This window comes from Typha angustifolia, chromosome 13, assembly GCF_048772165.1.
Source record: "Typha angustifolia cultivar Huaian chromosome 13, ASM4877216v1, whole genome shotgun sequence".
Taxonomy (NCBI): Eukaryota; Viridiplantae; Streptophyta; class Magnoliopsida; order Poales; family Typhaceae; genus Typha; species Typha angustifolia.
Window position 1 is genome coordinate 9,577,249 of NC_133251.1, and position 72,089 is coordinate 9,649,337.

Below are 72,089 nucleotides of genomic sequence, written 5' to 3' on the forward strand. Positions count from 1 at the left end.
TGGGATATGAGTACATTGGTGATATATAGAGATGATTGGAGATAATTATACTGTTATGATTTTATACCGAGATGATCTCTAGCATGACTGTGCATGTGATAAACTAGCAGTTGTATGCGTGTATTAGATACATGGTTGGAGTCTACATTACATCATTTTTCTCTTGGCTTCTTTACCACCTAAATTTCTGAGTTGCATGATCTATTATAGTACTGGATATATGCATATGATCTATCATATATAGAAAATCATAAAAATACTTGTGTATGTGATGTGATGGTTGGAATGGTCTTTGGCCCGGACTAGTACTAGATATACTCTTAGCGTATGACAGAGTATGGTGATGGCTGATGGTTGTACTTTTATTATAGGTTCTATGCTACCAAAAGATAAGCGTCAATATCGATGATAGGGCTACGGAACGATTCTTTCAAGATCTGGATTTATTACAAAAAGCAGTTCGCGCAACCAAGGAAAAATATTCACCAAATATCCTCCCCTAAATAGAAAATTATGAAACTAAGTGGAATCGATCCATAACTTCCTAATATACATTTTTCGTATTTATGCCCTTCATAGATTCAAACTGCAACTAGGATAAAAACATGATATATTGCGGATGATGGTGGTGATGACGAGTGGAGTGGTGATAGGGTTATGGATGATAATGGAGATGAAGGTGGATGCTTGGTGTTGTTTAAGTGATAAAGACGAATGAGAAGAAGTGGTTGAGATCCCAAAAAAGAGGGAGGACTCAACAGACGAGGGAGATTAGAAGTTAGGAGAGATCTTGCCAACGATAAAGATGGTAGGTTGGTGAAGAGGGAGGAGGGAGATTAGGGTAGAGAGAATAAAGAGAAGATAGAAGGCAAGATATCAATAATCCAATAGCATAATGATTTTGGCTGCCATCCACATCTTTATAGAGACTAGCCAACAAGACAAAATAAAATTATTAATCCTAATTATAAAAGATTTCCGTCGATCGCGTTCGAACGCATAAAATACGTTCTCTGTATGTGTGAACACGATGTAGGCGTTCGCAAGGGCGTTCGAACGTGCCCAACTTCATTATGTTATTGGATTATTGATTTCTTGCCTCCTATCTTCTCTCTAGACTCCACCTCCTCCCTATTCACCATCCTTCCACCTCTATCGTTGGCAATGTTTCTTCTAACTTCTAATCTCCCTCAACTATCGAACCACCCTTCTTCTTTGAGATCTCGACTATTTTGTTCCCTTTGTCTACTTCCCTTAATCACATCCACAATCCTCCCTCATCTCCATACCTATCCATAACTCTAACATCCACTTCACTCGTCACCACCACCATCACCTACATTATTCCATGTTTTCGTCCCTGTTACAGTATGAATCTACGAAGGGTGTAAATACAAAAGTTGTAGATCGGAGAGTTATGGATCCAACCTAATTAGTTTCGTAATTTTCTGACTACCGGAGAATATCTGACAAATACTTTCCTACGGTTGCTTGGGCTAATTTCTATAATACATTCAGATCTTGAAGGAATCTTAGCGTAGCCTATCTTTTGTTCCAAAGCACATCAAATTGGTATTAGAGCCTTATCATTGGTATTAGAGCTTATCAAAATGGTATTAGTGCTTAACAAGTGGTATCAGAGCAGGCAAATCTCAAACCTCCATTAATGGTTGAAACAAGGAAGATGACATCAACAAAGAGACCTATGGAGAGCACACCGACAAGGGAGGACTCAATGAACGATGATCATAACCGTGAGGCTGATTTCTTTGGAGCGACCATGGCAGGACCGAGTCAACCAACGTCTATGGGTTCGAATGTGGATGAATTTAGCGGCATGTTCCAAACATTGTTGCAGAGAGTTGACAACATGCAAAAGGATCACAATGAATTCAAGGAATATATCGTGAATCAATAGGGTTCGTTATCTCCTCGACGACAAACGGAGTTTTAAGAAGGTCTAGCGGTAGGACCCCATCGAACCGATACCCTACAGGTCCAGGTGCATCATATGAGTGTTAATGATCCCCTCCTAGCTATGCCTTCACATCATCCCACACCTTCGTTATAAAACCCAAGATTGGCGGTGGTGGAACCCGAGAGGCATGCAACACCGGTGCGCTTCGTCGATGAGGAGGATTGGCACTATGAGGATGAGGTTGATCCCTATAGAGATGGTGATGGACATGCTCGAGGATTTAGAGAAGGTGATCAACATGCACAAAGGTTTAGACATGGTCCAACAATCTTTCGCGAACCCGACAATGCTATTCGGGGGAGAATCGTACGTTTGGACTTTCCAAAATTCCAAGGCACTGATCCAACGAATTGGGTGTTTTAAGTTGAACAATATTTTGATTATCAAGGTACAGCGAAAGATACAAAAATCCAGATGGCAAGATTTCATTTGAAAGAGTTAGTAGTCGTTGTGAGCCACCTTGGCTCGAACCGACATTGATGAGCACATTCATTTCAAGGCTACTAGATGAGATACAGGCGAATGTTCGTGCTCTTTGTCCTGCCACTCTTGAAGAGGCCTTTGAGAAGGCCGTGAGGATGGAACAAAAGCATAAGACTCTAAAGATGGCAGCGAAAACCAATTGGGGCTATCGAGATGGGCGGTTTGCACCTAGAACGTCGGTTGGAAATTCTGCGGTTTTAAATACAGCGACTACGAGTACTAGACCACGACCACGACCACCTTTCAGACCTTCTTCTGATGTTAGAGGAGGCACAAGACCACCCGTTCGAGCTCTCATATCTGCCCAAGTGGAGGAGCGAAGAGCAAAGGGCCTTAGCTTTCGATGTGATGAGCGTTTTACCCCCGGTCATTGGTGTTCTAAACCGATCGGGAGTGTGATGCTTATCGATGGTCTTGAGGAGGATGATGAGGTTGTTGATGATGGAGAGTGCCTAGAGGAGACCCATGAGGAGACTAATGAGGAGGGTGTTGAGGAAGATATCCAAGCTGAAATATCGATGCATGCATATTCGGGTACTTCTGCATCAAGGACGTTACGAGTAGATAGACTCGTTAGAAAGCATTGTGTGCACATCCTCATTGATTCGGGGAGTACACACAACTTTCTAAACAAGAGGTTAGTGAGGAGATTGAGTTTGGATGCCGAACCGACTACGGGGTTTGACGTTGCTATTGGAGACGGCACGAAGCTTAGGATGGAGAGCTTGTATCGGCGAGTCGGTATACGGGTGCAAGGACACGACATCATTGTGGACTTGTATCCATTTGTGCTACGAGGAGCGAACGTTGTCCTTGGTGCTCACTGGTTACAAAGTTTGGTACCCCTCACATTTGATTTCCGGAGCAAGTGGATAAAATATAAACAAGGAAACAAAGATGTCCGGCTTGATGGTATACGGATTTCATCGATTCTTGCGATGCAGCCTATAGTGGGGCTGCTTGGTGCGTATGATTTGGCCTATCTTCTTCAGTTATGACCAGCAGGAAATGAACCTCAAATGAGTTCAGGTACTACAATTGAATTGTCTAATTTATTAGATAACTTTTTTGGACTGTTTAAGGAGCCATAGGAGTTGCCACCAAGATGAGCGGCGAACCATTGCATAGAGATTGTATCCGGGGCTACACCAGCGAATGTGAGCCATATCGGTATCCGCATGTGCAAAAAGAAGTTATCTCAAAGATGGTAGCCGAAATGTTGGAGCAAGGCCTCATACAACCAAGTTATAGCTTATACTCATCCCTCGTGCTTTTGGTGCAAAAAAAAGGATAGGACATGGCATTTTTGTGTCGACTACCGAGCACTAAACGCTATTACCGTCAAGAACCGATATCCCATTCCAGTTATCAAGGAGTTGCTGTCAAGGAGTTGCTGGATAAGCTTTCAGGGGCGACTATATTTAGTAAGTTTGACTTGAGGGCCGGGTATGATCAAATTAGAGTTCACTCGGCAAATGTGCACAAAACGGCATTTCGAACTCCGGACGGACATTACGAGTTCCGAGTGATTCCTTTTGGTCTCACCAATGCTCCAGCTACCTTCTAAGGCCTCATGAATGATATATTTTGGCCTCTCTTGCGAAGGTATGTCTTGGTATTTTTTGACGATATTTTGGTGTATAGTAGGACTAAATTGGAGCATTGGCAGCATTTGAAGGATGTGCTGAATTTGTTGGAGCAAAACTAATTGAAGATCAAGAAGTCCAAGTGCCTATGTGGAGTACCAAAGGTGAATTATTTAGTCCACATCATTTCAGCGGATGGTGTAGCAGCGGATCCTCAAAAGGTTGCATGTATGACCGCTTGGCCTATTCCTACTACTACCACTGAATTGAGAGGATTTTTGGGGCTGATTGGTTATTATCGTCGATTTATTGCCGGATATGACAAGATCGCTGCTCCTCTCACTTCTTTGTTGAAGAAAGACTCTTTTAGATGGACGGATGAAGCCACTTTAGCTTTTGAAAAATTGAAAACAACAATGATGACGGCACCCGTTCTAGCGCTACCAGACTTCACCAAAGAATTCATTGTTGAATATGATGCGTCGGTGTTGGCATAGGAGCTATACTAATGCAAGAAGGACGTCCCATTGCCTATCTTAGTAAGGCTTTATCGCAAAAGTCTCAGCAATTATCGAGTTATAAGAGATAGATGCTTGCAATTCTATATGCAGTGACAAGGTGGAGGCCTTATTTGATCGGTAGACGATTCATTATCCGAATCGATTACAGTAGCCTTCCATACTTTATGGGACAGCACATACTCCTTTCGGCACAATAGCGATGGGTTACAAAATTCCTGGGGTATGATTATGAAATTCAATACAAGAAGAGAACGAAAAATAGAGCGGCGGATGCACTATTGCGCTAATCTGATACCGTCGAGCTTGCAGCTTATTCATCTCCTACCTTTCCATTTCTTGATGAGCTGAGGTATGCATGTATATCTGACCGAGATATTTTGAGATTGTTGCAGGAGGTGATAGATGATTCGGAGCGCCATCCCGAGTTGGAGAATCAAGACGGTTTGCTATTGGACCGCGAATGTATTCAAGTGTTAGAGCGTATCAGTTCGGTTGCATTTTGTTTGGAGCTGCCGGTGGGGTCGAGAGTGCACCCTGTCTTTTATGTTCCATTGTTGAGAGAGCGTATTGGAGATCATGAGATTGTTGGATCGGTTCTACCAAAGCCATTAGAGAAGATAGAAATCGTAGAGTCAGTTCGAGTACTTACTAGACGCCGACGACGACATGGTACCAGATTGGAGATGGAGATTCTAGTTGAGTGGCTTGGCAAGCAATCTGATGAGGCGACATGAGAGTTGGAGACTGACATCTTGGAGCGTTTCCCTGACTTTTCACCTTGAGGGCAAGGTGGGGGAAGCGTGGTGGGCTGATACACAGTTAGAATTTTATCTAATTAGCTAAATCCAGCTCTGCACAGTTTTAGAAAAAAATATTTGTAAAATATTCGACACATATCCAAATAATATCAAACTAGTCGGATAAGGTCGAAAACCTCTAGATCTACAATTTTGATATTCATGACTTCTCCAGATTCAAAATATATCTATGACAAAACGAAAGCTTAATCCAAAAGGTATTCGAAGAAGATAAAGAATACTGATTTAGTTGGTTTGTTAGGGTTTCATATTGTTTTAGGACTTTTTGGCTAGCCTCTATAAATATGTGGATGACACCCAACTGTATATTGTTATTGGATTCTTGATTTCTTGCCTCCTATCTTCTCTCTAGACTCCCTTCTCCCTCTTCATCATCCTTCCACCTCTACCGTTGGCAAGGATTCTCATCGCTTCTAATCTCCCTCGACTGTCGAGCCACCCCTCTTCTTTGGGATCTCGACCACTTCGTTCTCTTTGTCTACTTCCCTTAATCACTTCCATAATCCACCCTCATCTCCATACCCATCCATAACCCTAACATCCACTCCACCCGTCACCACCACCATCACCCACGTTATTCCGTATTTTTGTCCCTGCTACAGTTTGAATCTGGGAAGGGCATAAATACGAAAGTTGTAGATTAGAAGATACGGATCTAACCCAATTGGTTTCGTAATTGTCTAACTACCGAACAATATCTGACAAATATTTTCCCACGGTTGCATGAGCTGCTTCCTACAATAAATTCAGATCTTAAGGAATTGTTTCGTAGCCGATCTCTTGTATCTAGATCCCATCAATTTGGTATCCGAGCTTTAACAAATTGTTGTCAGAGCCTATCACCGTATCGACAGGTGACCTTGCGTCCGATGCGTAACCAAAAGTTAGCATATCGCTACTTTGGTCCATTTCGGGCGTTAAAGCATATCGGTCTAGTTGCTTATCGTTTGGAGCTGCCGGAGGGTTCAAGAGTGCATCCTATCTTCCATGTTTCATTGCTGAGGGAGCGCATTGGAGATCATGAGATCATTGGATCAGTTCTATCAGAGCCATTGGAGGAGATAGAGATTGTAGAGCCAGTTCGAGTACTTGCTAGACGCTGCCGACGACATAGTACCAGTGAAAAAATAAATCCCTAGACACACGTATGTATCTAATCTCTAGGCAATGATATTTCTCGTTCGCTTAAGTAAAAGTCGGAAGAAATATTAAAAACGAAAGTAGAGATGAACGCCAAGATTTTAACATGGAAAACCCAAACGGGAAAAAAACCACGGATCCAAACTCGGATCAAAACCAATCACTATGATAGTAGCAGTTACAAGACTGACTCACAAAACAACCCGTCGATCCAAACGACTTTGTTCCTCTCAGTCTTGATCGCTAGAACCCACGATTCACTGCTTCTTGTGATTGAAGTCCAATCTCAGTAGCCCTCGAGATTGATCTTTCGTCTAGATAGCCCTTAAGACGAAAGATTAAGATTTGTAGATGCGAAGGGCCTTGTTTGTTGAAGAACCGATGTAGCCTCCAAAAAGTCTCCTTGAATAATCTTCTTCAACTACCCTAGGTTAGGGCAACACTATCCTTATATATGATCTCCAAGATAGAGCCAAATCCAAGTCATATTCGTACTCACGAAAATCCAATAAATTGCAAACTTCATATGTGCGTTCGAACGCGGCCCGAGTGCGTTCGAACGGCCTAACTTAATCTCAGGTGTGTTCGAACGGGCCCAAGTGCGTTCGAACGCGACAGCTTGAATTCTTCAGGTTGCGTTCGAACGCGTTTGTGAACGCTGCTCTCGGTCTGTGTGAACGCAGTACCCGCGTTCGAACGCGTTTGTGAACGCGGCTCTCTGTCTGTGTGAACGCAGTGCCCGCGTTCGAATGCGCTTGTGAACGCGGCTCTCTGTTTGTGTGAACGCAGTGCCCGCGTTCGAACGCGCTTGTGAACGCGGCTCTCTGTCTGTGTGAACGCAGTGCCCGCGTTCGAACGCGCTTGTGAACGCGGCTCTCTGTCTGTGTGAACGCAGTGCCCGCGTTCGAACGCGTTTGTGAACGCGGTGAGAATGCGAGGCTTTTCTCCAATGATCTTGCAATTCTTCACACCAGAGATATTCTAGACTTGTGTAAAGCTCAAATACATGAAAGAATACACTTAGAATATTTTGTACAAAATTGCCAATAAATAAAAAACCTAACAACCAGATTAGAGATGGAGATTCTAGTTGAGTGGATTGGCAAGCCATCTGACGAGGCGACATGGGAGTTGGAGACTAATATCTTGGAGTGTTTCCCCAACTTTTCACCTTGAGAGCAAGGTGGGGTAAATATGGTGGGCTGATACACTTAATTAGAATATTTTTTTATTGCATTAGGTGTTTATTTTTATTAAAATAAAATTCCTGTAGGTCATATTCGAACGTAAGTGGGGTTGCGTTTGAACGCCCTTCTTAACGTCTGCATCAGGTTCATAAATACAGAGAACACATATTGTGCGTTCGAACGCAGTCGGGCACGTTCGAACGCGATCGACGGGAATCCGTTAGAATTATGGTTTTATATTATTTTAAGATTTGTTGGCTGTCCTCTATAAATATGTGGATGGCAGCCAACTTCATTATTCTATTGGATTCTTGATTTCTTACCTCCTATCTTCTCTTTAGACTCCTCCCTCCTCCCTCTTCACCATCCTTCCACCTCTACTGTTGGCAAGGTTTCTTCTAACCTCTAATATCCCTCGACTGTCGAGCCATCCCTCTTCTTTGGGATCTCGACCACTTCGTTCCTTTCGTCTACTTCCCTTAATCACATCCACAATCCACCCTCATCTCTATATCCATCCATAACCCTAACATCCACTTCACCTGTCACCACCACCATCACCCACGTTATTTCGTGTTTTCATCCCTGCTACATTTTGAATCTGCAAAGGGTGTAAATATGAAAGTTTTAGATCTAGAAGTTATGGATCTAACCTAGTTGGTTTAGTAATTTTCTGACTATGAAAAAATATCTGAAGAATATTTTCCCACGGTTACGCGGACTGATTCCTGTAATATATTTAGATCTTAAAAGAATCTTAGCATAGCCTATCTTTGGTTCCATAGCTCATCAAATTAGTATTAGAGCCTTATAATTTGTATCAGATCTTATTAAAGTGGTATCAGAGCTTAACATTCAGCAACTAACTTGGCTGAAAATAGATGTGACATGCTGAAAAGTGCGCATACTTGCTCAATCTATCAACCACTACAAAGATAACGGAATAATCACGTACCAGCGAAAGACTCTCTATGAAATCTATAGAACTATCTTCCCAAATACGGTCTGGTATAGGTAAAGGCTGAAGTAACCTGGCGGTTTCAATATAGTTGCCTTAGCCCCTTGACAGACTTTGCAAGCACGAAAAAAACTCCTCACATAGCGTCTCAATCCTGGCCACGTGCAACTCTAAAATATCCTCCTATATGTCCTCTAGACACCATCATGACCAACCTCTGGAGTTTGGTGGAAGTGCTCCAATAATTTTCGTCACAATCCATCATTTACGGGCATCCGAATGCATTCGCGGTCTAGTAGGAAACTACCTCGATTCTGCAATTCTGGATGGCGCTCCGGATTATCCATCACCTCCTCTAACAATCTCAAAACATATCTAGGTCAAATGTACATGCATACCTCAGCTCATCAAGAAAAGGAAAAGTGGGAGAAGAATAGGCTGCAAGCTCGACAGTATCGGGTTGGCGTGATAATGCATCCGCCGCTCTATTCTCCGTTCCTTTCTTGTATTGAATTTCATAATCATACCCCAGCAATTTTGTGACCCATCTCTGCTGTGCCGGAGTGTGTATATGCTGTCCAATAAAGTACGGAAGGCTGCTTTGATCGATTCGGATAATAAATCGTCTACCGATTAAATAAGGCCTCCACTTGGTCCCCGCATGCAGTATTGCCAACATCTCTCTCTCGTAAGTTGATAATTGCTGAGATTTTTGTGATAAAGCTTTGCTATAAAAGGCAATAGGATGTCCTCCTTGCATTGTACAGCTTCTATGCCAACTCCCGACGCATCACATTCTACAATAAATTCTTTGGTGAATTCCGGTAGCGCTAAAATGGGTGTCGTCGTCATTGCTGTTTTTAGTTTTTCAAAAGCTGTAGTGGCTTCATCCGTCTATCTAAAAAAGTCCTTCAATAAAAAAGTGAGAGGAGAAGCGATCTTGCTATACCCTGTGATGAAGCAGCGATAATATCCCGTCAACTCCAAAAATCCTCGCAATCCTGTGGTGATAGTAGGAATTGGCCAAGCGGTAGGGGTAAAAACGGATCGGATACAGATCGGATAGTGCTCAACCCATATCCGGATCCGTATTTTTAGTTCGGATACGGATTCGGATATAGATATTGGCCGGATAGCAAAATTTAAAACCATATCCTAACTAAACGGATACGAATAATTTTCGGATAAAGGATCGGATCTTAAACAGATATTGATTAAATTTAAAATAATTATAATATTTTATTTAAATATAATTAACACAAAATTATTAAGAGTTTTACAACAAATAATTTTTTTGTATGTCAAATATATAAAATTAGAGAAATTAATCTCTATAAATAATATATAACGTATTATTAGTAATAATATTAATTACTTACTATTTAAATAAGCAAACTAAAAACTGTAAATTATTTTAAAAAATATGCGGGTAAACGGATATCCGATATCCATATCCGAATCTGAAAAATATATCCGATCCGTATCCGAATCCGTATCCGAATTTTTTTCAAAAATTCTATCCGTATCTATATCCGAATCCGAATCTGATAGAAATTTTTTATCTGAATCTGATCCAAGTCGGGTCGAATAGCGGGTCGGGTCGGAGTTAATACGATCCGTTTTCACGCCTACCAAGCAGTCATGCATTCCCAAATTAGTACTTCTGTGCCGATGACGTTACGTGTAGACGGACTTGTTAGAAAGCATTGTGTGCACATCCTCATCGATTCGGGGAGTACACACAACTTTCTAGACGAGAGGCTAGTGAGGAGATTGGGTTTGGATGTCGAATTGACTATAGGGTTTGACATTACTATTGGAGACGGCATGAAGCTTAGGGCGGAGAGCTTCTATCGTTAAGTTGATATATGAGTGCAAGGACACGACATCATTGTGGTTTTGTATCCATTGGCGCTGCGAGGAGCGGACATTGTCCTTGGTGCTCAGTGGCTACAGAGTTTGGGACCCATCACTTTTAATTTTTGGAGCATATGGATGAAATTTAAACAAGGAAACAAAGATGTACAGCTTAATGGTGTTTGGTTTTCGCCAATTCCTATGATGGAACCTATGGTGGGCACTTGTGCATATGATTTGGCGTATATTCTTTAGTTAGGACCAGTAGAAGATGAGCCTCCAACGAGTTCGGGTATTACCATTGAATTGTCTAATTTATTAGATAACTTTTTTGGACTGTTTGAGAAGCCGCAGGAGTTGCCACCGAGGAGAGCGGCAAACTATCGCATAGAGATTGTACCCAGGGCTGCATCGGCAAACGTGAGGCCATATCGGTATCCACATGTGCAAAAAGAAGTTATCTCAAAGATGGTAGCCGAGATGTTGGAGCAAGGCCTCATACAACCAAGTCATAGCTCATACTCATCCCCCGTGCTTTTGGCGAAAAAAGGATGGGACATAGCGTTTTTGTGTCGACTATCGAGCACTGAACGCTATTACCGTCAAGGACCGGTATCCCATTTTAGTTATCAAGGAGTTGCTAGACGAGCTTGCTAGAGCAACTATATTTAGTAAGCTTGACTTGAGGGCCGGGTATCATCAAATTAGAGTTCACCCGGCGGATGTTCACAAAATTGTATTTTAGACTTCGAACGGGGATTACGAGTTCCAAGTGATTCCTTTTGGTCTCACCAATGTTCCAGCTACCTTTCAAGGCCTCATGAATGATATATTTTGGCCTCTCTTGGGAAGGTATGTTTTGGTATTTTTAGATGATATTTTGGTGTATAGCAAGACTGAATTGGAGCATTGGCGGCATTTGGAAGACGTGCTGAATTTATTGAAGCAAAACCAATTGAAGATCAAGAAGTCTAAGTGCCTATGGGGAGTACCAAAGGTGGAGTATTTAGGCCACATCATTTCAGCGGATGGTGTAGCGGCGGATCCACAAAAGGTTGCATGTATGACCACTTGGCATATTCCTACTACTACCACAAGATTGAGAGGATTTTTGGGGCTGATTGGATATTATCGACGCTTCATCGCCAAATATTGCTAGATCGCTGCTCCAATCACTTCTTTGTTGAAGGAGGGTTCTTTTAGATGGACGGATGAAGCCACTTCAGCCTTTGAAAAATTTAAACAGAGAATGTCTTTTGTGCGTTTGAACACGATCGGGCAAGTTCGAATGCGATCGATGGGAATCTTCTAGAATTAGGGTTAATAATTATATTTTGGTTTGTGAGCTATCCTCTATAAAGGTATGGATGGCAGCTAAAATCATTATGCTATTAAATTATTAATTTCTTGTCTCCTATCTTCTCTCTTCTCTCTACCCTACTCTCCCTCATCCCTCTTCACCAACCTAACACCTCTACCGTTGGCAAGGTCACTCCTAACTTCTAATCTCCGTCGTCTGTTGAGTCCTCCCTCTTCTTTGGAATCTCGACCACTTCTTACCGTTTGTCTTTATCACTTAAACAACATCAACCATCTACCTTCATCTCCATTATCATCTATAACCGTAACATCCACTCCACCTGTCACCACCACCATCTTCCGCAACATATCATGTTTTTGTCCTAGTTTCAGTTCAAATCGGCATAAATATGAAAAATGTATATTAGGAAGTTATGGATCAATTCCACTTGGTTTCATAATTTTCTATCGACGAAAGAATATTTAGTGAATATTTTCCCTCGATTGCGCAAACTGCTTCCTACAATAAATTCAGATCTTGAAGGAATCGTTTTGTAGCCCTATAATTGGTATCGGAGCTGAAAAAACTCCTAGACATACGCATGTATCTAAACACTAGGCAATGATATCGCTCGTTCGCTTAAGTAAAAGTCCGAAGAAATATTAAGAACGAAAGCAGAGATGAACGCCAAGATTTTAACATGGAAAAACCCAAAACGGGAAAAAAACTACGGATCCAAACTCGGATCAAAACCAATCACTATGATAGTAGCAGTTACAAGACTGACTCACAAAACAACCCGTCGATCCAAACGACTTTGTTCCTCTCAGTCTTGATCGCTAGAACCCACGATTCACTGCTTCTTGTGATTGAAGTTCAATCTCAATAGCCCTCGAGATTGATTTTTCATCTAGATAGCCCTTAAGACGAAAGATTAAATTCTTATAGATGAGTGGAACCTTCTTAGTTGAAGAACCGATGTAGCCTCAAGAAGTCTCCTTCAATAATATTTCTTCAACCCCCCTAAAGATAGGGTTTCACAATCCTTATATATGATATTCAAGATAGAGCCAAATCCGAGTCTTATCCGTACTCATGATCTTCAAGATAGAGCCAAATCTGAGTCTTATCCGTACTCACGAAAGTCCAAGATTTTCAAACTTCGTTGGTATGACTTGATCTCATCAACTTTGCTTTAATAATTTTGCAATTCTTCAAACCAGAGATTTTCTAGACTTGTGTAAAGCTCATATACATGTAAAAAATACACTTAGAATATTTTGTACACAATTGCCAACAATTAAAAACCTAACAATCTCCCCCTTTGGCAATTTGTGACAAAACAACTAGATTACAAGATATTACAAAGAATTCAAAATAAGCATTCAACAAGTCTAGAAGATTTCGCACTTCAATCCCTGCAAATAATAAAAATATACCAATCCAAGATCAAGTAAAAATAACTTGAAATGAATAAAAATCCAAACACAAGTTATTAAGCAAGTTATTAAGCAAGCATAAGTTCAAAAGTACTTAAGCAAAGTTATTATGCAGTAAACATAAACCAGTAAACTCTAATAAACTCACGTAAACCAGTAAACTCTAATAAACCCTCCCTATACCAACACTCCCCCTACACCAGTAAACTTCTAAACTTTAAACTCGCATCTAAACTCACCACACACCACACACTACACACTCTCCCCCTTTTCGACACAAATGCCAAAGACTAGGAACTCAGAGGGAACTGACGATGAAGAATCGTCAACACGAAGTCGAGGTAGGTGACGAAGGCAGCCTTGGTTTCTTGGTAACTGTAGCTTTTTTAGGCATTTTAGAAAAAAAAATCACAAGATTCAACATATGCCCAAAGCATACAAAAGAATAACAAGAAATCCAAAAATTCTAGAAACCATAAAGACCTAAAGTCAAATCCATCTTCCACTTGAAAATGCTAAGTTATCACGTTCAATCGCAAAAATCTATGTTCGAACCCCCAATTCAGAAAAATCAGAAATAACCACGGGCCGTTTATAGATAACAGGTGGAGTGCCAAAATTATGTTTGTATCGCCCTGCAGCCATTGATGTAGAAAACATTGAAAAAACCTTTTTTTTTTAAAGTAAAAAGTTTAAGAAAAAAATCAGAAATCTTTTTGGAGATGCACTTCTAAAAATTCAAAATAGATTCAAGATATAGAGTATGACAATCAAATGAAATAAGTCATACACAGATCAATCAAATCATCAAGAGCATATTATAATAAATTCTAATGCATCACTCAAAATTAAATTAATCTTGATTGATCATAACAATAAATATATGCAAGTTGAGCATAGATAACATGAAACTATCATCTTAAACAAACTTTCCTATTTAACAATGATGCAACAAGTAGTCAAACTGACTTAGTATAGAAAATTTTGCACTTTTCGACTTATTCTCCATAACATGACAGGAATTTTTTCTGTAATTTTTTTTTTACTGAAACATATAGGTGCAATGATGGCTTTCACACATGAGTAGGTAGCCCTTTTCTTGTAGTACAAATCAAACAATGTGAAAGAAGAAATTCACATATGTCATTTTTTTTTGAATTTGCAAATAATGTACTGAGTAAAACTGGACTTTAAACAAGACAGCTTTCATACTAACTTATTGTAGTCCTTTTCATTGATCTTTTATGAACAAATTTTTGATGACTAAGCATGAGGTCAAACTGTGCAAATCAAAGTTAATAGTGAGCTATTTAAAAAAATTATTTATGATATCATGCTCACTCAAGAATACACATACGTTATGAGTGCATTAAATTTGGTTTCATTATTATAGAAGTCGAAGGAGTGACAAAATAAAAATTGATACAATATACTTCAAGATGACAAAATTGACTATAATAACTCATAATCAAGTAAAAGATCATACTTATATGTCAAGAATATGTTTTTAAATCTAGAAGTGCATCAATTTTTTTTTATAAACAAAATAAAACTCTCGACAAATCTAAAACCTAAAAAAAATTTCAGAGTAAAAGAAAACCTAAAAAAAAATGAAACGAAATAAAAAGAAACTCGCAAACTAAAAAGAACACAAATTCCAATAAAATCAGTCTAAAGCACAAATCCCTAAAGAAGTACGAAGATACTGAATTTCTGTAAATCCAAAGGTTTTGTAAACAAATCACCCAACTGATTCTCTGTCTCAACATGTTCCAGTGTTATTATTTTGTCTTCAACTAACTCGCGTATAAAATGATGTCGGATGTCTATATGTTTTGTACGCGAGTGTTGAACGGGATTTTTTGATATATTAATAGCACTCATGTTGTCACAATAAAGCACCATAATATCTTGTTCAATGCCGTAATCTTTGACCATCTGTTTCATCCATAGTAACTGAGAACAACAACTCCCTGCTGCAATATACTCGGCCTCCGCGGTAGATAAAGATATCGAGTTTTGTTTCTTACTGTGCCAAGCAACCAGATTGTTTCCAACATAAAAACATCCACCTGAAGTACTTTTAGAGAATTTTACCTCATAACCTTCATCACAAAATTAACTGATGCTTAGTAGATTTACTTTTAAGCCCTTAACATAAAAAATATTTTCAAGAATAGGAATTCCTAAAGTACTTACCTTTCATTTACCTATTACCTTGGATGAGTTACCACCTCCAAATGTCACAACTCCCCCTTCATGTTCTTCGAGATTAGAAAATAAGGATTTGTCACCTGACATATGTCTTGAACAGCCACTGTCTAAATACTACAAGTCAGAATTTAAAGCTTTCAAGGCAGTATGTACAACATAACATTTCAGGTCACTTTTCTTGACCCATATGGCGTTTGTTTTCATCCCATAAATGAAAGCACTTCTAGTTTTTGCAAAAAATTGCAATGGGGTCGAATATGCCCTAGAATGTCGCAATGAAAACATGTTGGAACAAACCCTTTTCTACTCACCTTTTGTCGAGGAGTATGACTAAAGTTTACCTTTGGTGTCGTTGAAGAGTTACCAATTTGTTGATTGAACTTCAGTTTAGAGACATTTATCCAGAATTATTTTGAAAATGCGGTTGATGACCTCAGGTTTTCTTCCTTTTGTATACCTGTAGAAACAAAGACAGTTTTATTATTATTTGAATTACCAGTGTATTCAATACCATATTTGTTTTTTTCCAGAAATCTGAGCTTTTAATATCTCGTCAAATTTATTCTTTCCTTTAAGAAATGTCACTTCCTTCTGTAATCGCTCTAGTTCAATTTCACCAGCCTTCATCTTATTTTTTGCATTGTTAAGTTGTTCAGAAAGGTCTTTGACACGTTCAAGTTCCAATTTGTACTTCTCCTCAAATTGATTTCTTTCTGGTTCGATTACCTTGAGTCGTTGAAGTAGTCTAAGATTGCTTTTCTTAAGTTTAAACGACTCCAGGTACAAGTCATTATATGTCTTTTGAATTTCAGATTCATCTTCCTCAGCTGGTAACATATCAAGATCATCTGTACTATCAGTATCAACAACAGAGTCAGTATTAAGTAGAGAAGAGGTAAAGGCTACAAAGTTTTCTTCATCTTTTTAAGAACCATCATCAGATTCATCTAAGTCATCCCAAGTAACTTTCATAGCTTTACCCTTCCTCTTTAGAAGATTAGGGCATTCTTATGCGATGTATCCAAAACCAGAACATTCAAAACATCGAATTTTATTCTCAGAATTCTTATTTTTCTGTTTGATATTGTTGTTGCTCACACCTGTATTCGAACTCACAGAATTCTTCTTTTTCATAAAGGCTTTTGCTTTTCTCAAGTTTTTCAGCATTCAACTTGTTTGGCTTTCGAAAGAATTTATTGAACTTTTTGACAAACATAGTCAACATCTCAACATCTAAATCACCTTTATCATCAGACTCCTCTACATTTTGTTCAACTGTGGATAGTGCCATCCCTTTCAACTTCCTTGGTTTTGAAAGACTGGATTCAAATGTTTATAGATTTCCTATCAATTGTTCAACTTTCATAGAATCGATGTCCTTACTTTCCTCAATAGCTGTAACTTTTGTCTGAAACCTTTCTGAAAGAGACCTAAGGATCTTACGAACAATTCTGTTTTCAAGAATTTTCTCTCCTAGGTTGAAACTGGAGTTGACTATATCACTCAGCTTTGTATAGAACTCATCAAATGTCTCATTCTCCTCCATACATAGAGTTTCAAAACTAGTAGTCAACCTCTGAAGTTTTGAAAGTTTTACAGCCATAGTTCTTTCATGAGTTGTTTCTAAGATCGTCCAGGCTTCTTTTCATAATCTGTCTTATCCCATGACTCAATTGGTTTCTCAATAAACTCATCATTCACCATGTACATTGGTGGACTCCAACCGTTCACAATGGCCATCCATACTCGCTCATCTATAGACTTCAAATAAGCTCTCATCCTAGCTTTCCAATATCCATAATTTGATCCATCTAGAATAGGAGGTCTAATAGATGATGATCCATATCTATGAAAATCCATGCCTATCTGATCTCTCTCAAAAAGTGAGAGAATCTGCTCTAATACCAATTGAAAAAACTCCTAGACACACACGCATGTATCTAAACACTAGGCAATGATATCGCTCGTTCGCTTAAGTAAAAGTCTAAAGAAATATTAAGAACGAAAGCAAAGATGAACGCTAAGATTTTAACGTGGAAAAACCCAAAACGGAAAAAAAACCACGGATCCAAACTTGGATCAAAACCAATCACTATGATAGTAGCAGTTACAATACTGACTCACAAAATAACCCGTCGATCCAAACGACTTTGTTCCTCTCAGTCGTGAGTACAGATAATATTTCTTCAACCCCCCTAGAGATAGGGTTTCACAATCCTTATATATGATATTCAAGATAGAACCAAATTCGAGTCTTATCTGTACTCATGATCTTCAAGATAGAGCCAAATCCGAGTCTTATCGTACTCATGATCTTCAAGATAGAGCCAAATCCGGGTCTTATCCGTACTCACGAAAGTCCAAGATTTTCAAACTTCGTTGGTACGACTTGATCTCATCAACTTTGCTTCAATAATTTTACAATTCTTCAAACCAGAGATTTTCTAGACTTGTGTAAAGCTCATATACATGTAAAAAATACACTTAGAATATTTTGTACATAATTGCCAATAATTAAAAACCTAACAGGAGCCTATCTTTTGGTAGCATGGAACCTATCATTGGTATCAGAGGCTAATTTTTGGTAGCATAGAACATATCATTGGTATCAGAGCCAGGCGATCCTTAGGCCTCCATTAATGGTTGAAACAAGAAAGATGACATCAACAAGGAGACCAATGGAGAGCACATCGACAAGGGAAGACTCAACCCACGATAACCCTAACCGTGAGGCTGATTCCTTTGGAACGACCACGGTAGGACTAAGTCAACCAACGTCCATGGGTATGAATATGGGCTTGATAGATGAACTTAGGGGCATATTCCAAACATTGTTGCATAGAGTTGACGCAATGCAAAATGATCATAATGCTTTAAAGGAATATGTCATGAACCAATCGTCTTCGTCATCTCCTCGACGAAGATCGTTGCCTTAAAAAAGACTAGCGGTGAGACCACATCGAATCGATACCCCACAGTTCCAGGTGCGACATGTGAGTATCAATGATCCTCTTTTACCTATGTCTACACATCATCCCCCACCTCCGATACAAAACCCAAGACCGGTGGCAGTAGAACCCGATAGGCGTGCAGCACCGGTGCACTTTGTTAATGAGGAGGATTGGCACTTTGAGGATGAGGTTTATCCCTTCAGAGATGGTGATGGACGTGCTCGAGGATTTAGAGAAGGAGATCAACATGCACAAAGGTTCATACCTGAACCAAGGATCTTTCGCGAACCGATAATGCTATTCGGGGGAGAATCGCATGCTTGGACTTTTCAAAATTCCAAGGTGGTGATCCAATGGATTGGGTGTTTCAAGTTAAATAATATTTTGATTGTCAAGGGACAACAAAGGATGAAAATGTCTAGATGGCAAGCTTTCACCTCCAAGAAACGGTATTGCATTGGTATAGATCGGTTATTCATGGTGGATGATTTACCGGTTTGGCTAACTTTTGTAGGAGGATTACACGCATATTTTAGACAGCAGCATATGAAGATTTTGCTACCACATTAAGCAAAATGGTTTAGAGGACGACTGTATTGGAGTACTAAGCTGAATTTGAAAGTGTTAGTAGTCATTGTGAGCCACCTTGGCCCGAACCAACATTGATGAGCACATTCCTTTCAAGGCTATGAGATGAGATACAGGCGAATATTCGTGCTCTTTGTCCTACCACTTTTGAAGAGGCCTTTGAGAAGGTCGTGAGGATGGAGCAAAAAGATAAGGCTCTCAAGATGGCATCAAAAATCAGTTGGGACAACCGAAATTGGTGGTTTGCACTTAGAACGCCGGCTAGAAATTCTATGGGTTCAAAGACAACGGCTGCTAGTACTAGACCACGACCACTTTTGCAACCTTCTTTTAATGTTAGAGGAGGCACAAGACCCCTCGTTCGAACTCTTACGCCTGCCTAGGTGGAGGAGCGAAGAGCGAAGGACTTTTGCTTTCGTTGCGATGAACATTTCATCCCCGGTCATCGGTGTTCCAAATCGATCGGGAATGTGATGCTCATCGATGGTCTCGAGGAGGATTATGAGGTTGTTGATGATGGAGAGTATTTAGAGGAGGTCCATGAGGCTCAAATGAGTTTAGATACTAGCATCGAGTTGTCTAATTTATTAGACAAATTTGCTGGATTGTTTGAGGAACTAAAGAAGTTGCCACCACGGAGAACGGCAGACCACCGCATAGAGATTGTGCCCAGGGTTGCACCGGCGAATGTGAGGCCATATTGGTATCCACATGTACAAAAGGAAATTATCTATAAGATGGTAGGCGAGATGTTGGAGCAAGGTCTCATTCAACCAAGTTATAGCTCTTACTCATCACCCGTGCTATAAGTGTGAAAGAATGACAGGACATGGCATTTTTGTGTCTTGAGGACTTATAGGAGGATATCTCAGAGTTGCACGTGGCCAGGATTGAGGCGGGATGTGAGGAGTTTTGTTCGTGCTTGCAAAGTCTGTCAAAAGGCTAAAGCAACCACATTTAAACCGACTGGATTATTTTAGCCTTACCTATATTGGACCGTGTTTGGGAAGACATTTCTATGGATTTCATAGAGGGTTTTCCGCTGGTACGTGGTTATTCCATTATCTTTGTGGTGGTTGACAGATTGAGCAAAGCATGCATATTTTTCGGTATTATCACATCCATTTTCAACTAAGTCAGTGGCTGAAATTTTTGTGAGAGATATTGCTCGGTTATATGGCATGCCACGCACGATTATCTCGGATCGTGATTGTGTATTTATGAGTGACTTTTGGATTCAGATTGTAGGAGACTCGATTGAACTTCACTTCGGCCTACTATCTATAGACGGACGGCCAAACCGAGGTGGTCAACCGAGGCATTGAGCAATACTTAAAGTGGTTTGTTGGAGAGATACCAAGACAATGGTTGGAGTTCTTATCGTGGGCGTAGTGGTCTTACAACACCGCCTACCATAGCAGCATTGGTATGACTCCATTTAAGATGGTTTATGGACGCATGACTCCGACATTATGCGCTTATGATCTGGTGGCATCTACAGATCGGACGAAGGTGGACTTAGCTTTGATGGATAGAGACACCACATTGAGGAGGTTGCATGCCCATCTTAAACTTGCTCAAAACCGCATGAAGTAAGTTTATGATCATAGCCATAGGGAGCAGGAGTTCGACATAGACAGTTAGGTATTTGTGATGGTGCAATCGTATTGACAGGTGATCTTGCGTTCGATGCGTAACCAAAAGTTAGTATATCGCTATTGTATTAGGGCTTATTGGCTAGCCTCTATAAAGATGTGGATGGCAGCCAAATTTATTATGCTATTGGATTATTGATTTTTTGCCTTCTATCTTCTCTCAATATTCTCTCTTCATCCTCCCTCTTCACTAGCCTACCACCTCTATCGTTGGCAAGGTCTAATCTCCCTCGTTTGTTGAGTCTTTCCTCATCCACATTCATCTCCGTACCCATCCATAACCCTAACATCCACTCCACCCGTCACCACCATCATCACCAGCGTTCTTTCGTATTTTCATCCCAGTTTTAGTATGAATATGCGAAGGGCGTAAATATAAAAATTGTATATCAGGGAGTTACGAATCTAATCCACTTGGTTTGGTAATTTTTTGACTATTGGAGAATATTTTTCCACGGTTGTGTGGACTAATTCTTATAATAAATCTAGATCTTGAAAGAATCGTTCCATAGCCTATCTTTGGTACCGTAACCCATCATACTCCTTTGTATTAGACGATGATTTGTATAATACAGGTCGAATCATAGTATACTTTTGTATTAGTTGATGGTTTGTCGTGGCCTATGTGGGTCGTACTAGATTATGTAGTGGTCTTAGTATATATTATTATGGACTTAGATATTCTTATTGTTAATAAGTTTATTTGGTTAATAGTATGATTTATTTAGTGATGGATTATGTGAGCGTGGATATGCTAGCTGGTTTTAGTTGACGATGCCATGATTATATGTGTATAGGAGTGTATTTGTGCATAACGGGCCCCGCCCGATTTATTGCGTGCGTCACGCGTGCCGTGTGGGCGTGCACGTGCCTATGTCGAGCAGGGGCGTTACATGTTGTTTAAGGGATAAAGATGAAGGGGAAGAAGTGATCGAGATCCCAAGAAAACGGGAGGACTCTATAGATGAGGGAGATTAGAAGTTAGGAGAGATCATGCCAACGGTAGAGGTGATAGGTTGGTGAAGAGGGAGGAGGGAGATTAGGGTAGAGTGAAGATAGAGAAGTAAGAAACCAATAATCCAATAGCATTATAATTTTGGTTGCCATCCACACATTTATAGAGGTTAGCTAACAAGCTAAAATAATAATTATTAACCTTAATCCTAGTAGACTTCCGTCGATCGCTTTTGAACGCATAAAAGGCATTCTCTATTGATGCGAACGTGATCCAGGCATTCGAACACAGTATTCAAATGCGCCCGACCACGTTCGAACGCGCATTTCGCGTTCTTTATTTTTGAGAACTTGATGTAGATGTTCGCAAAGGCGTTCGAACGCCCCTCTAATCGCGTTCGAATGCAACCTATAGGAAATTTATTTTAATTAAAATAAATAACTAAGTGTATCAGAATATATTAATGATGTGAGTTAAAATAATTATATTTTTTCTTATAAAAGAAGAGTGTTTTTGAGAAAAAATAATATGGTCTTTTCCTTTTCCGTTTTTTGCAATTCTCTATTACAAAATTAAATTGCTCATTTTGACATCATAATTGGCTCTCCTTGAAGTATGCTAGAACTGACCATCTCCATATTATAATCTAACGATGCACTTTAAAGAATATTTAGATTGATTTGGTGCTCATGTTAGACGTCTTCATTGGTTCGGACATGGTAATTTGTTTATTAATATTAATTAGGTGAACCTAATCTGATTTAAATCTGACCATAACCCGATTTGTGTTTGGTCATAGTCCTTTCATTAGGTGAATCGATCCAGAAATTAATTAAAGTTTGAGATCACAGAGTTCACACCTTCATACACGTCTTTTGGCACGCATTAGACTCTCTTGCCAATGAAGAAACGAAACACAACGCTTTGGAATTCTCTTTTTATGTTTCAAACCATACTTCTTTTAATGTAGTTGATCAACATGAGATTTAGAATAAGAGATCAAATTATGGTTTTATGTGAAAATTATAGAGCAGTTCCGAGATCTACCAACTTTATAAATATAATAATACAAGAAACAAAAATAGGAGTTACAAGATATATTTACGGACCATCATCCAATAACTATGATTATATTTGTTACGTTTTTCTTGCCCAAACCTGTGTGATAATCTTCTCATAATTGATTCCCGATTTTACTGATCTCAAGATTGATGCTTTCATCTACGTAGATGGGATATATAGAAAAATGAGAATGTGATCTCTAGAAGCTTCTCAAAATATGACAGAAAAGATATCCGACCATTAGGTAAACTTCACTTATATACGTGTCACAGAGTCTAAATAGTGTGATGAAACTATCCATGATGTCATCTAGAAAATAAATCTTCATAAGTGCATTTGAATGCCTCATTACTTACTCTTCCTCAATTTTTATTCTCAAAGTGATTAGAACTGGTCTTTTAATTCTTGGCAACTAAGAAGTCTTGAATTTTATTATTAGAACCACTTTTTGGAGAGTTGAAACCACATTTTGAAAACTTATCTTTCCCTTTACTTTTCTTTATGAACCCTAATAAAACTTGTGCATATACCCAGTTGAGATTTCTAAAATTTGTATCCATCCATTATTTTTTTAAATATAATATTATCAACTACATAAAATCTTATAGTGTGGAAATGCTCATACTACTTACGGAATTATAGAGCAATTTATCAATTCATTTCATCATTTTTCAGTCATTATTGACACACTTTTTGTTTGGGGTTTAAACGGATCTAAATTATTAGTTATTAAATCTGCTCCAAATTCTACTAACTTAGAGTTGCATCTCAATATTGAGTAGTTTTAGATCGGAGTGGATACTAAATTTTTCTTAATATCTGGAGACGTGTAGTTCAATAAGTAGAAGTCTATCTCGAACTCTGAAAACAACCGTTCTATCCCCTATTTCCACCCTACTTCTCCGGATATCAATTATTGGGGGGGAGAGATGAGGAAGTCTTAATTCCAAGCTAAGGACGGTTTGATAATTGATAATTGAAAAGAACCTTAAAAATAAATTCAAGAATTTAAACATATCTTTTTACCTTTTTTAATTTTTAAAAATAACACTAAATTCTGTACGTTTCGCATGCCAAATTTCTACCTATTAGAAAGGTACAAAAGGAATTTCATATCAAAGTTAAATATGAGATTAAATATATTTGAATATAAATAATTGACAAAACTACTGACTTATATAAACATTTATAATTGCTCAAAATATTTGTTAAATCTTAGGGAGAAAATTTCTTATAAGTCTTTCTGATTAACTTTCATATATAAATTACTAACAAGATCAATTATTTATACAAAAAGTTTTCACTCAAGCGGCATTTTTTGTGAATAATATAAAATTTATATATAAGTTGTTAATTCATTTATATTTAGGAAGTTAATAAATTTAAAAAAACCTTAATCTCATTTTTAAGTTTTAAAATTATATTAGATACCTAAAATAAGTATTTGAAAGGGCTAATTTAGTCAAAAATTCCACAAGGAAGTACAAACAGAAAGTACACTATTACAGAGTAGTACTTAAAACAGAAAAGTACACTATTACAGAGTAGTACTTGTACTAATCTATAGAAATAACAAAAAATATTAAAAAGAATTTGAGATGAAACCTAACATTAATTGTTAGGTATGCACCATGGGTATTAGAGAAAGTACATGATAGCGGGTGACTACAACACCATCCCCATATCACGATGAGGCAGATGAATGACAAGGGTAGCAGGTAGGACTAGTGTACTACACAACAACGGAAAAGATATGAATAGAATGGAACAGATTAATCTTCGATATTGACTATGTACGTCGAACTTAGTTACGAGTCAAACAAGCAAACGTGGCAGCCTCATAACATGCGTATCTTCTACATATTTTTCAATATCCAACATTAAAAGCATACAATATTAATTTCCTATTTATTTAAGGCAATTTGTAAAAAATAAAATAATATGCCTTTTTTCTTTGCATCTCCATCAATTTTAATTTGCCGTTGCAGATTTACCGAATATTTTTTAAATACTAAGATTACCTTCCACCGAAAAAGAATATCTATAAATATTAAATGTAGAGAGATTTTATAATATTTTGAGAGGCACGGGATTGACTATGACGAGTCACATGTAAGAAAATTAAAAGAAAAAAAACTATTAGAAATGAAGAAAAAAAAAGTATTCCATGAGTTCGCTTACTTGAGAACCTGTCTACCCGATCATCAACCTTTAATATATTTTTATTTCGGGTGAATCCTTCTTATCCAATTTAAGTGATATAATAGATATGACGTCACTTATAGTTTTTATTTTGCTAGCTTATCAATAGATTTTAGTAGTTTCTCTACTTAGTTGTGAGCTATAAAATTCAGTATAATTTGTTAATTTGAAATATTATAGAATTATACACGTTTTTGTTAATTTATTTATAGATTTGGTTAGTTTATCTATCATCTATGTAATTAGAATTATATAATATTGTTAATTTTTGTTAGTTTATCTATATAGATTTTATTAGTTTATTCATGTAATTGTGATCTGAGAAATTTTATATGTTTTTTATAATTTATTTATGGAATCATGTATTATTATTTTTAAAATCTGATTTTAGTGTTTTCGATTCTATTTTTAGAATTTGGTATTAGATATTAATTCATAGAAAATATCTTAGTTGGATAATTTATTGCGTAGATATTTTAACTTTTCTATGGGTCTCGTTTACAAAAACAAGTTGACTTGATTACTCAAAGAGAGGAAGAATATGAATGACACTTACGAGGACAAGATGAAAAATTAAACTTTATCAAAAATTCATATTGTGATCTACTACAGTTTAGAACAATAAAAGTTTTTTTGCAATGTTTTATAATAGAATAATAGAATTTTTGACATGCTAGTGCAACTCTACTTGTATTATGATTTATACCAGTGTAACTTAATCTATATTTTGACAGCCTAACTTTTTCACAAAATATGTATTTTTACATACTGTTTTACAGTCAATAGCCAAATTTGTTTATATTTGTTTACAATCTATGTTTTGACATACAATAGTGTAACTTAAAGTCGTGTTTGACAACCAAGAGCATTTACAATTTATGATTAATGTACACTACTATAATTCAAGTTTGTATTTTGACATCCCAGTTTGTTTACAATATATATATTTTTCAGTAATCCATAGATGTACTATTTGAATCCATTGATATTGCTGTGGAATCCATAATTATATTATTGGATTCATAGATAATATTCTCATAATTCATAGATATATTTACAAAATCGACAAATATTATCGCAAAATTTAAAGATATTGTCGTGAACTCTAGAGATAATATTTCAATAATCCACATACATAATTTTAGAGATTATAGAATATGACTTGGTTAAATAATATTAAAATAATATTTTCATAATTTATGTATTTATGAAATTGATGAGTATTATTATGGAATTCATAGATATTATTATGGAACTCGAAATCAACATATGGAATTTACAAAATCTAGTTTTAGAATTCAGGGATAAATAATATTTTAGTAATCTGCATATATAATTTTAGAATCCATAGATAATAATTTAATTAGATCACATTATACATTCATATATATAAGAATAAATAAATTCAAAATGAATATTAATATATACATGGAGAAGTAGATTGACAAGAATATATTAAAATTTTGAATGTCATGACAAATGCTAGGGCTAATGGCGTAACATATACTTAATTATTTATATTATTTGGAGGTACCCACAAGACCATTTGTTGTGCCCTAAATTTTGCCTTTGAGAATCTTTTCCTTGGTATATTTGTACTTTTATATTGGATGGTCTTCTATTTTTATATTTTCACTTCAATCTAATTCTTACTATTGGAGGTAGCAACTTAATATTTGAGAATATGCACTCTAGGCAAAAATTCTTTTAATGTCGTACATAGAATAGATTTAGATTAAGTTGATAGATTTCTTTCTTAAAATAATTATTATAAAAATAGTAGGTTAAAATGATTATTGATGAGATTTTTATCTTAAAGGCAAAGAAAAAATTTGTTGAAGAATAATCTTGAAGGGAGAAGAAAAAAATTAGAGTTGTTTGCTGCTATAGGGAAGGAAAAGAAGATAGTGTTATTATTGTTTATTGTTGCAAACAAAAAAATAAAAAAAATAAAAAGGTCCAAATACTATTTGGCAGTTTTCCTCCATATTGATGTCATCTTTTCACAATAAATGACAAATATAATACTATCACCGATTAATGCCACAATAAAAAGGTAGGGATGGTTTTATATCCTCGTAGAAATAATAACACCATTATACTCCTCTTGTACATAAAATGGGTAAACCGAGATGGGTAGGAGCGCAAAAAGGAAATTCAGATTAGTTTTGGGGGGGTTAATCACTTTTTATTTAGAGGGTTAAGCTCAACTATGAGTCAACGTACCACAAAAAATCTTGCACATAACGTAGTTGCCTCATTGGGGGGTGCTGGCTGTTTGGAATCTCATATTAGTTAAACAACTTTAATGGCTAAAAATGTTTTAGTTTTTTAAATAAAAAAGATGTTTTTTGGGTTACCATTATGCGTCAAAAATATGGTATTATAAAACCCTTAGTTGAAGAGTCCTCAAAAGTGCTACAACCAAGCAACTAAGGCCGGGGCTTAAGCACTTGACTAGATTAGGGGTCTCGATCAATATCGTGAATGATTCTTGGTGTTGTGATATTCCTCTAAGTCATAAGCCATCCTAGGTCCACATCAACCTATTGAATAAGTATATGTGCGTTGCCAATCTAATATCCAACGAAATCTGGATATTGATTTGACTGGTTAGATGTTTAGGTCTTCGATATGCACTCTTATTCTAGGCTTGGGGGAGGGAGGGCATGATGATGATTGAATCTGGATGCCGAATCCTAAAGGCAAGGTCTTGGCATAATTGGGCTATGAGTTTCTTAGGCCTAAAATCTCTATTCCATTCCATATTTGGAAAAATCTATGAAAGTTGAGGGATCATCCTACGGTTAAGGTGTTTATTTGGAAAGTGGTTTGGGATAAAATCTCTACTTATGTGTTCTTCCATAAATATACATTGGGCTGAATGTACTTATGAACGCGGCTCTCTGTCTGTGTGAACGCAGTGCCCGCGTTCGAACGCGGTTGTGAACGCGGCTCTCTGTCTGTGTGAACGCACTACCCGCGTTCGAACGCGTTTGTGAACGCACCGCGTTCGAACGCGTTTATGAACGCGGTGTGAACTCAACAGCTTTTCTCCACTAATTTTGCAATTCTTCAAACCAGAGATATTCTAGACTTGTGTAAAGCTCATATACATGAAAAAATACACTTAAAATATTTTGTACACAATTGCCAACAAATAAAAAACTAACAATCTCCCCCTTTGGCAATTTGTGACAAAACACCTAGGTTACAAGATATTACAAGGACTTCAAATTGAGCAATCAACAAATCTAGAATATTTTGTACATCAATCCCTGCAAAGAAACATATACCAATCCATGATCAAGTAAAAATAACTTGAAATAAAAAAAATCAAAACACAAGTTATCAATGGAGCATAAATTCAAAAGTATTTAAGCAGATAGTTCACAGACAAGGTTCATAGTTACTTCAAGCAAAGTTCAAAAGTACTTAAGACTCTCATAAACTCCCCCTATGCCAATACTCCCCCTACACACCTAGACACCTAGACACTAACCTAGACAATAAGACACTCTCCCCCTTTTTGACACAAATGCCAAAGATTAGGAACTCGGAGGGAACTAACGATAAAGAATTGTCAACACGAAGTCGAGGTAGGTGACGAAGGCGGCCTTGGTTTCTTGGTAACTGTAGCTTTTTTTTTTAGGCATTCTTGAAAAGAAAACACGTTGCAATATTCAATACATGCCCAAAGCAACCAAAAATTAGCAAGAATTCAAAAAAAAATGGTAGAAACCATGAAGCCCCAAAAGGAAAAACATCTTTCACTTGAAAAACGCTAAGATATCACGTTCAATCTCACAAGAACCATCAAGAGTTTAACATTAACGTGATCAAAAATTGAGAACGCACAAAATCACTCAAGATCAAGCATGTTTATTGAATAAAAAACTAGGAAAATAATGGATGATCATACCTTGCAAATGTGAGGAGAAACTCAAAAATTTGGTTGAAAGACACTAGATCCGCAGGAGATCTACCCCCAAAAAGGATTTGAAGTGAAAAATTCGATGAAAAACACCAAGATCTTGAAGATTTGAGAAGGGGAAAATGAAGGGTTTTAAGGGTTTGGAAAATGAAAGATGAAACCCTTGGGTTCGGACGCAATATTTAAAGAAACCACGAGTGCGTTCGAACGCACCAGTCCGAGCGTTTGAACGCGTCGCGTTCGAACTCAAGAATTCTCGTTCGAACGCCCTTTATTATTATTATTATTATTTTATTTTTAAAACTAAATACAAGTTAAAAATCTTTTTGGAGATGCACTTCTAGAATTCCAAAATAAATTCAAGACATAGAATATGACAATCAAATGAAATAAGTCATACAAGATCAATTAAATCATCAAAAGCATATTATAATCAATTCGAATGCATCACTCAAAATTACATTAATCTTGATTGATCATAACGATACGCATATGCAAGATGAGCATAGATAACATGAACCAATTTTCTTAAACAAACTTTACTATATAAACAATGATGCAACACAGTAGTCAAACCGACTTAGTATAGAAATTTTGTACTTTTCGACTTATTCTCCATAACACAACAGGAATTTTTCCTATATATTTTTTTTTTACTGAAACATATATGTGCAATGATGGCTTTCACACATGAGTAGGTAGCCCTTTTCTTGTAGTACAAATCAAACGATGTGCAAGAAGAAATTCACATATATCATTTTTTTTAAATTTGTAAATAATGTACTGAGTCAACCTGGACTCGAAACAAGACGGCTTTCACACTAACTCATTATAGCCCTTTTCATTGATCTTTTATAAAAATATATTTGATAACTAAGCATGAGGTCAAACTGTGCAAATCAAAATTAATAGAGAGCTATTTAAAAAAAAATATTCATGATATCATGCTCACACAAGAATACACATACGTTATGAGGTATTAAAAATTTATTATTATAGAAGTCGAGGGAGTGACAAAATCAAAATTGAAACAATATACTACAAGATGACAAAATTGACTATAATAACTCATAATCAAAAGAAAAATCATATTTTTATGTCAAGAGTATATTATTGAATCTAGGAGTGCATCAATTTTTTTTTTATGACAAAAACTCTCGACAAAACTAAAACTAAAACCAAAGAAAATTTCAGAGTAAATGAAAACCTAAAAAAAACAAAACGCAAGAAACTCGCAAACTAAAAAGAACACAAATCCCAATAAAATCAGTCCAAAGCACAAATCCCTAAAGAAGTACGAAGATACTCAACTCTCTGTAAATCCAAAGGTTTTGTAAACAAGTCACCCAACTGTTTCTCGGTCTCAACATGTTCTAGTGCTATTGTTTTGTTTTCAACTAACTCGCATATAAAATGATGTCGGATATCAATATGTTTTGTACGCGAGTGTTGAATAGGATTTTTCGATATATTAATAGCACTCATGTTGTCACAATAAAGCACCATAGTATCTTATTCAATGCCATAATCCTTGACCATCTGTTTCATCCATAGTAACTGAGAACAACAACTTCCTGCTGCAATGTACTCGGCCTCCGCAGTAGATAAAGATATCGAGTTTTGTTTCTTACTGTGCCAAGCAACCAGATTGTTTCCAACATAAAAGCATCCACCTGAAGTACTTTTTCTATCATCACATGAATCTGCCCAATCAGAATCTGTGTATCTGATATGATAGCACCCGAGTCATAAGTAAACCAGATACCTAAATCAACTGTGCCACTGACATATTTTATGATACGTTTCACAGCAAACAAATATGACTCCTTAGGTTCAAACTGAAATCTAGCACACACACCGACACTAAGTGCAATGTCAGGTCTACTAGCCGTTAAGTACAAAAGGCTACCGATCATGCTCCTATACACTGTCTGATCAACACTTTTTCCTGACATGTCCTTACCTAGTTTGGTAGTTGTACTCATAGGAGTTCTAGCATGTTTTGCATTTTCTAAACCAAATTTAGTCACAAGATCCTTAGCATACTTGGTTTGAGCGATAAAAATCCCTCTCTCCAATTGAGTAATTTGAAGCCCTAAAAAGAACTTCAACTCACCCATCATACTCATCTCAAAATGACTGTGCATGAGATCAGCAAACTCCTTAGCTAATAATTGACTCATCGCCCCGAAGACAATGTCATCCACATATATTTGTGCCACAACTAAACTCTTGTTTTCACGTCTAATGAATAATGTCTTGTCCACTCCCCCTCGAGTGAACCCCGCATCCACTAAAAAGGTGGTCAACTTCTCATACCAAGCTCTTGGAGCTTGTTTTAGCCCGTAAAGAGCTTTTTTCAATTTAAAAACATGAGAAGGAAATTTTTGATCTTCGAAACCCTTAGGTTGTTCCACATAAACATCTTCATTCAGGATACCATTCAAGAAAGCACTTTTAATATCCATTTGAAACAATTTAAATTTTAAATGACAAGCAATGGCAAGCAGTATACGAATAGACTCTAATCTAGCAACAGGAGCAAATGTCTCATCAAAATCTATACCCTCAACCTGAGTGTATCCCTGTGCTACTAGTCTGGCTTTATTTCGAACTATATTGCCATGTTCATCACTTTTATTTTTGTAAATCCATTTTGTTCCAATGACGTTCACATTCTTATGTCTAGGAACTAAATACCAAACATCATTCCTAGAAAATTGCTCTAATTCCTCATGCATAGCATTAACCCAAGAATCGTCTAACAATGCTTCTTTCACATTTTTAGGTTCAAAAGAAGATGTATAACAAGTAAATGATACCTCACTTTGGATTTGTCATCTTGTCTTAATTGGTTCATTCATGTCTCTGATCACTTATGACAGTGGATGATTTGATTTCACTCTAGCAAATGGTTCCGATACGTTGCAGTCATTTTTGTTCATTTCAACTTTGTCCTCGTCCTGATTCTCAATTTCCAGATTAAGCTCCTTTCCTATTTCTTCGTAATATGTATCTGCAGAAACAGAAATAGAAGTAGCTTTAGTTAAGTCAGTCGAGGATTCATCTATCATAACATTAGTAGATTCCATAACAGTAGAAGTTTCAAGATTAAATACTCTGTAGGCTCTACTATTATTCGAGTATCCCAAGAAGATGCCTTCGCTACTTCTAGTGTCAAATTTAGTCAAATATTCTCGATCACGCAAGATATAACATTTACTACCAAAAACTCGAAAATATTTAACACTAAGTTTCTTACCTTTCCAGATTTCATAAGCAGTCATATTTGTACCTGGTCTTAGATAAACACGATTTATCACATGTACCGCTGTATTGACCGCCTCTGCCCAAAACCTAGCATGAAGCATTGAGTAACATTTTTAGCATGAAGCATAACCCTAGCCATTTCCTACACAACTCGATTTTTTCTTTCAACAATCCCGTTCTGTTGTGGAGTTATAGGAGCTGAAAACTCATGTTGAATACCAAGAGAATCGCAAAATATAGAAAAATTTTCATTTTCAAATTCTCTACCATGATCAGAACGAATCCTAACTAGGGTTGTAGATTTTTCATTCTGCAATTTTAAGCATAGTGATTTAAAAACTTCAAAGGTTTCAGACTTCTCACGTAGAAAGGCAACCCAGGTATATCTGGAGTAATCATCGACCATTAAGAATATATAGCGTTTACCTCCAAGACTTTCCGTTTTTGTTGGACCCATCAAGTCCATGTGAACTAATTGTAGCACACGGTCAGTGGTAGCTCGAGTATTTACCTTCTTGTGTGAGATACGAATTTGCTTCCCAAATTTCAAACCTTTGCGGAAGCGTGGTCCAATTTGAATATTGAGACGACGAACCGCACACTCTTTTGGACATTTCTTTTATCTGGAGTAATCATAGGTTTACCTCCAAGACTTTCCGTTTTTGTTACCTTCTTGTGTGAGATACGAATTTGTTTTCCAATTTGACACGAACCGCACCTTTTATCTTAGGTATTCCTTTTACCACTTCATGTTTGGACAGAGTAAATAATTCCTTGTGATTCACATGTCCAAGACATTGATGCCAAAGATCTGCAATGTTGAAAGACGCACTGTTACATTTTAGTTTATGTGAAGTTCCAACGACATAGCAATTATCAGATGTTCTAGATCCATAACATATAACATTACCTTCATGATCTAGAACAGTACAATCATTTTTGGAGAATTTTACCTCATAATCTTCATCACAAAATTGACTGATGCTTAGTAGATTTGCCTTCAAGCCCTTAACATAAAGAACATTTTCGAGACTAGGAATCCCTAGAATACTTACCTTTCCTTTACCTATTACCTTTGATGAATTACCATCTCCGAATGTCATAACTCCCCCTTCATGTTTTTCAAAATTAGAAAATAACGACTTGTCACTCGACATATGTCTTGAACAGCCACTGTCTAAATACCATAAATCAGAATTTAACGCTTTCAAGGCTGTATGCACAACATAACATTTCAAATCACTTTTCTTGACCCATATGGTTTTTGTTTTCATCCCATAAATGAAAGCAGTTCTAGGTTTTTGCAAAAATTTACAATGAGGTCGAATATGCCCTAGAATGCCACAATGATAGCATGTCGGAACAAACCCATTTCTACTCACCTTTTGTCGAGGAGTGTGACTAAAGTTTACCTTTGGTGCCGTCAAAGATTCACCAGTTTGTAGATTCAACTTCAATTTTGAAGGATTCATCTAGGATTGCTTTGAAAATACGATTGATAGCTTCAGGTATTCTTCCTTTTGTATACCTGCAGAAACAAAAACAGTTTTATTATTATTTGAATTACTAGTATATCCAACACTATACCTGTCTTTTCCAGAGATCTGAGCTTTTAGAATCTCGTCCAGTTTGTTCTTCCTTTTTAGAAATGTAACTTCCTTATGCAATCGCTCTAGTTCAATTTCATCAGCCTTCATTTTATTTTTCGCATTGTCAAGTTGTTCAGAAAGGTCTTTGACACGTTCAAGCTCCAATTTGTACTTCTCCTCAAATTGAATTCTTTCTGGTTCAATTTCCATGAGTCGTTGAAGTAGTCTAAGATTGCTTTTCTTGAGTTTAAACGACTCCAAGTACAAGTCATTATATGCCTTTTGAATTTCAGATTCATCTTCCTCAGCTGGTAGCATATCAAGATCATCTGTACTATTAGTATCATCAACAGAGTCAGTATTAAGCAGAGAAGAGGCAAAGGCTACAAAGTTTTCTTCGTATTTTTCAGAATCATCATTAGATTCATCTGAATCATCCCAAGTAACTTTCATAGCTTTGCCCTTTCTCTTAAGACGATTAGGACATTCTTGTGCGATGTGTCCAAAACCAGAACATTCAAAACATGGAACTTTATTCTCAGAATTCTTATTTTTCTGTTTGACATTGTTGTTGCTACCACCTGTATTCGAAGTCACAGTATTCTTCTTTTTCACAAAAGTTTTGTTTTTTTTAAACTTTTTAGTATTAAACTTGTTTGGCTTCCGAAAGAATTTTTTGAACTTTTTGACAAACATAGCCAACATCTCAACATCTAAATCACCTTCATCTTCAGACTCCTCTAAATTTTGTTCAACAGTAGATAGAGCTATCCCTTTGGACTTCCTCGGTTTTGAAAGACTGGACTCAAATGTTTGTAGATTTCCTACCAATTGTTCAACTTTCATAGAGTCAATATCCTTACTTTCCTCAATAGCTGTAACTTTCGCTTGAAACCTTTCTGGAAGAGACCTAAGGATCTTACGGACAATTCTATTTTCAGGAATTTTCTCTCCTAGGTTAAAACTGGAGTTGACTATATCACTTAACTTTGCATAGAACTCATCAAATGTTTTATTCTCCTCCATACGTAGGGTTTCAAAATTAGTAGTCGACCTCTGAAGTTTCGAAAGTTTTACAGCCATAGTACCTTCATGAGTTGTTTCTAAGATCATCCAGGCTTCTTTTGCTATTTCACAAGTAGATATTCTTCTAAATTCTTCCGAGGAAACACAACTAAAAATTGCATTTATTGCTTTGCTATTCCAGCCAACTTTTTCATAATCTGTTTTATCCCATGACTTAATCGGTTTCTCAACTAACTCATCATTCACCATGTACATTGGTGGACTCCAACCGTTCATAATGGCCATCCAAACTCTCTCATCTATAGACTTCAAATAAGCTCTCATCCTAGCTTTCCAATATCCATAATTTGATCCATCTAGAATAGGAGGTCTAATAGATGAGGGTCCATCTCTATGAAAATCCATGCCTATTTGATCTCTCTCAAAGGGTGAGAGAACCCGCTCTGATACCAATTGAAAAACCCCTAGACACACGTATGTATCTAACCTCTAGGCAATGATATTTCTCGTTCGCTTAAGTAAAAGTCGGAAGAAATATTAAAAACGAAACTAGAGATGAACGCCAAGATTTTAACGTGGAAAACCCAAACGGGAAAAAAACCACGGATCCAAACTCGGATCAAAACCAATCACTATGATAGTAGCAGTTACAAGACTGACTCCCAAAACAACCCGTCGATCCAAACGACTTTGTTCCTCTCAGTCTTGATCGCTAGAACCCACGATTCACTGCTTCTTGTGATTGAAGTCCAATCTCAGTAGCCCTCGAGATTAATCTTTCGTCTAGATAGCCCTTAAGACGAAAGATTAAGATTTGTAGATGCGAAGAGCCTAGTTTGTTGAAGAACCGATGTAGCCTCCAAAAAGTCTCATTGAATAATCCTCTTCAACTACCCTAGGTTAGGGCAACACTGTCCTTATATATGATCTCCAAGATAGAGCCAAATCCAAGTCATAATCATACTCACGAAAATCCAATAAATTGCAAACTTCATAGGTGTGTTCGAACGCGGCCCGAGTGCGTTCGAACGGCCTAACTTAATCTCAGGTGCGTTCGAACGGGCCCAAGTGCATTCGAACGCGACAGCTCGAATTCTTTAGGTTGCGTTCGAACACGTTTGTGAACGCTGCTCTCGGTCTGTGTGAACACAGTGCCCGCGTTCGAACGCGTTTGTGAACGCGGCTCTCTGTCTGTGTGAACGCAGTACCCGCGTTCGAACGCGTTTGTGAACACGGCTCTCTATCTGTGTGAACGTAGTGCCCGCGTTCGAACGCGTTTGTGAACGCACCGCGTTCGAACGCGTTTGTGAACGCGGTGTGAACTCAACAGCTTTTCTCCAATAACCTTGCAATTCTTCAAACCACAGATATTCTAGACTTGTGTAAAGTTCATATACATGTAAAAAATACACTTAGAATATTTTGTACACAATTGCCAACAAATAAAAACCTAACATGGTCTATCTCTATGAAAATCCATGCCTATCTGATCTCTCTCAAAGGGTGAAATAACCTGCTCTGATACCAATTGAAAAACCCCTAGACACATGTATGTATCTAACCTCTAAGCAATGATATTTCTCGTTCGCTTAAGTAAAAGTCGGAAGAAATATTAAAAACGAAAGTAGAGATGAACGCTAAGATTTTAACGTGGAAAACCCAAACGGGAAAAACCACGGATCCAAACTCGGATCAAAACCAATCACTATGATAGTAGCATTTACAAGACTGACTCGCAAAACAACCCATCGATCCAAACGACTTTGTTCCTCTCAGTCTTGATCGCTAGAACCCATGATTCACTGCTTCTTGTGATTGAAGTCCAATCTCAATAGCACTCGAGATTGATCTTTCGTCTAGATAGCCCTTAAGACGAAAGATTAAGATTTGTAGATGCGAAGGGCCTTGTTTGTTGAAGAACCGATGTAGCCTCCAAAAAGTCTCCTGGAATAATCTTCTTCAACTACCCTAGGTTAGGGCAACAATATCCTTATATATGATCTCCAAGATAGAGCCAAATCCAAGTCATATTCGTACTCACGAAAATCCAATAAATTGCAAACTTCATAGGTGCGTTCGAACGCGGCCCGAGTGCGTTCGAACGGCCTGACCTAATCTCAGGTGCGTTCGAACGGGCCCAAGTGCGTTCGAATGCGATAGCTTGAATTCTTCAGGTTGCGTTCGAACGCGTTTGTGAACGCTGCTCTCGGTTTGTGTGAACGCAGTACCCGCGTTCGAACGCGTTTGTGAACGCTACTCTTTGTCTGTGTGAACGTAGTGCCCGCGTTCGAACGCGTTTGTGAACGCGGCTCTCTGTCTGTGTGAACGCAGTGCCCACATTCGAACACGCTTGTGAACGCGGCTCTCTATCTATGTGAACGCAGTACCCGCGTTCGAACGCGTTTGTGAACGCGGTGTGAACTCAACAGCTTTTCTCCACTAATCTTGCAATTCTTCAAACCAGAGATGTTCTAGACTTGTGTAAAGCTCATATACATGAAAAAATACACTTAGAATATTTTGTACACAATTGCTAACAAATAAAAAACTAACATTCTTCTCCCTCGTTCCCTCAATCCTCGACGACGCTGCTTCTAACCCCCCTCGAACGGTCAATCACCCTAAACCCTTAAGGGCGGCCCTCTCCTCCCCCTTCTTCCAATCTATCCAATACTTGCCCTAACCCTTCAATCAACCATAACCCTTCCACCACCACTTTTCACCGGTGCCACCCTATTAATGCCGGTCCACCTTCAACCACCATCACCTAGGATCACATGCCTCCATCAACGGATCCAAAATAGACCACCCTGACCTTTGTCTACTAATCAGACGATATCTAGAGATCGCCACATCCGATTTACTTGAAACTAGATTTGTTGGAAAGCTCTTTTCCGGGGCTACAACATATCCAAATTTCACATTGATCTGATGGCAGTATCTTTCGAGATATATTTATAAAATTCCATGCCAGATTCAATCCATATCTAAGAATCGAAAGAGATCGAACCTTAGCCAAAGGGGAGATCGTATCAAATGTCCACAACTCGCAACGCCAACAAATACAAGTCCACAATGATGTCGTGACACAAGCTCTCCGCCCAAAGCTTCATGCCGTCTCCAATAGCAATATCAAACCCCGTAGTTGGTTCAGCATCTAAACCCAATCTCCTCACTAGCCTCTCGTCTAGAAAGTTGTGTGTACTCCCCGAATCGATAAGGATGTGCACACAATGCTTTGTAACAAGTCCTCCTCATGGATCTCCTCTGGACACTCTCCATCATCAACTACCTCATCATCCTCCTCAGGACCATCGAGAAGCATCACACTCCCGATCGATTTAGAACACCGATGACTAGGGGTAAAACGCTCATCACATCGAAATCAAAGGCCCTTTGCTTTTCGCTTCTCCACCTAGGCAGGTGTGAGAATTCGAACGGGGGGTCCAATGCCTCCTCTAACGTTGGAAGAATGTCTCAAAGGTGGTCATGTTCTAGTAGTCACAGCCGCTGTTTTTGAGCCCACAGAATTTTTAGCCGACGTTCTAGGTACAAACCGCTCATCTTGGTTGCCCCAATTAGTTTTTGTTACCATCTTTAGAGCCCTATGCTTTTGTTCTATCCTCACGGCCTTCTCAAAGGCCTCCTCAAGAGTAGTAGGACATAGAGCACGAACATCTGCTTGTATCTCCTCTCGCAGCCCTAAAATAAATGTACTCATCAATGTATGTTCGGGCCACGGTGGCTCACAACGACTACTAACTGTTTCAAACTCAGCTTGGTACTCCAATACGATAGTCCTTTGAACCATCTTGCTTAATATGGTAGCCAAATCTTCCTACAAAAATTAGCCCATCCGATAAATCCACCAGCACGAATAACCGATCTATACCAATGCAATACAATTCCTTAGAGGTGGAAGCTTACCATCTAAAATTTTGCATATTCCGCTATGACTTGACAATCAAAATATTGTTCAACTTGAAGCACCCATCCGTTAGATCACCGCCTTGGAATTTTGGAAAGTCCAATCATGTAGTTCTCCACTGAATAGCGTTGTCAGGTTCACGAAAGATCCTTGGTTCAGGTCTAAATCTTTGTGCATGTTGATCACCTTCTCTAAATCCTCGAGCACGTACATCACTCTCTCCATAGGGATCAACCTCATCCTCATAGTGCCAATCCTCCTTATTGACGAAACGCCCTGATGCCGCATGCCTCTCGGGTTCCACCACCGCCAGTCTTGAGTTTTGTAACGGAGGTGGGGGATGATGTGAAGGCATAGGTAGGAGGGGACCATTGACACTCATATGACGCACTTAGACCTATGGGGTATCAATTCTATGGGGTCCCACACTAGTCCTTCTTGAAACTATGTTCGTCATCGAGGAGATGACGAACCCAATCGATTCACAACATATTCTTTGAATTCATTATGATCTTTTTGTATGTTGTCAACTCTATGCAACAATGTTTGGAACATACCCCTTAGTTCATCCATATTCGAACCCATGGACGTTGGTTGACTCTGTCCTGCTGTGGTCGCTCCAAAGGAATCGGCCTCATGATTAGAATCATCATGCATTGAGTCCTCCCTTGCCAGTGTGCTCTGTCTTCTTGTTGATGTCATATTTCTTGTTTCAACCATTAATGGAGGTCTAAGGTTCGCCTGCTCTGATACCAATTGATAGGCTCTGATACCAAATTGATATGATCTGGAACCAAAAGATCGGCTACGGAACCAAAAGATAGGCCCGATTGCATTCGAACGCATTCAAAAAGCCCCTTCTCTTGATGTGGGCGTTCACAAGGGCATTCGAACGCAACTCCACCTGCGTTCACTATGGCAAGATTGTTGCTCATCTCACTTCTTTATTGAAGAAGGACTCTTTTAGATGGACGGATGAAGCCACTTTAGTCTTTAAAAAGTTGAAAACAGCAATGACGACAGCACCCGTTTTAGTACTACCGGACTTCACCAAAGAATTCATTGTTGAATGTGATGCATTGGGTGTTGGCATAGGAGCTGTACTAATGCAAGAAGGACGTCCCATTACCTATCTTAGCAAGGCTTTATCGCAAAAATCTCAGCAATTATCGACTTATAAGAGAGAGATGTTGGCTATTTTGCATGCGGTGACTAAGTGTAGGCCTTATTTGATAGGTAGACGATTCATTATCCGAACCGATCAAAAGAGCCTTCAATACTTTATGGGACAGCGCATACACACTCTAGCACAGCAGCGATGGGTCACAAAATTGTTAAGGTATGATTATGAAATTTAATACAAGAAGGGAACGAAAAATACAGTGGCGGATGCACTATCGCACCAACTCGATACCGCTGAGCTTGCAACCTATTCATCTCCTACCTTTCCCTTTCTTGACGAGCTGAGGTATGCGTGTACATCTAACCTAGATATTTTGAGATTGCTGTAGGAGGTGATGGATGATCTAGAGCGCCATCCCAAGTTGGAGAATCGAGGCGGTTTGTTGCTAGACCACGAATGCATTCAGGTGTTGGTGCGTATTGGTTCGGTTGCATATCCTTTGGTGTTGCCGGATGGGTCAAGTGTGCATCCTGTCTTCCATGTTTCATTGTTGAGAGAGCGCATTGGAGATCATGAGATCGTTGGATCAGTTGTACCAAAGCTATTGGAGGAGATAGAGATCGTAGAGCCAGTTCGAGTACTTGCTAGACGCCGACGACGACATGGTACCAGATTGGAGATGGAGATTCTAGTTGAGTGGCTTGACAAGCCATCCGATGAGGCGACATAGGAGTTGAAGATAGATATCTTGGAACGTTACCCCGACTTTTCACCTTGAGGGCAAGATGGGGGAAGCGTGGTGGGCTGATACACCTAGTTCGGATTTTATTTAATTAGCTAAATTAAGCTCTATGCAGTTTTAGAAAAATATTCGTAGAATATTCTACATATATCCAAATAACATAAACCTAGTTGGATAAGGTCACCAACCTCCAGATCTACAACTTTGGTATTCATGACTTCTCGAGATTCGGAATCTATTTGTGACAAAACGAATGCTTAATCCGAGAGGTAACCGGAGAAGATAAGGAATACTGGTTTAGTTGGTTTGTTAGGGTTTCATATTATTTTAGGACTTAGTGGCTGGATGGCAGCCAACTTTATTATGGAATTGGATTCTTGATTTTTTGCCTCCTATCTTCTCTCTAGACTCCTCTCTCCTCCCTCTTCACCATCCTTCCACCTCTACCGTTGGCAAGGTTTCTCGTCGCTTCTAATTTCCCTCGTCTGTCGAGTCACCCCTCTTCTTTGGGATCTCGACAACTTCGTTCCCTTCATCTACTTTCCTTAATCACTTCCACAATCCACCCTTTTCTCTATACCCATCTATAACCCTAACATCCACTCCACCGGTCACCACCACTGTCACTCACGTTATTCTATATTATTATCCCACAGTTCAAATCTGCGAATTGCATAAATATTTTTCACGGTTGCGCGAATAGTTTCCTACAATAAGTTCAGATCGTAAAGAATTATTCCATAGCTGATCTTTTGGTTCCAAATCCCATCAATTGGTATTAGAGCCTATCAATTGGTATCAGAGCCCATCAGGTATCAAAAGATAGGCTACGGAATGATTCCTTTAAGATCTGGATTTATTACAGGAATTAGTCTGCGCAACCGTAGGAAACTATTTACCAACTATTCTCCTATAGTCATAAAATTATGAAACGAAGTGGATTATATTCGTAGCTCCCTGATCTACAATTTTTATATTTACGCCCTTCACAGATCCGAACTGCAACCGGGACAAAAACATGAACTAACGGGGGTGATGGTGGTGGTGACGGCTGGAGTGGATGTTAGGGTTATGGATGATAATGGAGAAGAAGGTGGATGATGGATGTGGCTAAGGGATATAGACAAAGGGGAAGAAGTGGTCAAGATCTCATGGAAGAGGGAGGACTCGATAGACGAAGGAGATTAGAAGTTATAAGAGACCTTGCTAACGGTTAAGGTGGAAGGATGGTGAAGAGGGAGGAGGGAGGAGGGAGGAGGGAGAGAGAATAGAGAGAATATAGGAGGTAAGAAACCAATAATCCAATAGCATAATCAATTTGGCTACCATCAACACTTTTATAGAGGCTAGCCAACAAGCCCTAATCCTAGTGCAATCCCGCTGATCACGTTCGAACGCGCCCGATCACGTTCAATGCACAAAAGACGTTCTTCGTATGTGCAAACGCGATGCAGGTGTTTGAACGCACTTCTTTTATCCTTTGTATTTGCGAACTTGATGCATGCATTTGCAAGGGCGTTCGAACGTGACCCCTCCTGCGTTCAAACGCGACCTACAAAAATTTTATTTTAATAAAAATGAACAACTAATGCAGTAAGAAAATATCCTAACTAAATGTATGTATTAGCAGATGAAATTTAAGCAAAGAAACAAAGAGGTGCAGCTTGATGGCGCTCATTCTCTATCGATTCCAGCTATGCAGCCGATGGTGGGGCTGCCATGTGCGATTGATTTGGCTTATCTTCATCAGTTATGACTAGCAGGAGACAAGCCTCAAATGAGTCCAGATACTACCATCGAGTTGTCTTTATTAGACAAATTTGCTAAACTATGTAAGAAACTAAAGGAGTTGCCACCGAGGTGAACGGTAGGCCATCACATACAAATTGTGAGATGGCCTCTCCTTTAGGCCAAGGCTCGATCTATTCCGATTTTAGATCTGGATAGGATCTGACACGGAACTTTAGAAATAGATCCCGAAAGATGCCTCTGTTAGATCGACGTGAGATTTTGATATGTTGTAGTCCCGGAAAAAAGCTTTCAAACAAATCAAGTTTCAGGCGAATCGGAGTTGGGATCTCAAGATATTGTCTTAGGATCCGTGGATTGAGGCACGAAATGCTTGGTGATGGTGGAGGTTGGTGGACCGGTGTTAATGAGGTGGCAATGGCAAATAAGTAGTGGTGGAAGGGTTAGAGTAAAGTGATAGATAGATTGGAAGAAGCGGGAGGAGTGGGCCTCTTCTAAGGGACTAGGGTGGTTGGCCGGTCGAGGGAGGCTAGAAGCGGCATCGCTAGGGAACGAGAGAACGGGAGAGAAGAAGATGAAAGAGACAAGGCAAAAACTCAATTTATTCAATAATAATTCCATGGTTGCTATCCACACCTTTAGAGGCTAACCAAATAATTTTAAAATGGCAATTATGAACCCTAAAATAGTAGATTTTCACCGACCACGTTCGAACGCACCTGATAGCATTCGAACGCACATATTTCACACTCTCTAGATGTGCAAATCCGATGCAGGCATCCGAAATGACATCGGTGAAGCCCGAATCATATCAGATTGTGCCTAGGGCGGCACTAGCGAATGTGGAACCATATCGGTATTCACATGTGGAAAAGAAGGATGGGACATAGCTCTTACTCATCGCACGTGCTATTAGTGTAAAAAAAGAATGGGACATTGCGTTTTTGTGTTGACTATCGAGCACTAAACGCTATTACCGTCAATGACCGATATCCTATTCCGATTATAGAGGAGCTACTGGATGACCATATTCAACAAGCTTGACTTGAGGGCCGAGTATCATCAAACTAGAGTTCCCTCGGCAGATGCGCACAAGATTGCATTTCGGACTACGGACGAGCACTACGAGTTCCGGGTGATGCCCTTTCGTCTCACCAATACTACAACTACTTTTCAAGGCCTCATGAATGATATTTTTCGGCCTCTACTGCGTAGGTATGTCTTGATATTCTTTGACAATATTTTGGTGTATGTATAGCAAGAAGGAATTGAAGCATTGGCAGCATTTGGAGGATGTGCTAAATTTATTGAAGCAAAATTAGCTGAAGATCAAGAAGTCCAAGTGCCTATGGGGAGTACCAAAAGTGGAGTATTTAGGCCACATCATCTTAGTGGAAGGTATTGCAGCGAATCCTCAAAAGGTAGCATGCATGATCGCTTGACCTATTCCCACTACCACCACAGGATTACGAGAATTCTTGGGGCTGATGGGATATTATCGCCGTTTCATCACCGGCTACAACAATATCGCTGTTCCTCTCACTTCTTTATTTAAAAAGGACTATTTTAGATTGACGGATGAAGCCACTACAGCCTTTGAAAAACTAAAAATAATGATGACGACGGCACTCGTTCTAGTACTACCGGACTTCACCAAAGAATTTATTGTGGAATGTGATGCGTCGGGGTTGGCATAAGAGCTATACTAATGCAAGGAGGACGTCCCATAGCCTTTCTTAGCAAGGCTTTGTCACAAAAATTTCAGCAATTATCGATATATGAGAAACAGATGTTGGCAATTCTACATGCGGTGACAAAATGGAGGCCTTATTTGATCGGTAGGCGATTCATTATCCGAACCGATCAAATGAGCCTTCCATACTTTATGGGACAGCGTATTCACACTCTCGTAGAGCAGAGATGGGTCACAAAACTGTTGGGGTATGATTATGAAATTCAATACAAGAAAGGAATAAAAAAAATAGAGCAGCAGATGCACTATCACGCCAACCCGATACCGCTGAGTTTGCAGCCTATTTTTCTCCCACTTTTTCTTTTCTTGATGAGATAAGGTTTGCGTGCACATCTGACCCAGATATTTTGAGATTGTTATAGGTGGTGTTGGATGATCTGGAGCGTCATCTCGAGTTGGATAACCGAGGTGCTTTGCTGCTGGATTGTGGATGTATTCAAGTGCCCGCAAATGATGGATTACGACAGAAATTGTTCGAATACTTGCACCAAACTCTAGAGGCTGGTTATAAGGGTGTCTTGATGACTTATAAGAGGATATCTTAGAGTTGCACGTGGCCAGGTTTAAGGCAGGATATGAGGAGTTTTGTCCGTTCTTGCGAAGTCTATCAAAGGGCTAAGTGATACGATTCGGACTTCACCAATGTCGTCTCGAGCATGGGTACACTTTGGGGGTGTCTTTGTTTCTTGTTTAAGTGTTTAATTCTTAAAAAAATAAGTTTTCTATATGTCGCATTCAAACGCGGGTGGAGTGCGTTTGAATGCGCTTTTGAACGCATGCATCAGGTTCGCACATCTAGAGAGTGTGAAATGTGTGTTCGAACGCCGTATTCGAATGCGCTTGCGAATGCCTACATCGCGTTCGCACATCCAGAGAGTGAAAAATATGTGCATTCGAAAGCAATCGGGCGCGTTCGAACACGGTCGGTAAAAATCTACTGTTTTAGGGTTAATAATTACCATTTTAAATTGTTTGGTTAGCCTCTAAAGGTGTGGATGGCAACCATAGAATTATTATTGAATGAATTGAGTTTTGCCATGTCTCCTTCGTCTTCTTCTCTCCCGTTCTCTCGTTCCCCGGCATCGCCACTTCTAGCCTCCCTAGACCGGCCAATCACTTGTTGGATAAGGTCTCTAACCTCCAAATCTACAACTTTGATATTCATGACTTCTCTAGATTCAGAATCTATCTGTGACAAAATGAAATCTTAATCCGAGAAGATAAGGAAGACTAGTTTAGTTAGTTTGTTGGGGTTTTAACATAGTTATTGATTTGTTAGGATTTGTTAGAGTTGTTTAATTTAGTTAATGAGTCCCTAAGGTGAGCCTCTTTATATATCTGTGGAGGAAACCCTAATTGTAGTATGATGATGAAGATGCTATTGGATTATTGATTTCTTGCCTCCTATCTTGTCTCTAGACTACTCCCTCCTCCCTCTTCACCATCCTTCCACCTCTATAGTTGGCAAGGTTTCTTCTAATTTCTAATCTCCCTCGATTGTCGAGCCACCCTCTTCTTTTGGATCTCGACCATTTCATTCCCTTCATCTACTTCCCTTAATTACTTCCACCATCCACCTTCACCTCCATATCCATTCATAACCCTAACATCCACACCACCACCATCACTCACGTTTTTTTGTATTTTCGTCTCTGCTATTGTTTGAATCTGTGAAGGGTGTAAATACGAAAGTTGTAGATCAGGAAGTTCCAAATCTAACCCAATTGGTTTCGTAATTTTCTAACTACCTAAAAATATCTTATGAATATTTTTCTATGGTTATGCGGACTGAGTTTTATAATACATTCAAATCTTTAAGCAATCGTAGCGTAGCCTATCTTTGGTTCCAGAACCTATCAAGTGGTATCAGAGTTTTTTAATTTGGTATCAAAGCTTATCAATTTGGTATCAGAGCCCATCACACCCTATTAACGCCGGACCACCATCCTCCACCAACACCAAGGATCTCGTGCCTCCTTCCACGGATCCTAAGAGAGACCCTCGATGTTCGTCCACTAATCGAACGATATCTTGAGATCCCAACATTCAATTCGCCTGAAACTTAATTTGTTGGAAAGCTATTTTCTGAGGGCTACAGCATATAAAATTGTCATGTTGATCCAACAGTAGCATCTTTCGAGATCTATTTTTAAAGTTCCGTGTCAAATTCTGTCCAGATCTGAAAAACGGAATAGATCGAGCCTTAGCCTAAAGAGAAGATCGTATCACTAAGGCAACCACATTAAAGCCGACCAAATTACTATAGCCTTTACTAATACCGGATCGTGTTTGGAAGATATTTCTGTGGATTTCATAGAGGGTCTTCCATTGGTATGTGGACATTCAGTTATTTTTGTGGTTGTTGATAGGTTGAGCAAGTATGTACACTTTTCGGCATTATAACATCCATTTTCAGCTAAGGCAATGGCTGAAATTTTTGTGAGAGATATTGCTCGGTTGTAGGTGAGTCGATTGAGTGACTTTTGGGCAGAGTTTTTCAAATTGTAGGTGAGTCGATTGAACTTTAGTTCAGCCTACCATCCACAGACGAACGGCTAATCCGAGATGGTCAATCGAGGTATTGAGCAGTACCTAAAGTGCTTTGTTGGAGAGATGCCGAGACGATAGTTGGAGTTCTTATCGTGGGCGGAGTGGTCTTACAATATCGCTTGCCATAGCAGCATTGGCATGACTCCATTCATGGTGGTATATGGGCACACGGCTCTGACATTACATGCTTATGATCTAGTGGCATCTATAGATCAGATAGAGGTGTACTTAGCTTTGATAGATAAAGATGCCATATTGAATAGGTTGCGTGCCCATCTTAAACTTGCTTAAAATTGCATGAAGTAAGTTTATGATCACAATCATAGGGAGCAGGAGTTCGACATCGCAGTTGGGTGTTCGTGAGGGTGCAATCGTATCATCAGGTGACCTTGCGTCCGATACGAAACCAGAAATTAGCATATTGCTACTTTGGTCCGTTTCGAGTGTTAGAGCATATTGGTCCGGTTGTATATCATTTGGAGCTACCAGAGAGGTCGAGAGTGCATCATGTCTTTCATGATTCATTGCTGAGGGAGCGGATTGGAGATCATAAGGTCGTTGAATCAATTCTATCGAAGCCATTGGAGGTGATAGAGATCATAGAGCTAGTTCATGTACCTACAAAGTGTCGACGACATCATGGTACCAGATTAGAGATAGAGATTCTAGTCGAGTGGCTTAGCAAGCCATCCAATGAGGTGAAATGGAAGTTGGAGATGGATATTTTGGAGCAATTTCCTAACTTTTCACCTTGAGGACAAGGTGGGGGAAGCATCATGGGCCGATACACTTAGTTAGAGTCTTTTCTTATTACATTAGTTATTTATTTTCATTAAAATAAATTTTCTGTAGGTCACGTTAGAACGCAGTTGAGGCTCGAACGCATTTGTAAACACCTGCATCAGGTTTGTAAAAACAGAGAACGCAAAATGCGGGTTTGAACGCCTGCATCGTGTTCACATTGACAGAGAACGCCTTTTGTGTATTTGAACATGATCGACGAAAATTTTGGCTTATTGGCTAGCCTCTATAAAGGTGTGGATGGCAGTCAAAATCAGAATGCTATTGGATTATTGGTTTCTTGCCTCTCTATCTTTTGTCAACCCTAATCTCCCTCCTCCCTCTTCACCAACTGATCACCTCTACCGTTGGCAAGGTATCTCCTAACTTCTAATCTCCCTCGTCTATCGAGTCCTCCCTTTTCTTTGGGATCTCAACCACTTCTTCCCCTTCGTCTTTATCACTTAAACAACATCACCCATCCACCCTCATCTCCATTATCATCCATAACTCTAACATCCACTCCACCCGTCACCACCACCATCATCCGCAATAAATCATAATTTCATCCCAGTTGCAGTTTGAATCTGCAAAGGGCGTAAATATAAAAACGTAGATCAGGGGGAGTTACGAATTGATTCCACTTGGTTTCATAATTTTCAGACTATAAGAGAATATTTGGTGAATATTTTCACTCGGTTGCGCGGACTACTTCTTGCGATAAACCCAGATCTTGAAGGGATCGTTCCATAACCTATCATTGGTATCAAAGCCTATCAGTTGGTACTGTAGAACCCATCACCTAGCCACAACTCTATTATCCGCCTTCCACATCTATCTTGAACATTTCGACCTCTAATTAGTATTTTGACTATATCTCTGGATCTACTCATCTAATCGCTTGATTCATATTGCATTAGATCCCTGACTTCTAGAGGGATAACCTTGCAGAATTTCAAGTCTTCTGGACAACTAGATCGGTTAGTATCAATCTCAAAAATTCTAATTTTAGATATGTCTTGAGCTGTCCCTTGTTGCAACCACAACCACCCCAAGGATGATCATAGCAATACTGAAAGAAAATGTTAGAACATTTTCTTGGCAAAGGGGACCTACAATTTTTGATGACTTTTATATTTACCTCTCTGAATATGATTATAATATGGGTTATGATATTGCTGATATAATTGAACCTATTATATATCATACTTTAGTATCTAGTTCTAAATCAAATTATTGATTATAAACTATGCAAGAAGAAATGCAGAGTAAGTTAGAAAATGAAGTGTGAGAATTGTGCAGTTTCGTGAACGTTGTGAGCATAATGGTTGCAAATGAGTGTATAAAATAAAGCATGATCCTGAGGACAATGTAACAACCAGAAAGAAAATTGAAAAATAAAATAAATGGAGCGCATGTGCTCGGCACGTGCGCTGACTTAAGAGCGTGCACGTGCAGGGCACGTGCGCCCCTTTCCCCTCTACCCCCTCTTTTTTATCTTTCTTCCCTTCTTTCCTTCTTTCTTTTTCTTTCTTCCTTCTCCCTGCCAGCTCACTCCCCCCGCCATCTCCTTCTCGCCGTGCCAAAGCACCGTCGGCACCACCGACCCTGCAGATTGAAGCACCAGAGCTGCCTCCCTCATAAGGTAAATTTAATTTTAAAATGTGTGAGCATTTGAGTTGTTCTCCTTCGAAACTTTCCCCTCTCGGCCTCACTGTGATCCGACCAACTAGCGACTTCGTGCCTTGCCGTGTCAGCTTAGTGAGCTCCCACTCTCTTCGAGGATACCCCTAGTGGCTTCCTTCGAGGCTTTCGTGGCCGGAGCTGTCGGAAGGCCCCTCGCCTTGGCCGACAGCCGAAGCAAGGTGGTTTCTCGCCGCTGGCCACCGCTGGCGGCTGGGCTTCCCTTCAACTAGCCTTGATTTGCCGAGGGGAGTGTGTTGGTGGGGTTAGCTAGGCTGGTCGATAGTTGGTTTCGTCGGCAACCCACCTTGCCGTCGGTAGGTGCTGGCTGTCTTTCCCACTGATGGGGTAGGCACCGTGGGTGCCTTCCTCTACCGGTGACGGCATTAGCCAACCCATTGGACCTGGCTACCGATGGTGGTGACCATCGGCAGCCATCCTCCATCCTTCCTCCTTTCGGTCTAGGCGAGGAGGGAGGGAGGGAGGAGTGGTGCCTCGGGTCGAGCTGGGCTAGGTGCGGCCCTAGCCTAAGGGGCTGGTGTGTCAGGTTGGGTGCGACCCAGCCCAGGCCCGAGTGTTAGGTCGGGCTGGGTGCGGCGCAGCCCAAGGTCGCATGCCGGGCTAGGTGCAGCCATGCCCGAGGCCCGCGTATTGGGCTAGGGTTGGGTGCGGCCTAGCTCGAGGCCTGCGTGTCAGCCTGGGATGATTGCGGGCCAACCCTACAGGCAGCCCAACTCATGTGTTTTTCTAGTTTATGGAAGACTTTGGGCGAATTATTGGTGGGTTTATTTTGGCTTTGTGCCAGCTAAATAGAGTGTTTACCCGTCATTTTATCTCTTTAAATTGTTAACTAAATTTAATTATTTGCTGGCAATCATGAGCCTTATTAGTCATTAACTTTTTTAGCCAATGATAGTATTCGTTACATTAATTGTTTTATAAATAAATCTTAATGAGCTAGACCATGGCCTGAGAGTGCCGTTACAAATAACACATATCAGGAACTAGTTCCAATTCGATATGAACTTTTGCTGATTATAATTTTGAGCTAATTCAAATTTATCAAAAGAGCCAGTGGTTTGGGTGTATCTATATTAATTGCCCTTATTTGAGAGTTAATATAGATAAATGTAGGAAAGTGATATTAAACAAGTTGCATTTCTTTTAACGAAGCTTATTAATTAAATATTATCTATGCTATCTCCCGTAAATTTGATAATAGTGATTTGGGCGATAGTTTGAGGAGAATATTTTTATTACGCCTACTAATGCATTAGACATTGGTACAGCTATGTTGGCTCTATCTAATTAATAGGGGTAGAAATTATGAGATGAACCCACCCAAGCCGGTAGTGAACGTCCATAAGATTATTTAACTAATTAGTGGTAGGAATATTGTGCTCATATTTTTTATTTAGTTTTCTTATCGAGATATACTCCATACCCTATGAGGATGATCTCGTGGCGTAGTTGCACCTAGTGTCAGGAAAGCAGTTCAGGCAAGTGAAACTTCTATAATTTAGGAGGAGTGTAGAGAATAAAATATCGTACTTTATAAAATCATCACATCCATATCATGCATGTGCATATATATTTCTTACCGTTATTATTGCACGTCATACTTAGTAATTATATTTTGTGGTTCGGTAAAATTTTAAATATTATGATGTCTTCATATACTAATTGAGCATGATCATGTGTTTAGCATGCAAAATATGATAATGATGGGTGTCATATTATACTTGTTGTGTTGGATAATATCATGTCACTTGCACACGTGCACGACCATAAAGAAGGTAACTACTAGGTCTCGACAATACTTGACACCTTCCCAGCCAGGGTTAGGACCCACGCTTGAGATCTTAGTTTCTTGATCCCAGACAATCAGGCAGCCGTTTTGTCGGGCGATAGGCAATTTACTATCGATTGACGAGAGTCATACTATTTAGGATATTTAAGATAGAGAGAGAGATAAGGATAGGATGATGTAGACCTAGCGGTAACCGATTGTAATAACCCAAAAAAAAAAAAAAAAAAGAAAAGAATAATAATAATATATAAATTGAAAAAAAAAATAATAATAAAAATAAATAAAAGAGACAAAAAGAAAGAAATAAAATAAAATAAAAAAATATTGGCGTTGCATGGCACGAGCTCGTGCCATGCAACGTGGGCGCGTGTTGGGGGCGCCACGTGCGCCCACAACCGCCGGCCCGGCCAACCGGGCCGGACCAGCTAGCTGCGGCGGGCCCCGCCGCCGCCGCAGCCGCCGCCTTTCCCCCTCCTCCACCGCCTTCCCTCTCTCTCTTTATATATCTCTCTCTCTCTTTCTCTCTCACATATTCTCTCTCTCTCTTTTCTCACATATTTTCTTGCCGACGCCGGTCTACCACCGCCGTCGCTGCCGTCGCAGCCGCAGCACCACCCTCACCGCCTCTCTCTCTCTCTCTCTTTTGATCTCTCTCTCTCTCGAACCCTCTCTTTCTCTCCTTCCCTTGCCGACGCCAGCCTACCGCCGCCGTCGCCGTCGTCGCCGCCGCACCACCTTCTCCTTCTCTAACTCCCTCGTTCTCTCTCTACCCTTCTCTCTTTCTCTCTCTCTAGCACCGCTCTCTTTCTCTCCTCGCCGACGGCTTCTCGTTGTCGCCGTCGTCGCCGCCGCACCACCTTCTCTCTCTCTTACCCTCCTCTCTCTCTCTCTCTCTCTCGAGCTCTCTCCCTTCTCTTATCAACGCCAGACGCCGCTGTCGCTGTCGTCGTCGCCGTCGCCACCGCCGCAGCCTAGGTGAGCCTCCCTTCCTTCTCCTTCTCTTCTTCTTCTTCTTCTTTCTTCTTTCTTCTTTCTTTCTTTCTCTTTTCCTTCCTCTCTTCTTCTTCTCCATTCTTGGCCTCCTCCTCCTCTTGTTGTGTAGCAGACAGTGTTGGAAGAGGACTATTATTATTATTTTTTTATATAATTACTTCCTAATGATAAGTAACATAGTCTATTTAGATAATTAATTATTTTGATAATTTATAACTAATATAATTTTACTAAGCATTTTAGTATAATAATTTATTAATTACAATTATAAATATTGCCTATAAATTTATTTAGAGTTTTAGTTATTATTTATTAGTGAATATATGTAGTCTTATATTTATATTTAACTTATATTATATATGTCTATGTTTAGTATATTAGTATTGTCTAATAGTTTGTATAAAATGGAATACTAGAATTGCAGATTATTTTTGTATAATAGGATAATGATTATTTTATGTATAATCTAGGATTAGTTAAATAAGAGTAAGTATTACAAAATAACTAGTAATAATATTATTCTATAATTATTTTTTTATTAAATCATATATATAGACGTCTTGGTTATTTATAAAAAGGAGATAAATTACTATATACTTATTTTCTATAATTACCAAATTAGGATTTTATTAAATAAATATAAATAGCATATTAATATTGCCATAATTAAATTTATCATATAAATCTAATCAATATTAAACCTAATAAAATATCATATTTTACTCGAACGAATTATAATTAGATAAACAACTAACTTTATGTTACTTAAACATTTTCAGACTCTGAACCCCCGTTATTTGAGACCCTGAGGATCTCACCAGCGTCGAGTGGCAGTTGATTGATGGACCCGAGGGATACGTGTGTTGAGTCTTCGGATAAGATGTGAGTAGTCTTATCCCCTAGATCCCTTTCTCAAATTAGGATTTATTATATATTATGTACATGCATGTTTTGGCCTCCAGCATGATTATATGACTTTATATAGAGATGATTTCAGTCGAGCATATATTTTATCATGCATTTGATTAGACTGATCTGGGATATGAGTACATTGGTGATATATAGAGATGATTGGAGATGATTATGCTATTATGGTTTTATGTCGAGATGATCTCTATCATGAGTATGCATGTGATAGATTAGCATGAGTATGCATGTGTTAGATACATGGTTGGAGTTTGCATTACATCATTTCTCTCTCGGCTTCTTTACCACCTAAATTCCTGAGTTGTATGATCTGTTGTCGTACTGGATATATGCATATGATTTATCATGTATAGGAAATCATAAAAGTACATGTGTATGTGATGTGATGTGATGTGATGGCTGGAACGGTATCTGGTCCGGACTGGTACTGGACATACTCTTAGCGTATGGCAGAGTATGGTGATGGCTGATAGTTGTACTCTTAGCGTATGACAGGGTACAACTATCATTGATATACTCTTAGCGTATGGCAGGGTATGATTACTTTCTTCAGAGATACCCTTAGCGTATGGCAGGGTATGATTTATCTACAGAGATACTCTTAGCGTATGACAGGGTATGCTCTGAGCTTGTGACATGATGTGTATCGAGTTTGGGGCCGGGTACCGTAGTCCAGCATGGTGGATGATATTCAGAGTTGAGACGGATGATTGTGATAGTGAGAGATATGTGAATTATATCTGGCTCTGACATATATGATTATCTAGTAGTTGGCATGCATCATGCATCATCATTGTTGTGACTAATATCATTGGATCATAATTGTATGTGCACAGGAGTGTATCTGTGCGTGACGGGCCCCGCCTGACCTGTCGCGTGCGCCGCGCGTGCCGTGTGGGCGCGTGGGCGTGCACGTGTCCATGCCGGGCGGGGGCGTTACACCGATGATGTAGGGTGAGGGCGTCCATGAGGCTCATAATTTCCACACGGTGGTGAGATGATGTGGAGTTGAGGGCTTGGATGGTAGTAGCGATATGTGATACTAACCTTTATGATAGGCTTACGATTGAGATCCTAATCTATGGTGGCGGACAATCTGTCATGTTGTTCACCGGGTGATGTGCTGGCAATTCTACCACTAGGGTCTACCCTCCCTTGGAGTATGTGTGTGGTCAGGTGTGAGGATTGATGTGGCCTTTGGGCGTAGCTCTGCATGAGCTTATGTTGCAGACTTGGTAGTCTAAGATAATGCATATTATATGGAGTGGTGTTGACATGACTTATAAGCAGAGCTCATGGCAGAGCTAGCGAGGAAATATCATTATTTTCCCTTTTTTTATTCATATAAATTAAGCTAAATAGCTTGTAGCTTCTATGTGGGCTTTGTCTTACTTTTGTTATGGATATGTATTTTAGGCTTGTTGTAGCCTTGGTGTTATAGGCTTCCTTTCTATTTTATTTGTGAAAATATGGGTTTTTGCTTGTATATTGTGTTGAAACATTGACCAGTAGGTCACACGGTAATCACGTGGGTAGAACCCACCTGAGGGGCACATATTTGGTGGCGGGTGTTATAGAAAAAATGAGCATTTTAAACTTGATTGGTTGCTAAAGGTTATAGTCCAATAGAAGGCATAATTATAATGAAAGATTTTTACCTATTTCTGCCAAATATTCCTTCAGAATTATTATGGCCCTTACAACTTATTTTGGCTTGTTGCTTCATAAGATTGATTTATACAAATAGCTTTTCTAAATGGTGATTTAAATGAGGAGATTTATATTTTGCAACCTAATTATTTTGGAGAAAAAGAAAAAAAGCATTTAGTTTGTAGGCTCAAGAAGTCTATATATGGTCTCAAATAGACATCTCATCAATGATATCTTAAATTTGATACAGTGTTCAACTCTTTGGGCTCTGTTGATAAGAAAGTCAATCAATGTGTGTGTGTGTGTATATATAAGTTAATAGGAGCAAATTTATTTTCCTTATTCTTTATGTTTGCTACTATTTTTACTTGCCAGTAATGACTTAATACTACTTCAAGAGATTAAATGTTTAGGACTTTAATATGAAAGACCTTGGATAAAAATCCATTGTCTTGGGAATTGAAATTCAAAGGAATAAAATTCATGAATTTTTTAGTCTATCTCAAAGGGCACATATTGATCGTTTACTTAACAGATCTATTATACAAAATTGCAAGTTCAAAGAAGTCCTAATTTTAAAAGGTGAAAAAATGCAATCAAATCTAATCTTCTAAGAATGGACTTGAGAAGTAATCCATGTCAAATGTGCCTTATTCAAGTACAATTAGTGACTGTATTCACAAATTTGTACTAGGTCTAATATAACTTTTGCTGTGAATATTTTTAGTAAATGTATCTTTGAAAAAATAAATCCCTAGACACACGTATGTATCTAAACACTAGGCAATGATATCGCTCGTTTGCTTAAGTAAAAGTCCGAAGAAATATTAAGAACGAAAGTAGAGATGAACGCCAAGATTTTAACGTGGAAAAACCCAATCGGGAAAAAACCACGGATCCAAACTCGGATCAAAACCAATCACTATAATAGTAGCAGTTACAAGACTGACTCACAAAACACTCCGTCGATCCAAACGACTTTGTTTCTCTCAGTCTTGATCGCTAGAACCCACGATTCACTGCTTCTTGTGATTGAAGTCCAATCTCAGTAGCCCTCGAGATTGATCTTTCGTCTAGATCACCCTTAAGACGAAAGATTAAATTCTTGTAGATGAGTGGAACATTGTTAGTTGAAGAATCGATGTAGCCTCAAGAAGTCTCCTTCAATAATATTTCTTCAACTACCCTAGAGTTAGGGTTTCATAATCCTTATATATGATATTCAAGATAGAGCCAAATCCGAGTCTTATCCGTACTCATGATCTTCAAGATAGAGCCAACTCCGAGTCTTATCCGTACTCATGTTCTTCAAGATAGAGCCAAATCCGAATCTTATCCGTACTCATGAAAGTCCAATATTTTTAAACTTTGTTGGTGCGTTCGAACGGGCTCAAGTGCGTTCGAACGCGACAGCTTGAATTCTTCAGGTTGCGTTCGAACGCGTTTGTGAACACGGCTCTCTGTCTGTGTGAACGCAGTGCCCGCGTTCGAACGCGGCTCTTTGTCTGTGTGAACGCAGATTTCGCGTTCGAACTCGTTTGTGAACGCACCGCGTTCGAACTCGTTTGTGAACGCAGCTCTCTGTCTGTGTGAACGCAGTGCCCGCGTTCGAACGCGTTTGTGAACGCGGCTCTCTGTCTGTGTGAACGCAGATTTCGCGTTCGAACTCGTTTGTGAACGCACCGCGTTCGAACGCGTTTGTGAACGCAGTGTGAACTCAACAGCTTTTCTCCAATAACCTTGCAATTCTTCAGACCAGAGATATTCTAGACTTGTGTAAAGCTCATATACATGTAAAAAATATACTTAGAATATTTTGTACACAATTGCCAACAAATAAAAACCTAACAATCTTGATATGATTCGGTCCATATTGGCTCCACTTGCGACATTGGATTCATTGGGATAAGCCTATTTATCTAGTTGAATTTTGTTTGAAGAAATAAAAGGATTTTTACCAGGGGGCGTTCAAATGCAGGGAACGCATTCGAATGGGCCTTGTGAACGCCTACACATGTTCACAAAAATAAAAAACGCGAATTGCCCATTCGAACGGGCTTGGGCCGTTTGAACGTGATCGTTCGAACGTCTGCACACGTTTGCAACGACAGAGAATGGTAATTTTACATTAGAACACGATCGGGCGCTTTCGAACGCACTACGGCGAAAATTGTTCGTTTGTTAAGGTTTTTAACTTAGTTGATGGATCCCTAGGGTGAGCCTCTAAAAATATGTGAAGAAAACACTAATTGGAGTTTATCTAATAATTGAAAACAACATTATGCATTTATCTCCTTCTATTCTTGCTCTAGCCATTGACGTCCTCTCCCACCTCCTTCCTTCCACCTCCCAAGTCTTTGACCAGCTTTCTTTAACTCATAATCCCCCTCTTCTACAACTTCTCCCCCTTCACACCAAAGAATTAACCTGCACCAATCTAGCCATTGAAGGGCTATCAAGCTACGGTTTATCTGATCATCGGCCACTGTTCGGTCAGTATCTCAAGATCTAACCATCCAAACCCCACGATTTTAGATTTGTTGGAAACCTCTTTTTAGGAGAGACAACATATCTAAAATTTAAAAAGATCCATTGGTTAGATTATCTGCAGTTTCTTTCGAAAGTCATGACCCTAATCGAGTCTAGAACCATTTTAGATCGGATTAAGTCAGTTCGTATGATACGTTCACGCCTCGGGCTATGGAGCTCTGATACCAAGTTGATACGATCTCCCCTTTAGGGCTAAGGTTCGATCTCTTCCGATTCTCAGATCTGGACTAGATCTAGCACGGAACTTTGAAATAAGATCCCGAAATATACTGCCGTCGGATCAACGTGAAATTTGATATGTTGTAGCCCCAGAAAAGAGCTTTTCAATAAATCTAGTTTTAGGCGAATCAGATGTGGGGATCTCAAGATATCATCCGATTTATAGACGAAGGTCAAGGTGGTCTGTTTTGGATCCGTGGATGGAGGCACGTGATCCTAGGTAATTGTGGCTGAAGGTGGACTGGCGTTAAATGGGGTGGCACCGGTGAAAAGTGGTGGTGGAAGGGTTATGGTTGATGGAAGGGTTAGGGTAAGTGTTGGATAGATTGGAAGATGGGGGAGGAGAGGGCCGCCCCTAAGGGACTAGGGTGATTGGCCGGTCGAGGGAGGTTAGAAGCGGCGTCGCCGGGGATTGAGAGAACGGGAACGAAGAAGACTAAGGAGGCAAGGCAAACTCAATTCTCAATAATCAATCATAACTTTGGTTGTCATCCACATCCTTTTAGAGGCTAACCATAACTCAAAATTAACCCTAACAATACAATTTTCACCGACCGCGTTTGAACGCACCGAGTTCGCTCCTCTACATTTGCGAACGCGATGCAGGCGTTCGAACGCGCGATCAAACGTGCCTGTTGGTATTTGCGAATGCGATGTAGGCGTTCATAGTGCGTTCGAACGAACAGTGCACTCTCTTCATCCACGTTCACAACCCCGTTCACAAACCGCGTTCGAACTCACTCCACCCGCGTTCGAACGCAACTTACAGAAAACTTATTTTAATGGAAATTAAACACTAAAACATGAAACAAAAACACTCCTAAAGTGAATCCATGCTTGAGACGACATCGGTGAAGTCTGAATCGTATCATCGTAACAACTGGTATCAGAGCCAACGTTCCTCGGACCGTCATGGCTACCACAAGATCGAAAGCAACTAAGCAAACAAGCGACCAAGGCATGGGGATGGACCACACGGCTCCATCAAGATCGCTAGCCCCATAGAGCTCATGAGGACAGATGGAAGGCCCTCCCAATCACACGCAAGCCCTAGCGCTCATGGCACAAACGATGTTAGAGATCAAGGCAACCCTTGTTGATATGAACCAAAATCCACCAAGGCGTACCCCTAAGCATAACAATCGTGGGGAAGTTAATCAAGATGGCATCCCGCATAGAAACTATGAGGAAGATCCAACTTGGGCTGCAGCTTCTGTGGCTCCACCACTAGTTGTCACCCAACTAGATTGTTGATCTCCACCTCGTGAGCATTATTGAAGACAAGAGGAACATCCCTTACCATGAGATAGGGTCTGGCAAGGACCGATCCTAGAGGGTGCCATACTGATTTACTAGCCTTACACCTGAGGGCTCCTATAGCCCCATGCCCATAGCAGGAATCTTGGGAGGAGTGGGAGGAGCCCCTATATCAACCAAGGGTCTAGCAACATGAGCCGTTCGAGTCGATTTTTCTAAATTCAGCGAGGGTAACCCGTTGAATTGGATTATAGGGCATAGCAATTCTTCACCTATCAAGGGACACTTGACCACCAAAAGGTGCTTCTAGCCTCATTCCACCTTGAAGACGTAGCGGTGAGGTTGTATCAAGCAGTACATCACGTGCACGCCTTCATCACTTAGGTGGAGTCCACCGAAGCGCTTTGTGCACATTTCAAACTCTCCGACTATGAAGACTTCTAAGCCACCTTGACGAAGCTAACCCAAAAGATCTCTATAAGAGCCTACCAAAAGGAGTTCGAAAGAGTTAGCAATCGATTTTACGGGTGGTCGGACTCAGCTCCCAAAAGCACTTTCGTCTTTGGGCTTCATTGTGATATCCAAGTGGAAGTCAAGGCGACTTGTCCTACTACTTTGTTGGAAGCCTTCTCAACGGCTCAAATAATGGAAGAGAAGATAAGGGAGTTGAAGGTGACACACCATGTAGCATGGAGCACTAGCGACCGCGCTCTAACCCTAGACCGTCGGTCTCGAGAGTGGCACTTTTGAGGTGGGTTCGGCCAAACTCCAATCGGCCACCCCCACCATGGACAGCCCCTAACCCTAGATGACAGCACGAATGATGGGACAACGCCTCACACCAGCAAAGGTCAAAAATCGGTGCTCGAAGGGTGTAACACACTTGCCCGACACGGGCACATCCACGCCCATGCGCCCACACGGCACGCGCAGCACACGCGACAGGTCGGGCGGGGCCCGTCACGCATAGATACACTACTGTGCACAAGTAATCATGACATAATCAAATAATACTTGCTGACATATCCATACTCATGTAATTCAACACCAAATAAATTATATTATCAACTAAATAAATCTGTTAACATCTGAATATCCACGTCCACAATAATATACACCACGCCACTATCTAATCTGGTAGGACCCACACAGCCCACAATAAACCATCAAGATACAACTAAAACAACTCATACAAGACTACACTCTAATTCAACCTGTATTACACAAATCATCGTCTAATACAAAAGAGTACAAATATCAAATACTAGTACATCTCAATATCTGGTTAAACTATCTTCTATACCATCTCATATCTATAACTCATCTCATCCTCGCTCTATAATATCTCGTTAGGATATCTCAAGTCGCCACGTACCACATATCTGAGGGGGATTAGAAAAGAAATAAAGGGAGTCATAAGCTAAAGACTCAGTGAATAGACCTTACCCCGAATCAGTGATGCCAAATAGAGAATAAATCATGTATTGGATAATATGAATCAGAAAGAGCATCATGTCATGAATGAGTATATGAATGTATCCTCAATAATACATAAATAAAAAATAGATAACATATCATACAAATAAAAGTATATAATCCTCGACAATGAATAAACAAATCTCATCATAACTCTCTATCACATATGACACATGATGCATGCCGACCATGACCATGCTATGATATCAAATGCAATATATATGATGTATATTGACAACTCGATAATTAGGTAATCAAATTATAATGAAATTATATGCATTTCTCAACATCTCAGTCATCAATGCCATCTCTATATGTCATCATTATACTAGACTACTGTGCACAGTCAACACCCGGTATCCGGTCTCAACATCATGTCCGAAGGCTCAGAGTATACTCCGGATAAGACTACTCACCACCACAGCAAATACCAAACAACCACTCGTTCACGTTACTACGACCATGATCAAGCCTCGATAGCTAAGTCTACGAGATCCTAAACAGGGGGGTTGGGATCTGAAATTATTTAAGTAGTATGATGTTAGCCGTTTATCTGATTAAAATCCGTTCATGTAATATATGATGATTTAGAAGGTTTTAGAATTTCTACTTATCTTTATTACTAGCTAGATTTTTAATTACAGGTTAAAATAAAAAATAAAACTAAAAAAATAGATGAAAACCTAACTATAATTATATCTTGATTAGATTACTTTATAAAATAATAAATAAATATATAAGCCTAGTATTTTATTTGTTACGAAAATAACAATATACAATAAATTAATAGAAGAAGAAGTAGCTGAGGAAGAAGAAGAAGAAGAAAAGAAGAAGGAAGAAGGAGGAAGAAGAAGAAGAGAAGAGAAGAAGGGAAGAAAGAAGAGGGAGGTGCAGACCCGGGCCGGCGGGGAGGGCACCAGCGGCAGCTAGCCAGCCGGCGGCTCGGCTCCCACGAGTCCGAGCTCGGGCAAGAGAAAGAGAGAGAGAGAGAGAGAGAGAGAGAGAGAAGAGAGAGAGAGAGAGAGAGAGAGAGAGAGAGAGAGAGAGAAAGAGCTTCTCACCGACGATGGCGGCTTCGTGAAGGTGGCGGCAGGCCGACGTCCGCAACGAGGAGAGGAAGGAGTGCAAGAGTAGAGAGAGAGTAGAGTAAGAGAGTGACCGAGAGAGAGATAGATAGAGAGAGAGAGAAAGCGGTAGAGGAGGGGTGGTAGCGGCGGCGCCGTGGCCTGCCGCGGCCAGCTGGCCGCAACAGGTTGGCTGCAGCAGCTGCAGTGGGCGCGTGGCGCGCTTGCATGGGCATGAGGCCGGCCACGTCGTGCCCAAATTTTTTTATTTTATTTTATTTTTTTTAAGGTTGGGTTGTTACAAAGGGCCTATGTTTTTATTGTGACGAGCGCTTCACACCAAGCCACTAATGCTCCAAACAGCCTGCTGCCATCATGCTCATTGAGAAGATGATCAAGGATGATCCCATTGAAGATCTTAAGAAGCAGCAAAAGTAGGAAGGAGGCCATACTGAAGAGGACAACTCGCTTGATGTCCAAGCCGAGCTCTCCCTGCACTCTTTTGTCGGCGAGTCGACTAGAAAAACTCTTCTGGTCGAAGGTATGATCAAGAAGAATAAAGTCTGATAGGAACAAGACATCCTCTTCAATATTTGGATCAATTGTAGGAAAGCAGCCCACGCAACCGATAGAAAATATTCACTAGATATTCTACAATAGTCAGAAAATTATGTAACTAAAGGTGGTTGATCCACAACTTCCTGATCTATATTTTTTGTATTTATGCTATTGGCAGATTCGGACTGAAATTGGGACGAAAAAATGCAAGAGTGGGGGTGATGGTGATGGTGATGGTGATGGTGATGGTGATGGGTGGAGGTGATGGTAAGGTTAGGGATGATAATAGAGATGAGGGTGGATGGTTTGTGGAGTTTAGGGGATAAGGATGAAAGGCAAGAAGTGGCCAAGATCTTAAGAAGGAGGGAGGACTCGACAGACAAGGAAAGTTAGAAGAACACCGACATCGATATGGCGCACAACTAGGGCGTGAAGGAAAGGGAACGGAGATTAGGGTAGAGAGGATAGAAAGGAGATAGAAATCAATATTCATTCATCATAATACTTTTGGTTGTCATCCACACCTTAAGAGGCTAACCAAACAAGCCAAAAATGATAATTATTATCCCTAGAAATAATGGATTCACGTCGATCACGTTCGAACAGGGTCGACCACGCTCGAACGCACAAATTGTGTTCTCTATCAATATGAATGTATGTAGGCGTTCACATGCGAGCGTTTGAACGCGGTCGAGCATGTTCGAACGCACAATTTTGATACACCTCGTTGGAGTCTTTTCTTATCATATTAGTTATTTTATTTTCATTAAGATAAATTTTCTCTTGGTCACGTTTGAACGCAGAAGGGGGCGTGGCGCGTTCGTTCTAACGCCTTTACGAAGGCCTACATTAGTTCGCAAAAATAGAGAACACAAAAAGTACATTTGAACACGGTCGAGCGCATTTGAAAGCCCGCGTGCAAATGCCTGCATCAGTTTGCATTCGTAGAGAACATCTTTTGTGCGTTCAAAAGCGGTCGGGCGCGTTCGAACGCAATCGGCGGGAGTCTACTAGAATTAGGGTTAATAATTGTTATTTTGGCTTATTGTCTAGTCTTTATTAAGGTGTAGGTAGCAGCCAAAATTATTACGTTTAATGAATATTGGTTTCTTTCCTTCTCTATCCTCTCTCTAGTCTCTCTTCCCTAATCTCCCTCCACCCTCTTCACCAACCAGCCATCTCTATCATTAGCAAGGTCTCATCTAACTTCTAATCTCCCTTGTCTGTCAAGTCCTCCCTCCTCCTTGGGATCTTGACCACTTTTCCCCTTCGTCTTTATCTTTTAAAGTATATCAACCATCCACCCTCATCTCCATTATCATCCATAACCATAACATCCACTCTACTCGTCACCACCACCTTCATCCCCACTCTATCATATTTTAGTCCTAGTTTAATTTCGAATCTGTGAGGGACATAAATATGAAAATCATTGATCAGGGAGATACAGATCGATTTCACTTAGTTTCATAATTTTCTGACTACAAGTGAACATTTGGTGAATATTTTCCTTAGATTGCGTATACTACTTCCTACAATAAATCCAGATCTTGAAGGAATCGTTATGTAACCTAACATTAGTATCAAAGCCTATCAATTTGGTATCATAGACCCTACCATTTGGTATTAGAGCTATACGAACCTCAGACCTCCATTAGTGGTTGAAACAAGGAAGATGACGTCAACAAGGAGACCAACGAAGAGCACACCAATAAGGGAAGACTTAACCCACGATAACCCTAATCGTGAGGCCGGTTCCTTTGGAGTGACCATGGTAGGACCGAGTCAACCAACGTCCATGGGTGTGAATATGGGCTTGGCCGATGAACTTAAGGGCATGTTCCAAACATTGCTGCATAGAGTTAACGTAATGCAAAATGATCATAATGCTTTAAAGGAATATGTCATGAACCGATCAGCTTCGTCATCTCCTCAACGTAGATTAGTGCGTCAAGAAGGACTAGCGATGAAACCACACTGAACTAATACCGCACGAGTCCAAGTGCTTACACATCATCCCCCACCTCCATTACAAAACCCAACACTAGCGGTGGTGGAACCCAAAAGGTGAGCGGCACTAGTACGCTTCGTCGATGAGGAGGATTGGCACTTTGAGAATGAGGTTGATCCCTTTGTAGATGGTCATGGATGTGCTCGAGGATTTAGAGAAGGAGATCAATATGCACAAAGGTTCAGACCTGAACTAAAGATCTTTCACAAACCTGACAATGCTATCCGAGTGAGAACCACGTGCTTGGACTTCCCAAAATTCTAAGGCGGTGATCCGACCAATTAGGTGTTTTCAAGTTGAACAATACATTGATTGTCAAGGGAAAGCAGAGGACTCAAAGGTCCAGATGGTAAGCTTTCACCTACAAGGAACGGTATTGCATTGTCACCGATTGGTTATTCGTGGTGAATGATTTACCGATTGGGCTGACTTTTGTAGGAGAATTACACGCAGATTTGTGACAGCGACATATAAAGATTTTTCTGCCACATTAAGCCAGATGGTTTAGAGAATGACCGTATTGGATTACCAAACTAAATTTGAAAGAGTTCGTAGTCGTTGTAAGCCATCTTGGCCCGAACCGACATTGATGAGCACATTCATTTAAGGGCTGCGAGATGAGATACAAGTTGATGTTCATGCTCTTTGTCTTACCACTCTTGAGGAGGCTTTTGAGAAGGCCATAAGGATGGAGCAAAAGAATAAGGCTCTCAAGATGGCAACGAAAACAAGTTGGATCAATCGAGATAGGTTGTTTGCACCTACAACGTCGGCTAGAAATTCTGCAAGTTCAAAGATAGAGTCTGCTAATACTAGACCACAACTACCATTGAGACCTTCTTCCAATATTAAAGGAGGAACAAGACCCCCCATTCGAACTATCACACCTGCCCAGATGGAGGAGCGAAGAGCGAAAAGGCCTTTGCTTTCGATGTGATGAACATTTCACCCCCGGTCATCGGTGTTCCAAACTGATCGGGAGTGTGATGTTCATTGACGGTCTTCAGAAAGATGATAAGGTTGTTGATGATGGAGAGTGTTCAAACGAGGTCCATGAGGAGGCCGTGGAGAGGGCGTGGAGGAAGATATCCAAGCTAAAGTATCGATGAATGCATATTCGGATACTTCCGTGCCAAGGATGTTAGGGGTAGACGGACTTGTTAGAAAGCATTGTGTGCACATCCTCATCAATTTCAGGAGTACACACAACTTTCTAGACGAGAGGTTAGTGAGGAGATTGGGCTTGGATGCTGAACCGACCACGAGGTTTGACGTTGCTATTGGAGATGGCACGAAGCTTTAGGCGGAGAGTTTGTGTCGCCGGGTCGATATACGGGTGCAAAGACACGACATCATTGTGGACTTGTATCCGTTGGCGCTACGAGGAGCAGAGATTGTCCTAGGCACACAAATGGTTACTGTAACAACCTGCCCTAAAAAAAATAAAAAAATAAAAATAAAATAATTTGGGCACAACGTGGCCGGCCTTGTGCCCATGTAAGCTGCATGGTAAGGCACCACACGCCCACCGCCGTTGCCCTAGCCAACCGGTTGTGGCCAACTGGCCACGGTAGGCCCTGGCGCCGCCGCCCTTTTCCCTTGCACCGCCTCTCGACCTATCGTCGCCGTCGCCGTCCTTGGAGATACTAATATTCTTATGAGATACATTTTAAGTAATTCTAATAATTTGTGTATTTATTTATTATTTTATAAAGTAATGACTACATAGTCCCTAATTAATCAAGATATAATTTAATTATAATTAGGTTTTTATCTATATATCTTTTTATCTATATTTACATTTTTATTTATAATTAAAAATCTAGCTAGTTATATAGATAAGTAGAAATTCTAAAACCTAATAAATCATCATATGTTACTTGAACGGATTTTAATTAGATGAACAGCTAACTTCATGCTACTTAAATATTTTCAGATCCCAAACCCCCTTATGTGAGACCTCGTGGACCCTAACGATGAGTTGATGTTTAAATGACGAACGTGAGAGATGCGTGGTTCGTGTCTTCTGATCAGACTATGAGTAGTCTTATCCTTTAGACGCCTTTCTCAAATTAGGTTGTATTATATATTATGTACGTGCATGTTTTGGCCTCCAATATGATTATATGACTTTATCTGGAAATGATTACAGTATCATTGACATGCATGCATCATCATTGATGTGTCTAGTATCATTGGATCATAATTGTTATACATGATATGGTGTTATATTCGGTGATGTTATATGGTAATTTCATCATGTTATATATTTTCGGTTAAGGATATAATATGGTCATTCATGATAATTGATTTCATTCATATATAAGTCGTTGAGAATACATATATACATACTCATACATGGCATTATGCTGCTTTTTGATTCATATTATCCAGTACATGATTTACTCTCTGTTTGGCATCACTGATTCCGGGTAAAGTCTATTCATTGAGCCTTTTGCTCATGACTCTCTTTATTTCTTTTCTAACCCCTTCAGATATATGGTACATGACGACTTGAGATATCCTGATTGTAACAACCCAATCTTAAAAAAAAAAAAAAAAAAATTTCTGGGCACGACGCGACCGGCCACACTATGGCCGGCCTCGTGCCCATGCAAGCTGCGCATGCAGCTTGCGTGGTGGGGGCGCCACGTGCCCGCTGCCGCTGCCGCAGCCAATGGGCTGCGACCAGCTGGCCGCGGCGGGCCCCGACGCCGCCGCAAACCGCCCCCCCTACCGCCTTCCCTCTCTCTCTCTCCCGGTTGGTCTCTCTCTAAACCTCTCTCTCTCTCTCTCTCGCCGAGGCCGGACTATCGCCACCGCCGCCACCTCCACGAGCGCCAGTGAGCTCTTTCTCCTCCTCTCTCTTCTTCTCTCTTCTTCTCTCTCTCTCTCTCTCTCTCTATCTCTCTCTCTCTTTCTCTTTTTCTTACCTTGGGCTCGGGCCCGTCGCAGCCGAGCCGCCGGCGAGAGGCCGGCAGCTGGCTGGCCACCAGCTGCCGGTGCCCTCCCCGCCGGCCCGGGTCCACACCTCCCTCACCTCCTTTCTTCTCTTTCTCTTCTGTTCTTCTTCTTCTTCTTCTTCTTCTTCTTCCTCTTCTTCTTCTTCTTCTTCTTCTTTCTTTCCTTCTTTCTTTCTTTCTTTTTCTCCTTCTTCCTCAGCTCCTCTTTTCTCTTTCTGCATAGTGTTGGGCTCGGCCCAGCACTGTAGCAGACAGTGCTGGGCCGAGCCCAGCACTGATGGCAGTTGTAATCAATTTATTAATTAATTAGTTTATTTATGTTATTTATTTAAGTATTTTGCTTCTTAATTAATGCAAATAGATTATTTAGACATTAACTATTTTAATAATATTATATATATCCTTCAATGTATTTTTATTAATGATAATTTTTATAATTAATGATTAATTAGGCATAAATATAGGTAATACTTATATTTATTTATTTACTTACTTATATGTATATTAGATTAATAGATAAATTTGTAAATTATAATTATTAGATTTATATTCTAATATTCTTATGATATACATTTTTAAGTAACTCTATTAATTTATTATACATTATTATTTTGTAGCAAATAAGATAATGACTACATAGTCCCTAATTAATCAAGATATAATTTAATTATAATTAGATTTTTATCTATATTTTATTTATAATTAAAATCTAGCCAATCATAAAAACAAGTAGAAATTCTAAAATCTAATAAATCATCATATTTTACTCGAACGGATTATAATGGGATAAACAACTAACTTTATGTTACTTAAACATTTTCAGATCCCGAACCCCCTTATTTGAGACCCCGTGGACCTTGCTAGCGATGAGTATCACTCGGTTACCGAACGGACGTGAGAGATGCGTGGTTTATAGCTTCTGATCAGGGTGAGTAGTCTTATCCCCTAGATCCCTTTCTCAAATTAGGATTTATTATATATTATGTACATGCATGTTTTGGCCTCCAGCATGATTATATGACTTTATATAGAGATGATTTCAGTCGAGCATATATTTTATCATGCATTTGATTAGACTGATCTGGGATATGAGTACATTGGTGATATATAGAGATGATTGGAGATGATTATGCTGTTATGATTTTATGTCGAGATGATTTCTAGTATGAGTGTGCATGTGATAGACTAGCGAGAGTATGCATGTGTTAGATACATGGTTGGAGACTACATTGCAGCATTTTTCTCTTGATTCCTGTTCCACCTAAATTCCTATTATGCATTGACTTGTTATTGTACTGGATATATGCATATGATCTGTCATTTAAAAAGAAAGCATGAAATATGATTGATAGGATAGTTGATAGAAAGCGTGGGGATACCCGAGTAGGCGCCAGGGTTAGGGGTGCCTGGATTGATGATTATGGTCGCTGATATGCGATATCTCGTGGCCCATGTCCGAGGTCAATTGAGTCTGTGCGCACAGACAATCGGACACATGTCGTTCGCTAGGGCATATGTGGCGAGTTATCCTCACGAGGTTTCTATCAACTATGTGGGGTGCCCGGTCTGGATGGATGTTGATACCCTTAGCGGATGGCAGGGTATGGTTATATTTGAGATACTCCTTGCGGATGGCAGAGTATGCTCGGAGCCTTCGGGCATGATGTTAAGACCGGGTACCGGGTGTTGACTGTGCACAGTGGTCTAGTATGATGATATTATACCGAGAGGTCGGTGATGATCGTGATGTTGAGAAATGCGTATGATTTCATTATCATTCGGTTACCTGATTATCGAGTGGTCAATATGCATCATATATGGTTGCATTTGATATCATAGCATAGTTATGATCGGCATGCATCATGTGTCATATTTGAGAGAGAGTTATGATGATAGATGACATGGAGATTTGTTTACTCATGGTCGAGGATTATATACTTTTATCAGTTATGACGTGTTATCTACTTTTCATTTATATATTATTGAGGATACATTCATATACTCATTCATGACATGATACTCTTTCTGATTCATATTATCCAGTACATGATTTACTCTCTGTTTGGCATCACTGATTCGGGGTAAGGTCTATTCACTGAGCCTTTTGCTCATGACTCTCTTTATTTCTTTTCTAACCCCCTCAGATATGTGGTACGTGATAGCGACTTGAGAAGATATTTTAGAGTGATGATGAGGTGAGCTATAGATGCGAGAGGGCATAGATGATAGTTTATATAGAAATTGAGTTGTACCAGTATTTGATATTTGTACTCTTTTGTATTAGACGATGATTTGTATAATACAGGTCGAATCATAGTGTACTCTTGTATCAGTTGTTTAGTTGTATCTTGATGGTTTGTTGTGGCCTGTGTGGGTCCTGCCAGATTATGTAGCGGTCTAGTGTGTATTATTGTGTATTTTGATGTTCATATGTTAACAGGTTTATTTGGTTAAGAGTATGATTTATTTGGTGATGGATTATGTGATCGTGGATATGTTAGCAGGTGTTATTTGATGATGTCATGATTGTATGTGCACAGGAGTGTATCTGTGCGTGACGGACCCCGCCTGACTTGTCGCATGCGTCGCGCGTGCCGTGTGGGCACGTGGGTGTGCACGTGTCCGTGCCGGGCGGGGGCGTTACACTGATGAGATATTATAGAGCGAAAATGAGATGAGCTATAGATGTGAGATGGTATGGAAGATAGTTTAACCAGATATTGAGCTGTACCAGTATTTGATATTTGTACTCTTTGTATTAGGCAATGATTTGTATAATACAGGTCGAATCATAGTGTAGTCTTGTATCAGTTGTTTAGTTGTATCTTGATGGTTTGTTGTGGCCTATGTGGGCCCTGCCAGATTATATAGTGGTCTAGTGTATATTATTATAGACTTGAGCTGTACGAGTATTTGATATTTGTACTCTTTGTATTAGACAATGATTTGTATAATACAAGTCGAATCATAGTGTAGTCTTATATCAGTTGTTTAGTTGTATCTTGATGGTTTGTTGTGGCCTGTGTGGGCCCTGCCAGATTATATAGTGGTCTAGTGTATATTATTATGGACTTGAATATTCATATGTTAACAGATTTATTTGATTGATAGTATGATTTATTTGGCGATGAATTATGTGATCATAGATATGTTAGCAGGTGTTATTTGATGATGTCATGTTTATATGAGCACAGGAGTGTATCTGTGCGTGACGGGCCCCGCCCGTCCTATCGCGTGCGCCGCGCGTGCCGTGTGGGCGTGTACGTGCCCGTGCAGGGCGGGGGCGTTACATTTCCTTTTTTTGATAAGCTGAGGTGTGCATGTACATCTAACCTAGATGTTTTGAGATTGTTAAAAGAGATATTGGATGATCCAGAGCACCATCTAGAGTTGGAGAATCGAGGCGGTTTACTGTTGAACCGTAGATGCATTTGAGTGCCCACAAATGATGGATTGCGACAGAAATTGTTAGAGCACTTTCACCAAACTCCAGAGGCTGGTCATGAGGGTGTCATGGGAACTTATAGTAGGATATTACAAAGTTGCACGTGGTTAGGATTGAGGCGGGATGTGAGGAGTTTTGTCCGTGCTTACAAAGTCTCTCAAAGGCTAAGGCAACCACATTGAAACCTACCGGATTACTACATCCTTTACCTATTCTGGATCGTGTTTGATTTCATAGAGGGTCTTCTGTTGGTACGTGGTTATTCAGTTATTTTTGTGGTCGTTGACAAATTGAGAGCCAAGTCAGTGGCTGAAATTTTTGTTAGAGATGTTGCTCGGTTACATGGCATGCCATGCATGATTATCTCGGATCGTGATCGTGTATTTATAAGCAACTTTCGGATGGAGTTTTTTACATTGTAAAGGACTCGATTGAACTTCAATTCGGCCTACCATCGATAGACGAACAGTCAAACTGAGGTGGTATGATGAGCTCCGATACCAATTGATAGGCTCTGATACCAAATTGGTGAGTTCTTGTACCAAAAGGGTTGGCTACGGAACAATTCCTTAAGATTTGAATGTATTACAGGAATCAGTCCGTGCAACTATGGAAAAATATTCGTCAGATATTCTTCAGTAGTCATAAAAGTATAAAACTAAGTGGATTAGATTCTTAACTTTCTGATCTACAACTTTTGTATTTATGCCCTTCACAGATTCAAACTACAACTAGGATGAAAACCTGGAATGACGTGGGTGATAGTGGTGATAACGAGTGGATTGGATATTAGGGTTATGGACAGGTATGGAGGTGAAGGTGGATGGTGGATGTGATTAAGGGATATCGACGAAGAAAATGAAGTGGTCGAGATCCCAAAGAAGAGGGGTGGATCAACAGACAAGGGAGATTAGAAGTTAGGAGAAACCTTGCTAACGGTTGAGGTGCAAGGATAGTGAAGAGGAAGGAGGGAAAGAGTCTAGAGAAAAGATAGGATGTAAGAAATAAATAATCTAATAGCATAATAAAGTTAGCTGCCATCCACATATTTATAGAGGCTAGCCGACAAGTCCTAAAATAATATGAAACCGTAATTCTAGAGGATTCCCGCCGATCGCGTTCAGGCGCTTTGTTGGAGAGATGCTGAGATGATGGTTGGAGTTCTTACTGTGGGCGAAGTGGTCTTACAGCACCACCTACCACAGTAACATTGACATGACTCCATTTGAGGCATTGTATGGTCGCACAGCTCTGACATTACGCGCTTATGACCTAGTGGCATCTACAGATTGGACGGATGTGGACTTAGCTTTGATGGATAGAGACGCCACATTGAGGAGATTGCGTGCCTATCTTAAATTTGCTCAAAACCGTATGAAGCAAGTTTATGATCGTAGCCATAGGGAGCAAGAGTTTGACATCGACAATTGGGTGTTCGTGAGGGTACAACCGTATCGACAAGTGACCTTGCGTTTGATGCAAAACTATAAGTTAGCACATCGCTACTTCAGTCTATTTCAGGTGTTAAAGCATATTATTCCAGTTGCATATCGTTTGGAGCTATCGGAGGGGTCGAGAGTAAATTATGTCTTTCATGTTTCATTGCTAAGGGAGCAGATTGGAGATCATGAGATCGTTAGATCATTTCTACTAGAGTAATTGGAGGAGACAGAGATTGTAGAACCAGTTCATGTACTTGCTAGGCACCGACGACGTCATGGTACTAGATTAGAGATGGAGATTTTAGTCGAGTGGCTTGGCAAGCCATCGATGAGGCAACATGGGAGTTGGAGAAGGATATTTTGGAGCGTTCCCCGACTTTTCATCTTAAGGACAAGGTGGAGGAAGTGTGGTGGGCTAATAAATTTAGTTAGGGTCTTTTGTTATTGATTAGTTATTTGTTTTCATTAAAATAAATTTTTTGTAGGTCGTGTTCGAATGTATTTGTGAATTCTTGCATCAGGTTCGCAAATACAGAGAATGCAAAATGCACGTCCGAACATGGCTTTCGAACGCCTGCATTGTGTTTGCATCAACAGAGAACGTCTTTTATGCATTCGAACACAATCAAACGCGTTTGAACACAATCGACGGGAATCTTCTAGAATTAGGGTTAATAATTATATTTTGGCTAGCCTCTATAAA